Below are 60,948 nucleotides of genomic sequence, written 5' to 3'. Positions count from 1 at the left end.
GAAGGTTTTCCTTACTCTTTCATTCATTCAATAAATATTGAATGCCATTGTGTATGAGGCATTATTCTAAATGTTAATGACGCATTAGAACATAAAATATTAAAATAAAAAACAAAGTTATTGCCCCCCTAGGGATCCTGGTATAGTAAGACAGATGATAAAATATTTATTATGATAGATGATAATAATTTGTGATAGTTTTCTGTCACTGTGATAAAGTAGTGGAGGATATCTATTCATCTTATGGAGGGGGGAGGAGACAGACCCCTATGGTGAGTGGAAACCATTTTTTATGTCCAACTGGACTCTTTGCCACCCTCCTCCAAGGATGGAGATGATAGACAGCATCCAAAACAAATGGGGGCTACTTTCCTGTCAGTTTGGGATTACAACCATTAAATGAGTAAAAAACAACTTAAAATTGATTATCATGTGGGATTTAAATGAAGCAAGTTTGCATGCAGTAACACAAGGGATGCTGGCTGGGCGCTGTTACAGCTCAGAGGTTTGCATCTCAAATCCCTGGAAGGTGCTGGGATGCCAATCAAGAGCTATCCTGGGCAGAGCAGGTCTGCAGCCCTGGCAGACTCCCACAGCAGCTGATCCCTGAAGTGGTGGGTGGCTACCAGATCTGGAGCCGGGGGACTGCCTCGGAATTCTTGTCTGAATCTGAAACATGCAGTCCTAGATAGAGGCTGAGACAGGAATAAGAAGTGCCCTGAAGCTCCAGAGATGCCAAACACATTGAGGAGCAGTAGGTACTGATTGGATGATTATCTTACTACATCCCACCAATCAGGGAAGAGCTGTCAAAAACTACTGGCAGTTCTGGTTATTATAGTAGTCTTTGTAAGCCCCAGCTGCTCTTTTTCCAGCCTGGTAGTGCTTGGGCAGGAAGCGCTGTCTTGGACAACATATGCACGCCTATTAATTCCAGCACCTGGGAGGCAGAGTCAGGTGGATCTCTGTGAGTTTGAGGCCAGCCTGGTCTACAGAGTGAGTCCAGGACAGCCAGGGCTATTACACAGAGAAGCCCTGTCTTGAAAAAAAAAGTTCCAAGCTATAGTATTCACCATGGGAAAGAAAACAGACAAGGGACACAGGAAATATTGGAGAGGAGTTACTGGTAATCAGAGACCAATCTGGCATTTGAGAAAATCCTTGAAGTAAGAGACAAGAGATGACCATTAGAGGAAGATGCTACTATGTGGGACACATACTTTAAAAGATTTCTGCTATTTATCAGAAATTCAGATAGAACTGGATGCCTTGTTACTTTATCTGATAACCCTATTTAGGAGGCCATAGCAATAATCATGGTGAATAACAGTGGTCATGGCTCAAACCAGGGTGCTAGTGATGGAGGCAGTTCCTGGCCTCTGATTTGATTACATAACAGGAGAGGAAAGTCAAAGACAACTTGAAGGTCTTTTCTGTATTAAGAAGGCTGTGTAATGGTCAGAACATTCTCCACAGTTGAGTGGAGAGTGGGACTGACTTTCACACCAACTCTGGTGCTCCATATTTGACCACGTCCCCTGGATGAGGAGACCTGGTGGCACTCAGAGGAAGGATAGCAGGCTACCAAGAAGAGACTTGATACCCTATGAGCATATAGAGGGGGAGGAGGTCCCCCTCAGTCACAGTCATAGGGGAGGGGAATAAGAGGAAAATAGGAGGGAGGGAGGAATGGGAGGATACAAGGGATGGGGTAACCATTGAGATGTAACAAGAATAAATTAATAAAATAAAAAAAGAATGGTAAGAAATGTCTGTGCTGTAGGAAGAGCACAATGTATAGACCTGTGTAATAGGACCACGGGATGGGACAATTACACTAATCTAAGACCACAACAGTTTCTCCGTGGTACACATATGTATGTTTAGAAGTCCATGAGAGGCATAAACAACAGTGAACAGAACATCAATATTTGTGGCATGGGATACTGAACAAACATAGGTCTCCCTCAAAAGAGGATGGGATTGATCCTGCTAAAACTGGTATGTACATTCCCATGAAAGACCTTGCACTGTGAGAGGCAGTGAGCCTAGAGAGACCATAGCACGGGCTATCACAGGACATACTCAAGCATGAATCTATTTGACAAGATTCTATATACATATATATGGATCTAATTTAAATATATTCATCAAGGTCACCTGATGAGAAGACCATTAGTGCTATTTCAAGGGGAAAATGGTATAACAAGAGGAACAGAATCTCATAAAATAAAAAAAAATACTGTGATAGATTTCAATAATGCACTATTTTAAACTAGGATTTAAACAAAATAGGCAGTCTTAGATGACAAATTGTAATAGGAAAGGTGATGTCAGTATGGAACACATGGGTTTTGCTGTCCTTAGTGAAAGAAATGTCTTTATTGGGCACATGGTTTTTGCTGTTGCTGTTTTATAATGTTCCTCATATCAATGTACTCATTAAAGGGCCCTACTCCTTTGGGCAGGAATTAGGTATCACATCAAAAATAGTATCAGAGACTAAGGGAAAGTCAGTGTAACCAAAAATACAGATTATGGGTTAAATTAACGAGTGTGAAGTAGCAAACTCTAGCAATCTAGCAGGTATATGAAGAAGTGAGGAAGCATAAGCAGGTTTAAGAGGTTTAAGCCAAGCCTCCTGTTCCCAACCAGACTTTTAGTTCTAGCACATTGCCTCCCTTGCTAGGGTGTGAAGGTGGCACTTTCTGACGTGCAAGGCAAGTCTGGGATTCTCAGGCAGCCTGCCCTGGACACCCTTCATCCTCAAACTGGTCAGAGGTAGGGCTTTGTGAGGTCTCAGCCCCTCCTTAGCTGCTGCTGTTGGCTAGGGAGGACTTCGCTGACCAATCAGGGCTGAGGGATGGGGCCGGCCATTATTCCCTCAACACAGACAAGCAGGGGTGCTAGGAGCTCTGGACCAGTCTACTCCAGAGCTTCAGACTGACCAGAATGGCCAGGAAGGCCACAGCGCCCAAGATGGACCAAGCACCGTCCGCGTCACCCTCCAAGGCCAAACTCAATAAGCAGCGCAAGGCTACCAGGGGTCGCAAGCCTCAACCTTATTTTTGTCTCGGAAAAGCTGCAAAGGTGAGAGGACCCAACCTAAGCCCATTCCCTCCTTTCTTCAGCGACCTCTTTCCCGAAGACTTTCCCTGGCCCGCTGTAAACTCTTCTGCCTCTCCTCCTTTTTCCCAAAGCCCACCCCTCATGCTCTCTTTTCCCAAACCAGTGTCCTGGTGACCTTAGTGTGTGATCCTTTCAGATCATCCGGAAGCGGAAGGGACCGCTGACAAAGACCGCTAAGAGGAAGGCTCCTGAGAAAACCGTCATATCGACAACTCCTACAAAGCCAAGTGAAACCACCGCACTGACCTCTGTTATTCAAGAACCAGTGAATGAGGGTGCCACCATGAGCGTCCCTGGGCCGATACAACCTGGCCCAGAGGGCGCCGGCATTTGTGTTGAGGAACCAGCCAGCTCCTAGGCTGAGATCGCATAGGCCCATAAGTCTGGCAGCTGGTCCACGGTCAATGATGTGAAAATAAAATTTCACCACATGGTAGTTTTCCTGTTGGTGACAATAAAATAAATCGAATGTGAAAATATTTATGTCACTCTCATTCTCTGATGGTGGAGCAGGGAGGGAGGGAAGGGAAGGGTGGGTAGATGCTAAGGAACATTGGTTTCGTCAAGCTTTGGCGTAAGATGAGCAATCCTCTGATAGGCAGACACTGGAGGGTCAGAACTCAGCTGAAAACAAATGTTGCTGAAGCTTTATTTCACAGGATAAGAGGGAAAGCCCTGGGTATTCCTAAATGTCACTGCATAGGGCTGGGGCTTGGTCTCAAGATATTGCATTTTTATGAATTGACGTGTGGGTGGCAGTTCTAGCCCTAAGGTAGGCAACACGTAACCTTTGTGACACCTACTTGGTTGTGGTGTGTGTTACCGTCCTGCATTTCATTTCATGTACTAAAGACTCTCAGAAGGGTCAAAGGCCGCACCCTATTAAAAGGTGCCAGCAAGTTTCAAAGGCAGTAATGGTGGCAGGAGCTGCAAGGGCAGCACTGACATAGCCTGCTTCCTTCAGAAATTTGGGGAGAGGCCTTCCAACTGCCGCTGGCCCACAGAGCAGGCAGTAAGTCTACAGGGCACTTAAGAACAACTGATCTGTCGTTTCATCTAACTTTACTGTGTATTTTCTAATCCTTTTCTGAACAGTAACCACATGGTGGCTCACAGCCATCTATAATGAGATCTGGTGCCCTCTTCTGGCATACAGGGGTACATGCAGGCAGAGCACTGTATACATAATTTTTTTTTTAATAAAGTAATGTGTTTTGGTTGATTTTCTTTTCCTAAAAGAAGTTTCCTGTAATTCCACTGTCCATCAGACAAAAGGGAGGGCCAGCAAGGGGCAACAAAGGTGGCAAGGGGTAAGGATGGGGGAGGGTATCTCTCCTTTGCCCATGTTGCCACGTGGCAGACAAGTTGTGGAGCCAGCTGCTCTCATGCCCCTGTCAGGGCCAACTCTCCTGCCTGCCACCAGTAGCAAAGGCAAAAGAGAAGAAAAGGATTCCTCCTTGCCAATGCCACTGCACAGCAGACAAGATGCAGGGCTGGCTCTCCCATGCTAATGCCCTCTGGGCCAGCTCACCTGCAACCCCTACACCTAGCTCTACTGTGCTGTCCATGTGAGGTATAAGGCCTGCTCTCCTGAGTGCTGCAGCAGGTGAGGGGCAGGGACAGTTCTCCTGCTTTGATGACCATGGGGCCAACTCTCCTGCCTGACATAGGAGGTGGAGCAGTGGGGGAGGGGGAGGACATCTCTTCCTCATCAGGGTGCACACATGCATGTAATTCCAGCACTCTCACCAGGAGGCAGAGGCAGGTGAATCTCTGTGAGTTCCAAGCCAACCTACTCTACAAAGCGAGTTCAGGAGAGCCAAGGCTACACAGAGAAACCCTGTCTCAGAACACAATCAAAGCTCGACAGAAGTGGTTTTTCCTCTGTGGCTAAGTGACTGAAGTAGTGAAATTTAGCAGCCGCTAATTTTTCACTCTGGAGACATCACCCTCTGGAAGGCATTGATTTGGTTAGTTGCAGCATTTGCATTAGAAAAGTAACTGGAAGGGCTGGAGAGATGGCTTAGTAGCACCAGTATCTGTTCTTCCAGAGATCCTGAGTTCAATTCCTAGCAACCACATGTTGGCTCACAGTCATGTATAATGAGATTTGGTGCCCTCTTCTGGTGTGCAGGTACACATGCAGACAGAACAACTGTATATGTAGTTAAGAAATAAAGAAATAAACAAATAAATCTTTTAAAAGGAAAAAAAAAGAAACTGGGAGTCAGCATGGTGGCCCAAGTCTTTAATCCCAGCACTCGGGAGGCAGAGGAGTGAGTTCGCTGTGAGTTCAAGGCCAGCCTGGTCTACAGAGTGAATCCAGGACAGCCAGGGCTGTTACACAGAGAAACCCTGTCTCGAGAAAAGAAAAAAGAAAAAAGAAAAACAGCCAGAAAGAAAGAAAAGTAAGGGTGAGGGTGGAAGGTAGCTAAGGTAGAGCACACAGCACAATTAGGTGTAGAGTTTGATCCCCATCACACACACACACACACACACACACACACACACACACACACACACAAAGTCTCCCAACAGAAACAAATCAGGTGGCAAGCAAGCAGTATAGGGGCAGATTCAGAATCAATATTTTTTCTCTGTGGCATTGAGAACATGCAGTAGTTTGTGGTTGAGTTGAGTATAACATGAATCATAGAACTTCCTGTCAAATGCTTCATGCTACAGGCTTAACCTGTCCTCTCCACTGTGCTTGCCTAAGGTAGCAGATGGATGCTTTGGCAGCAGGCTGCTCTTGGATGTATTGCCTTCCCTGCTTGTTGCACCACGGTCACTATCCACTGATGAGTAGTACTGAGGCTGTGTGAAAGTGACCTTTAAAAGTTCCCTTCTTAGCTGGGCGTGGCACACCTATAATCCCAGCACTCTGGGAGGCAGAGGCAGAGGCTGGCAGATCTCTGTGAGTTCGAGGCCAGCCTGGTCTACAAAGCGAAGTCCAAGACAGCCAAGGCTACACAGAGAGACCCTGTCTTGAAGAAAAGTCCCTTCTTCCTTCCAGTCTAAGACCTGTTTGCCTGCCCATTAACATCTGCTTCTCACCATTAGATATGGACTTTTAACCTTGGGACTAGCCAGGAAACTGGGACATGAGCTGAGCAAATGAGGAACTCACAGCTAGTCTTATCCTTTGACATGTTAGAATCATAAAATATGGATTGGGAATCATCATCAGAGAAGCTCTTCCTCTGGTAGTTGATGGAAACAGATGTAGAGACCCACAGCCAAACATTAGAGCTTGGGGAACCCCACAGAAGAGGAGGAGAAAGGATTGTAGGAGCCAGAGGGGTCAAGGACACCACAGGAAAAGCCACAAAATTAACAAACCTGGCCTCATAGGGGCTCACTAAGATAGAACTGACGATCAAGGAGCCCGCATGGGTCTAAGCATATAAGTTAGAGTTGAGTAGCTTAGTGTTCTTGTAGGACTTCTACCAGTGGGAGCAGCGACTACTGCTGTCTCTTTTGCCTGCCTGCTTTTGAGGCCTTTCTACTGAGTTTCCTTGTCCAGCCTTGAAATAAGGGTTTGTATCTGGTCTTATTGTAACTTGTTCTGCCATGTTTGGTTGATATCCCTGGGAGGCCTGCTCTTTCCTGAAGGAAAATGGAGGAGGAATGGATCTAGGGGAGAGGGGAGGTGAGAAGGAGGAAGTGGAAGACATGGAGGGAGGGAAAACTGTGGTCAGGATGTAGTGCATGAAAGAAGAATAAAGAAAATAATGATTATATACAATATAATGAATATATTATATATTTATCATTATACACTATGTATTGTTACATATTAATATATATTATATATATAATATATGATATATATTATATATGTTATATATATATATATATATATATATATATATATATATATATATATAATGTACTGAGGAAATGGAAGAGACCTGAAGTCTTCTGGGTTCTTGATATGATTGTCATTTTTGCTTATAAGGTATGGTTGAGGTCATGGAAAAAGCCAGTGGAACTTGCTTTTGTTCCAAAGGCTGTCCTAGCTAAATTTAAGATTAAAGCTACATTCATCGTCCTTCACATCTTTCCTGTATCTCTGACTTTGTTAAGTAGTGTAATCTCTGAGTGGAGCGTAAGCTCTCTCACATGGCAGCCCATTTGAAACGCCTTTTTGTCCCTACTTCCTAGATCTCTTAAAGGCATACCATGCACTGTTGCCCTGAGCTCCTCGCTTCCCTTCAAGTATTGTGACTGAAATATCCTCTAAATATCCTGACCATATTTAAAGCCAACTTTGGTGAAGCTCATTTTATTTGTTTGTTTGTTTGTTATGTAAGCTCTGCCTGCATGTACACCTGCAGGCCAGAAGAGGGCATCACATCTCATTATAGATAGTTGTGAGCTGCTATGCGGTTGCTGGGAATTGAACTCAGGACCTCTGGAAGAGCAAGCAGTGTGCCTTCTCTCCAGCCCCGAAGTTCATTTTTTAAATGTGGTCGGTCCTGTCAAGTGTGCATCAGTAGAGAGGAGAGAGCCTATGTCTGTGCTCAGTGTTCTTATGAGCATCCGAATGATTAGCAGCAGGCCCAGAATGGCTTCCAGAACCAGGAGCAAGCTGAAGACTAGAAGATCCCTGCCTGGAAGCAGGGCCCCAGGAGGAGCCCAAGACAGACAACCCTCACATGGGGCCACCCTTGGGCCGGGGGCAGAGAGCAAGCCTGAGATGACCACCAGACCAGAGCCATAGTGCCCAGACAGAGAGCAAGCCTGAGATGGCCACCAGTCTGGTGCCGTGCAGGCCTGGGGGCAGGGGCAGACTATGCCGGAGATGCCCCCTGCCCTGTGCCATATTGCACAAGCAGACCACTCTTGAAATGACCCCAGACACTCAGAGACCCCAGGCACCACTAAAAGGAGCTAAGTGGTAGAGAAATGGAAGAGAAAGAGAAGCAGAAGGATGTGGGCACAATGAAGAGAGGCAGAACTGGAGACTCCAGGGTAGTGAGGACCAGCCTGGTATGAGTAGCCTGTGACATCACCTGGGACCATGGTGGGGTACCTGGCCTGGGCTGCCACCACATCTACATTCCTGCCCTGCAGCAGCAGGGGTCTGTTACTACCAAAGGCTGCTGCCTGGGGACATGTTGATGTCTGAGGGCTGTGCAGAGTTAGTCTCACCCCTTACCTGAGCATCCTTGGAGCTGACTCTTGTGTGGTGGCATGAAAGAGGGAGGGATCCCCGCCTCCCTTCTTGACCCTCACCACATGCAGCAGGCAAGAGACCTGGCCCCAGGAGTCATGAGGGGAAAAGAGCTGGCCCTGGGGTCACAAAAGTGGGAGAACTGGCCACCCCCCCCCCCCCAGTGTATAACACTCGGGACAGGAAGTCCTCGGTGGGCAGCAGGGTAGAGCTGGCCCTGGTTGCGAGGTTGCTGGTGAGCCTGGCCCTGAGGGTATGAGAGCACAGCGGGAGAGTTAGAAGGCAGACCATTTCAGATACTTCTCAGGCCCAGGCTTTGAATTGGCCTGCCCCATCAACCGACCGCTGGAATGCATGAAGGGGCCAGTCATCCAGGTTTGGACTCTTTTTTTTATAAAATATTTTTTTATAAAATAAATTTTTTAATTTTTTAAAAATTTTATTTATTATATATTTGTTATTCAACTGTTAGGATGGAGGATGGTGTCTGACTTGTCTCTCTCAGTGTCTCTGACGGGACGTCTCTCTCAGTGTGTCTCTCTTAGTGTCTCTCACTTGGTGTTTCTCTTACTGTCTCTCTCGTTGTCTCTCACTTGGTGTCTCTCTTAATGTCTCTTGGTGTCTCTCTGTCTCTCTTTTCTAATTTTTTGTTTTTTTATTATTTTTTATTTTTGTGTAATTTTTGTTGTCTCCACCCCCAGCACTGTAACCACGCCCATCATGACACCACCGACAAAATTTGCATGGCCACATCTCCTGTTAGGCACACCCCGCCTACCAGAACGCCACTTCCTGGTTACGGCCCGCCCACTGTGGTGTCACTTCCTGGCTATGCTCCGTCCCCGTGACATCACTTCCTGGTTACGGCCCGCCCGTAGTGGCGTCACTCACTGGTTATACTCCGCCTCACGTGATGTCACTTCCTGGTTACGCTCCCGCCACCCAGTGACATCACTTCCTGGTTACAGCCCGCCCACTTCGATGCCACTTCCTGGTTACAGCCTGCTCGTAGTGGCGTCACTCCCTGGTTATACTCCGCCTCACGTGACGTCACTTCCTGGCTATACGCCCGCCACCCAGTGACATCACTTTCTGGTTACGGCCCACCCACTGTGGCGTCACTTCCTGGCTATGCTCCGCCCACGTGACATCACTTCCTGGTTACGCCCCACCCGCTGTGCCATCACTTCCTGGTTACACTCCTTCGCCCTGTGACATCACTTCCTGGTTACGGCCCGCCCACTTTGACGTCACTTCCTGGCTACGGCCTGCCCATAGTGGTGTCACTCCCTGGTTATACTCCACCTCACGTGACGTCACTTCCTAGCTATACTCCCAACACCCAGTGACATCACTTCCTGGTTACGGCCCGCCCACTGTGACGTCACTTCCTGGCTACGCTCCGCCCACATGATGTCACTTCCTGGGCGCGCCCCGCCCACTGTGCCGTCACTTCTGGTTACGCTCCTCCGCCCCATGACATCACTTCCTGGTTACGGCCTGCCCTCTGACCGTCACTTCCTGGCCACGCCCCTCCCAGTGACATCGCTTCCTGGTTACAGCCCGCCCACTGTGGCGGCACTTCCTGGTTACACTCCGCCTCCTGCGACGTCACTTCCTGGGCACGCCCCGCCTCCTGTGATGTCACTTTCTGGTTAGCTCCACCCACTGTGGGCGGAGTCCTGGAGAGTGGGCGTGGCGTCCAAGTGTGTGGGCGGGGCTCCAGAGTCCTGGGCGTGGCCCGGGAGGTTGTGGGCAGAGTCCTGGAGAATGTAGGCGGAGACCTGGCGAGAGTGGGCGGAGTCTTGGGGAGAGGGGGTGGGGGTGTGGCCTACAAATTCATGGGCGGGCCCACAGAGGAGCCCGTGCGACCTGGGGCCCGACTCACAACTTGTCCTTCAACCTGATGCCTCTGTCCTGGCCTAGCTCCATAGCAGGACACCGGCTCTGGTGGCCGAGTCTGGACGCTGGCTGTTGTGGCTTCCTTTCTGGTCTTAGGCTGGCCGCCCATGGTACTGTGGCGCTCCGGATGTCTGGGAGGTGAGCGGGAGTATGTGGGTGGGGTCTGGGGACGGTGTGGGCGTGGCATGGAGAGAGTGAGGGGGAGTCCTGGAGAGAGTGGGCGGAGTCTGGGAGGGAGTGGGCGTTTCATACAAGTGTGTGGGTGGGGCTCCAGACTCCTGGGCGGGCCCGGGAGCGTATGGGTGGAGTCCTGGAGCGCGTGAGCAGAGTCCTGGAGAGAGTGGGTGGAGTCCAGGGCAGAGTGGGTGTGGCCTACAAGTGTGTGGGCGGGGCTCCATACCCCTGTGTGGGGCCCAGGAGTCCTGGGCGGAGTCCTGGATCGCATGGGAAGAGTCTTGGAGAGAATGGGCGTGGCATACACATGTATGGGCAGGGCTCTGGACTCCTGGGTGGCGCCCGGGAGTGCGTGGGTGGAGTCCTGGAGCACGTGGGCAGAGTCCTGGAGAGAGTCGGCAGAGTCCTGGAGAGAATAGGTGTGGCGTGCAAGTGTGTGGGCGGGGCTCCAGAATCCTGGGCATGTCCCGGGAGTCCTGGGCGGGGCCAGGTAATGCATGGGTGGAGTCCTGGAGCATGTGGGCGGAGTCTTGGAGAGAGTGGGCATGGTGTCCAAGTGTGTGGGCGGGGCTCCAGACTCCTGGGCGTGGCCCGGGAGTCCTGGAAGGGGCCCGGGAGTGCATGGGCGGAGTCCTGGAGCGTGTGGGCAGAGTCCTGGAGAGAGTGGGCGGAGCCCTGGAGCGTGTGGGCGGAGTTGAGAGAGTGGGCGTGGCGTACAGGTGTGTGGATCCAAAACTATAAGATCTCCATGACACAGGTCAACAACAGGATATCTGAGAGGAGTCCCGCCCAGTGAGGTTCCAGGATTGATAATATGTCAGAATCCAGAGACCTTATAACAGACCAATGGGTCATAGCAATGAACATTTGCAAGCAAAGAAGTTTGAACAAATGATATATTGTGAGCCAGGACAGTGGCGCATGCCTTTAATCCCAGCACTTGGGAGGCAGAGGCAAGCAGATCTCTGTGAGTTTGAGACCAGCCTAGTCTACAAAGTGAAGACAGCCAGTGCTACACAGAGAAACCCTGTCTTGAAAAACCAAAGGGGGCGGAAATGGTAATGCTGTGACACTACAGATTCTACAAGGAGATTTTTTTCTTTGTTGTGGAGGAGGTTGCAAGAGTGGAGAGTGGGTATGAGGGGTCAGGGAGATGAGTGGGATTGGGGTGCATGATGGGAAATCCATGAAGAACCAATGAAAAGTAAATATAATTTAAAACAAACTGTGGTCCTGCCGCTGGATGGATATCCCAATGGGTAAGAGTGCTTGCTGCACAACCGTGAGAATCTGAGTTCAAATCCTTAGCATCTACATAAGAAGCTGGGTGTGGCAACTCCAGTACTGGGGGGAGAGGAAGGCAGAGAGGGACAAGAGAATTGCCGAGGCCACCAGCCTAGCTCCTGGTTGAGTGAGAGATTCTCTCAAGAGAATAAGACAGAAGGTGATAGAGCAGGAGCGCAAACACCCTCCTTTGGTACACTTGCACACACATGTGCATAGGCCGCATGCAAATTAAAACTATAAAAAAATAAAAAAATAAAAGAAATGTGGTCCTCACTGGGGCTACATCTTGCTGGAAGGATTCATATCTCCCCCTCCCACCCCTACCTCTCTCTCTGTCTCTGTCTCTGTCTGTCTGTCTCTCTCTGTGTCTCTCTATCTTTGTCTCTCTCTCTCTCTGTCTGCCTGTCTCTCTGTCTCTGTGTGTGTGTATGTGTGTGTATGTATGTATGTATGTATGTATGTATGTATGTATATGTAGATCAGTGGTAGAATGTTTATCTACCTTGCATAAAAAAATGGGATTAAATCTCCAGTATTAGAAAAACAGTATTAAAAAACGAACAGACAAGCTCAGTGGCACACGCCTGTAATCCCAGCACTTGGGAGGCAGAGGCAGGTGGATTGCCGTGAGTTCAAGGCCAGCCTGGTCTACAAAGTGAGTCCAGGACAGCCAAGGCTACACAGAGAAAGCTGGTCTCAGAAAACCACCCAACCACCCAACCAAATAAAAACAATAGTGAATTAGATCTAAGCCAACCTGGTCTTCAGAGAGACCTCCATCTCAAAAAACCAAGAAATAGGCCCTTAAAACTGTTGCAGGCAGCTGGACGTGGTGATGCACCCCTGTAATCCCAGCATTCAGGAAGGCAGAGACAGGCGTGTCTCTGTGTGTTCAAGGCCAGCCTGGTCTACCAAGAGAGTCCAGGACAGCCAAGGCTCTGTGTAGAAAAGAAACACTGTCTGGGCAACACCCCCCCCCCCAAATAACAACAACAACAACAAACTGCTGCAGGCTTGCCAGACCCAAACCAAGTGAGCCCACTGAGATGAAGTTTTGAGTGCAGCATTGTTTATGTTGCTTTTCGGATCAACCCAACCTGCTAAATGTTCTTCCATTGGTTCCTAGAGACCGATCTTCTCAAGTGCAAACTTACTGCTCATACTTTTGTCAAAGCACTTAACAAATAGTTACCTTTGGAAGACAGAGACAATTCTCTGTTGCTCTCCAGGATAACTGACACTTGAGAAATTCATGAGGTGAAAAAGTTCGCACTTTTAAATTGACCCTGACGAAACTGTGCAATGTATTTACTATATTTTCCAGAGTTATATAAGCAAAGTAGATGAGCAAGGCTTTTAGAATCTTCATACTCACGCTAATGTACATTTAGAGGCGGAGGGTATAGCTCAGTGGCAGAGCCCATGCTTGTTAGGACCTGGCCGGGCCCTAGGATCCGCCCCCAGCACCAGCTGAAGCGGCTTAGGGAAGAGCTGAAAGGGAAGATCTGCAGCACTGACAGAGGCTTTCCAGGAGCTGCTCAGAGCTCAGTCTCCTTTTATTTGTTTTTATTTTATGTGCCTTGGTTTTCTGCCTGCATGTATGTCTGTGTGAGGGCATCAGATCCCCTGGAGCTGGAGTTATAGAGTTGTGAGCTGCCTGGTGAGTGCTGGGAATTGAACCCCGGTCCTCTGGAAGAGCAGCCAATGCTCTAAACCGCCGAGCCATCTCTCCAGCCCCCTCAAGGCTTCTTTGAAATGGTCCAGTCTGAATTCTGCCAGACACCGCTTCAATCCAACATTTGCCACTTTGCTTTTTTGCTTGTCAGGGCATGCCCCATCTTCACTGTAAATTACTGTAGTTTCACTTCTCTGTTTCCTAGGGAAGCCCATTCTTTTAGACAAGAAAGCAGAAACAAAATAGGAATAAAGCCCAGCCCTCCCACCCCCTCCCCCCTCCCCCCCCCCCCCCCCGTCATGAAAAACAGTGTACCATCTGTAGCCTTTTCCTGGTACCGCATTTCCAGAGGAAAGCACCTTGCTATTGTGTTTTGCTTTCTGTGACAGACACGTGCTCTGTGTGGGTCTCTTCGTTTCCTCTCTCCAGTTTCTGTTCTCAGATTTCCTCCATTGACTTAAGAGAATCACACGTGAAAGCAAATGTATCCAGATAGCATCAAGATCATTTCTTATTTTATCTTCTATGTGTTAGGTTCTTAAATCTTCATTTAAGCTGGGTGTGGTGGCGCACACTTTTAATCCTAGCACTGGGGAGGCAGAGGCAGGTGGATCTCTGTGAATTCAAGGCCAGCCTGGTCTACCAAGTGAGTCCAGGACAGCCAGGGCTGATACACGGGAAACCCCGTCTCCAAAAAACCTATAAATAAATAAATAAATAAATAAAGACATTTTCATTTAAATGTTTTTTCAGGGGCTGGAGAGATGGCTTAGAGGTTAAGAGCACTGGCTGCTCATCCAGAGGTCCTGAGTTCAATTCCCAGCAACCACATGGTGGCTCACAACCATCCATAATGAGGTCTGGTGCCCTCTTCTGGCCTGTCGGAGTTGTTTTCTGAGGAATTTTTTTTCAATCTTCATATTATTTGGGTAATATATCCCTTTTTATACACCATAGTTAGATCACACTATGGTTAATTTTTTTCCTGATTTTTTGAAGATTATTATTATTATTTATTTTGTTTTGTTTGAGACAGTTTTTTTTCTTTCTGTGTAGCCCTGGCTGTCCTGGAACTCACTCTGTAGACCAGGCTGGTCTCAAACTCAGATCCGCTTTCTTCTGCCTCTCAAGTATTGGCATTAAAGGTATGTTACCACCACACCCAGCTCTATTTTTATAATTTTAATTGTCTCTCTCTCTCTCTGTGGGAGTTGTGGTGTGTGTGTGTGTGTGTGTGTGTGTGTGTGTGTGTGTTAAAGTCAAGGCAGGAATCTGAAGATGGAAACCATGGCTACATGCTGTGTGCTGTCTCATCCACAGGCACATGCTATATACAGCCCCTAGCCTAGGGATGGTACCACGTACAGTGGACTGGATGTTCCCATATCAATTAGCAATCAGAATAATGTTCCACAGGCATTCCAACACTTGACTTCTCTCAATGACAAGTTGTGACCTGGAAGTAGGGAATTCATTGAACCCTTTCCTTCCCAAGTTGCTTTTAGTTGTGGTGTTCATCATAGCAACAGAAAACAAGGTATGTAATCAAAAATACAAATTAAAACAATTCTGTGGCTCAGAAGGACCCACCTGTCCTTGAGGACAATTCATTGTTGCTGGGAGAAGGGAGTCATATTACTCAATACTGTAGGCACTGGTAAGTTGCCCTTGCTCAAATAGCCCCTCCTCATGCTCATGCGAGCACCATTAATTAAAGTAGTGGGTCTCAGTTTGTCCTGGCCTGCGGGGTCTTCAATGGGTACCCGTGGAGGGGGCAGACAAGTTGGAGGACAGGAGACACAAGTCTGGATTCTGATCAAGCCCCGTGAAAAATTTCACAGAGTTTTTATAGGCACCGAGGCATTGGTATTTGCATAAGTGAGGGTTGCTATGGATACCTAACTCTGGCATGCTCCAGCAGGTGTCTACCTTTACAGATGATATAATCACAGAAGAGGGAGAGATTCTAGAGAGAAAGGGAAGTTGTAAAAGATCTGGTTAGTCAGGAAAAAGTTCCTGGAACTGCTGCTCGCAGGCAGATGGCCTTTAATCTGATTTTACCAGTAGTCTTACTGGAAAAGCTAGTTTATAGTCAGAAAGGACTTACTTTACTTACTATGAGCTCAGGGGTCTTAGAATGACAGCCCCCACAATAAACCACAACAGGTGTCTAACTACTGAACCACAACAGGGTCAGCTGGTTTCTGGTAAATGACAGACTGTTGGAGAAATAGGAGCCTAGGCTCTGACAAGATGGAAGAAAATTGGCCATATAGCCCGTCCCCAACATCAGTAAAAGAAGATAAGAGGTGCTGAAGAGAGGGTGTAATAGTTCAAAGCACTTCCTGTTCTTTCAGCAAATGTTCAGTTCTGGGTACTAATGCCAGGTCACTCACAACTCCCAGTAACTCCAGCTCCAGGCAACCTAAAGTTCTCTTCTGTCTTCCTAGGGCATTCACATACATGTGCACTCTGGCCGTTAGGCTGAGAGTAGATGTCTTAGTTTCTTTTCTGTTATTGTGATAAGACATCATAACCAAGGCAATTATAGTAGAACGGTTTATTTGTGGCTCACTGCTTCAGAGGGTTAGAGTCCATGACTGTCATGGCAGGGAGCCTTATAGAAAGCAGGAAGGGGTGGCGCTGGAGTAGTAGTAGAGAGCTCACATCCTGAGACACTACCAGGAGGTCTGTGGGGGTCATTTTTACTCAAACCACCACACGTACAACACCTGCTTAGTCTATTTAGTGTTGCTTGGTTTTGCTTGATTTTCTTGATTACTTGTTAAAGCATACTGTGGGTGGTGCCATTGTTGGGCAAGTGAGCCTGGGCTATTTAAGAAAGGTGACTGAGCACATCTGCAAACAATGTTCCTTCATAGTGTCTGCTTTAGGTCCTGCCTCCAGGTCCCTGCCTTCAAGTGGCTTGCCTTGGTGTTACTTGATGATGAACGGTCACCTGTCATATGAATATCCCTGCCCCACCCCCAGTCCCTTCTGGTTAGTGTTTTATCACAGCAACAAAAAGCAAACTAAGACACTTTCACAAACTTCTTTTGGGCACTGTTTTAGGAGAAAACCCAAATTGTGTTCCCTCAAATGAGGTAAATACAGAATAACCTGGGAAATCCCATTCGTTGCAACAAAATGCGTGGTGGGATGAAGAATTAAGGGTCAGGAAAGAGTTAGACACCCGGATCCCACGGTTAAACCACAACAGGGACCTTGAGGTATAGTCCCAGTCTAGGGCAGGATGGTTCCCAGCCCCAGGACCTGATCCAGCTGAGCATCCCCAAATGAGCCTACACAGCACGAAACTTGGAAGAATGTATGGTGGGCAGAAGGTGAAACCTCCCTTCAAGATTGCTTTTGCAATACACATCAGGCAATACTTTCATACATTTGAAACACCTCCTGGCTCGCCTCCTCTACCGTGTCTGAAAAAAAAAGAAGAAGAAGAAGAAGAGATTTGAAGAGGAAGGAAATGCCTCATGTCCTAAGAGTTTGGAACAATCATCACGAGGTTTTTAAGACTCTTAAGACAGATTGTCATTGTTTAGCAAAGATGAACAACTGTGCTATGCCGAGAACTTCTCAAAGGTATGTTGTTTTTCTTGACTTGATTCCATTTCAGCAGTATACAGCAAGCAAAGTCATGGGAATATGTCCAGTTTTTGTTTGAGACAGTCTTGTGTAACCCAATCTTTCCTGGAGCTCTCTATAAGCCAAGGGTGATCTTGAATCACTGATCTTCTGCTTCAAGGGTACTGAGATTCCAAGCATGTATCACCACTTCTGGCGAAGAAATTTTTTAATTCAATGTAAATCACTTCATCACCCCCAACAAAGACGGTAGTAGCACAAAGGAGGAGGGATATTTATTTTCTTATTACTGCAAAGTCCCTGTTCCGTGGTGCTTACACTTTTTGCCTACTTTTAATGTCTTGAGTATTGCTATTGTTGGTTTTGAAAATGACCTTTGAACTACTGATCTTCCTATCTCCACTTCCTGAGAGTTGGGCTTACAAGTGTGCTCTACCAGTTTATGCAGGACTGGGGTTCAAAGCCAGGGCTTTGTGCTTACTTGGCAAGTACCCCCACCAAATCAACTACATCCCCAGCCGTTTAAGCAGCAACTAAAAATTTGGCAGATGTTGAAGTATCTACTAGGCAGAATCTGCTATGCAAATTTTTGTGGTGGTTTAAGATGTACTTCTATGTTTTGTATAATAAGCTTTAGAAAGTAGCATCTGCAAGTTTATTTTATTTTTATTTTAATATGCTTTTTAAAAATGTAAAATTTCCTTTGCTGGTTTTAGCTGCTTGTTTAAGTCAGAGTCTCACTATATAGCCCTGGCTGGCCTGGAAGTGACTATGTAGACCAGGCTGGCCTCAAATTCACTGAAGTACACCTGCCATTGCCTTCAGTGCCTTAAAGTGCTGAGATTAAAGTCATGGGCCACTGTGCCAGCCTTTCATTGTTTTTTGAGTCAGAGCCTAGCCACATTAGCCATGATTGGCCAAGAATTGGCTTCCTGCCTTAGTTTCCAGAGTGCTAGGATTACAGGTTTGTTCTCTCCCCCCTCCTTTCTTTTCCTTTGTTTTTTTTTCACTCCCTTCCCCCACCCCCCACCCCCCTCTCTGATAGGATGCCAGGCTGGACTCAAACTCAACGTATAGCCCAGGGTGATCTTCACCTTCTGTTGCTCCTGACTCTTGACCTCTCAGGTTCTAGGAATAAAAGTATGAGCCACCAAGCCTGGGTTGTTGGCTTCTGAGAATGGAAGCCAGGACGCCACACATGCTAGGCACACAAGCACTCTACCAACTGCACTGCATCCACACTTCTTCTAGTGATAGAGTTTTGCTACAGTTCGGAGGAGCCCGCCCAGGCAGTCATGGGAATGGGGCAGAATTTCAGGCAGAAGTGGCCTTTGGAGAGCACACACAGACACACAGACACACAGACACAGACACACACACGCACACACACACACACACACACACACACAGCTCTATATTTTCACCCTCTTTGCTGAAGTGGTAAGAGTTCCGGATTGGGGGCTGGAGAGATGGCTCAGAGGTTAAGGGCACTGTCTATTCTTCCAAAGGTCCTGAGTTCAATTCCCAGCAACCACATGGTGGCTCACAACCATCTATAATGTGATCTGATGTCCTCTTCTGGCCTGCAGGTGTACATGCAGGTAAAACACTGTATATGTAATAAATAAATAAAATCTTTAAAAAAAATAAAAAGAGTTCCGGATTAAGGTCAAGAAGTCTGAATTTAGCCATGCGGTGGTGACACATGCCTTTAATCCCAGCACTCGGGAGGCAGAGGCAGGTGGATCACTGTAAGTTCGAGGCCAGCCTGGTCTACAAAGTGATTCCAGGACAGCCAAGGCTAGACCGAGAAAACCTGTCTCAAAAAAACGAAAACAAAAACAAAACAACAACAAAAAAAGAAGTCTGAATTTGAATGACAATCTTCTGCATATCACTTACTAGCTAAGTTCAAAGTTGTGCCGCCTCTATGGGCTTCCCTTTTCTAGAAAACATAATCGAGAATTATGTGCTAGAGCTGTAAGCTGCGAAGTTTTAGGTAATTATGAGGCCTTTCTTTTTCTGGGTAGCAAGTTCCACAGACCCATTAGATTAGACCACGGACTCTGGCTTACTTCCTGTATTAAAAAAAAAAAAAAGGAGGCTCTCCTCTATCCTCACACTGATGGTTACCAAGTAACTTCCAAGTGGGTAGATCGGTGTGCCTCTGAGATTCTAGCCTTAAAATTTGACACAAGAGAATCCTTGAATCCAGAAGTTTGCAGTCAGCCTGGGCCATACAGAGAAAAAGGAGGAGAGAGGGAAAGGGAGGGAAGGAGGGAAAGACAGAGACAGGCAGAGACAAGGCCATTCCAAGGGCAGCAGTAGAAGCATCCTCTTTTTTTTTTATTTTTTATTTTTAAGCATCCTCTTAACTCAACAGAGAAGGGTTAGAATTATTATAAAAGTTGTAAGGTATTATACTTTCAAAGTCATAGAGCACTTCTCAGACAGTGGGGGCATGACTTCAAGGCATGTAACACTGATTGTGAGTGTGAGTTTGCAAGGTTGGAAAAGAGTCAAGAAGCTCTGCTTCTTAAACAACACTCCTTCGCTCATCCTTAGACTCCCACAGTCTCTTAGCGCCTGCCCATCTCAGGAATGCCTTGGATGTTTGCTGCAAAAATCAATGGGGTCATGGACCTACTCGGAAAAAGCAACTCAGGAATGCTCCTGAGGCATGATAACCCTTGTAACTGGAACACCAGCAGGCTCCTCTAGAGTTCCCCTTATCTCTTGCCTGTTTGGATGTGACTGCTGAAGAGTCTGTGCACTTTATATTAGATAAGCCTCAACAAAACCCACAGGTCAAAGGCTGCTGTTCCCTGTGGAGCTAGTCCTGCCCTTCACACTCTGGTGTTATGAAGGGTCCAGTCTTGAGGGGTAAAAGCTGTATTTCCAAGGTTTTGGCCTGAGGCATGCATGTGTGTGTGTGTGTGTGTGTGTGAGAGAGAGAGAGAGAGAGAGACAGAGAGACAGACAGAAAGACAGAGACAGAGAGAGATAGACAGAGAAACAGAGACAGAGACAGAGATGGTTGTAGAGAGGAGGGAGAGACGAAAGACAGAGACAGAAAGAGGCAGAGAGACAGAGGCTATGCTAAGTTGAGGTGATGTCGGAAGCTTTGTGAGCGGATGTTTTTCTTTAGTGAGTACCGGGCAGAGACTGAAATGATAACTTACCGTGGGGTCCTGTTTCCTCCTCTTTCATCCGCAGTGATTTGGTGAGGGGCAAACAGAGGAGGAGACTGTGGGATTGCTAGGAATCAAGGCCGAAACTCACAGAGGTGAAGTTAGTTATTCAGAATGTGCCCCCACTCCAGGCATCCATGTAACAGGGAGCTGGGATGAATATGCAAATCTTGGACCTTCTCCAGACCCAGTTACTATAAAAGTCCAGGGGTAGGGCCTAACCACCCGTGGCTTAGCAAAGCTCCCAGATGAATCTGAGTCATGCTAGTGCTAGTGCTAGTGCTTAGGAATCCCTTCCTCCCAGCTTAGTTTCAGACTTGTCTGCATATATTCAGGCATTTGTCTTGAATCCAGACTCTGCAGTGGGACCAGAGATCCCTAGGGGATTTTACTTCCCAGGCAGGATAGAGAATCACAAATACATCCTGTCCTTGAGGGCAAGTGTCCTGGTTTGCTTTCTACCGCTGTGATAAAACCACCGCTGCCAAAAGCAACTTGGGGTGGAAAGGGATTATTTCAGTTTATACTTACAGTCCATCATGAGGGGAAGTCAGGACTTGAACTCAGGGCAGGCACTACAGCAGAGGGCATGGAAGAGTGCTGCTTGCTTACTGGCTTGCTCCTCATGGTTTGCTTTTTCTTTGTTTGTTTTGTTTTTTGAGACAGGGTTTCTTTATATAGTCCTGGCTGTCCTAGAACTAGCTCTGTAGACCAGGCTGGCCTCGAACTCACAGAGATCTACCTGCCTCCTCATCCTGAGTGCTGGCATGAAAGGCTTGTGCCAGGACCACCTGCCCAGGGGTGGCACCACTTACAGTGCTCTGAGCCCTCCTGTGTCAATCATTAATCAAGAAAATGCCCTACAGACTTGCCTGCAGGCCAATCTGATGGAGGAATTGTCTTTCCTTCTTTTTTAAAAAAAAGATTTATTTATTTATTATGTATATAGTGCTCTGCCTGCCAGAAGAGGGCACTAGATCACATTATAGATGGTTGTGAGCCACCATGTGGTTGCTGGGAATTGAACTCAGGACCTTTGGAAGAACAGACAGTGCTCTTAACCTCTGAGCCATCTCTCCAGCCCTGGAGGAATTTTCTTAATCAAGAACCCCCCCCTCCCCTCACTTTCCCAAATGACTTTAGCCTTTTTTTCACGTTGACACAAAAATCTAAGCGACATAGCAAGTTTACTTGAGGCCATGCTGCATTTGGGAGCTTTCTATCCCCTTTGGGCTATAGGTTGGAATTTTAGGATTAAGTGGTTTTCTAGCTCAGGACCTGCCTCTGGGTTGGATCAAAGCACAGGTAGGGTGGTGTCTGTGCTTACCAGAGAAGCTCAGGGATGTCTGGACGCCTTCTATTTCTTTCTCCTTTAAAGGTTTAGAATTAACAGTTGGTTGGATCAAATCCCATTACACATACATATTAAGGTTTAGGGATTTTATTCAGCCACAGAGAAGGATACAAGTGTGCTGTTTGCAGGAAATTGGATGTAACTGGAGATTATCATATTAAGTGAATTAACTCAGTTGGACTGAGAAAGAAAATACCATAATTTTCCTTATTCATGGGCCTTAGATTTTACAGAGATACGTAAAATTCTCTCTCTCTCTCTCTCTCTCTCTCTCTCTCTCTCTCTCTCTCTCTCTCTCTCTCTCTCTCACACACACACACACACACACACACACACCATGAAAGGAAAAGTGAGCTGGGCCTGGTAGCACACACCTTTAATTCCAGCACTCGGGAGGCAGAGGCAGGTGGATCTCTGTGAGTTTGAGTCCAGCCTGGTCTACAAAGTGAGTTCAGGACAGCCAAGTCTACACAGAGAAACCCTATCTTGAAAAACCAAAAAAAGAAAAAAAGAAAAAGACAATAAAAGAAAGAAAAAAGAAAAAAGAAAGGAAAATGAAACTGGCTAGCAGAAGGTGAACACCAATGGTAGGAGTGAGAAAACAAAGGTGGGAGGCATGGGGGGGTGAATGTGTTCTAAGTCCTTCTGAAGCCCAGTACCATGTATAACGAATATATAACTGCGAAAGAAGGAAAACCATGCACCGGACAGAAGGGAATAATGAAGCAGTTTGCCTTCAGCCTTGGACAAAGATGTGGAAGAGGAGGCTCTGTAGAAACAGTGGATTACTGGTGGATGCTGTGGCGCATGCCTTTAATCCCAGAATTTGGGAGACTGAGGTAGGAGGATATCTGTGAGTTCAAGGCCAGCCTGGTCTACATAGTAAGTTCCAGGACAGCAAAGGTTATGTAGAGACATCCTGTCTCAAAAAACAGCAGCAGCAGCAAAAACAACAATCCGCAGAATAAAACAACAACAACAACAACAAAAACTGACTTGATGACACAGGTACTATAGCCTCTGAGCCTTAATGTAAACTAGGAATTGCTAATATGCAGACAATTGTCTTAGCATTCCCATTAAAACATTTCCTTCAACCTGAGTATATTTTTAACCACACTTTTTTTTTCAAGACAGGATTTCTCTGTATAGCCCTGGCTGTCCTGAACTGGTTTGTAGACTAGGCTGGCCTCAAACTCACAGAGATCTGCCTCCTAGAACACGCGCCACCTTGTCCAGCTTTTTGGTTTTTTCTTTTTCTTTTTTTTTCTTTCTTTCTTTTCTTTTCTTTTCTTTTTTCTTTTTTCTTTTTTTTTTTTTTTTTGCGACAGGGTTTCTCTTGTAGTCCTGGCTATTCTGGGCTTGCTTTGTGGACACATAGAGATCCACCTGCCATTGCCTGGGCTTAAAGGCAAGTGCTACCAAACCTGGTTTAGCATCTAGCTTATTACCTTACTTTTGTTTTGTTTGTTTTTTTAAAAAGATGTATTTATTTATTACATATACAGTGTTCTGTTTGCATGCACATCTGCACACCAGAAGAGGGCACCAGACCTCATTATAGATGGTTGTGAGCCGCCATGTGGTTGCTGAGAATTGAACTCAGGACCTTTGGAAGAGCAGACAGTGCTCTTAACCTCTGAGCCATCTCTCCAGCTCTTATTACCTTACTTTTTAAAGTAAATAATGGACTAGAGAGATGGCTCTGTGGTTAAGAGCACACGTTGCTCTTTCTGAGGACTTGGGTTTAGCTCCCAGCATCCACATGGGCACACACAATCCCCTGTAACTCCAGTTCCAGGGGATCCAATGCCCTCTTCTGGTCTCTGGGGGCTCTGTGAAAGCACACACCCACCAACCACACCATGCATACAAACATGTACACACACCAGAAGAGGTCATAAACATATTAGATAGTCATACTAGGTGCTTAACCTGGAACTCAAGCTCAGTTCTGGCAACACACACACACACACACACACACACACACACACACACACACACACATGCATCTTGTTGTTTTTTTGTTTTTGTGTGTGTGTGTGTGTGTTTTTGACAAGGTTTCTCTGTGTATCTTTGGCTGTCCTGGACTTGCTTTGTAGACCAGGCTGGCCTCGAACTCACATCGACCCACCTGCCTCTGCCTCCCAAGTGCTAGGATTAAAGGCATGCGCCACCACACCCAGCTACACACACACACACACACACACACACACACACACACACACACACACACACACATACACACACACATCTTAAAGGAGCCTTGTACCTATTGTGTCTGTTGAGGAACTCAGCCCTACTCCTTGTCTTTACGAGCTTGGGCTCTACAACTAAACACTGAGAGACTCTCCTCTCCTACTTCTCTCTTCCATGAGACACAGTTTTGTTATTTATCCCTAGATGGCCTGGAACCCACTAAGTCAATCAGACTCACCTTGGTCTCCTAAAAATCCACCTTCCTCTATCTCTGAAGCTCTGAGATTAAAAGCATATTCCACCATGCCCGCCCTATATTCTTGTTTTTTGTTTGTTTGTTTGTTTTGTTTTGTTTTGTTTTGTTTTTTTGAGACAGAGTTTTTTCTGTGTAGCCTTGGCTATCCTGGACCTGTTTTGTAGGCCAGGCTGGCCTCGAACTCACAGCGATCCGCTTGCCTCTGCCTCCCGAGTGCTGGGATTAAAGGCGTGCGCCACCACGCCCGGTCTTATATTCTTGTTTTTATCCCCACATCTCCAACAGATTTTTTTTTCAGTTTGTGAGTGTGCCATGTACACATGTGCATGCCACAGTGCGCATGTGAGAGTCAGAGTACAACTTGTGGGAGTCAGGCCTCTCTTTCTACCACATGTTGCAGGAATCACATTTTTCAGGCCCAAATGTCTTTATCTACTGAGAAATCTCATTGGTCCAAGGTTTATTATTATATTTTTGAAAGAATGGCTTTGGAGAAAAAAGGCAGAGTGCATGAAAGAATGAGATAGAAAACCAATGCAAGGCCAGACTTGATGGCGTATGCCGACAATCCTAGCACTTGGGAGATAGGGGCAGGCAGATCAGGGGTTTAGAACAGTTTCAGCTGTATAGTGAGTTTGAGGCTAGCCTGGGTCCATGAGACTCTGTCTTAAGAAACAAAAATGAAAAATGAAAAACCAACCAAAAAAAAGAAAAGAAACAAATAAAGAAAGAAAAGGAAACAAAATATAAATGCAAAACTGATTTTTAACAGTTTCATAACTGCCGGGTGATGGTGGCACATATCTTTAATCCCAGCACTGGGGAGGCAGAGGCAGGCGGATCGCTGTGAGTTTGAGGCCAGCCTGGTCTACGAAGCAAGTCCAGGGACAGCCAGGGCTACACAGAGAAACCCTGTCTTGAAAAAACCAAAAAAAAAGTAAAAAAAAAAAACCCTTTTCTGTATTTATTTAATTTTATGTCTATGGATGTTTTGCCGATGTGTATGTCTGTGCACCATGTGTGTGCCTGCTGGCTGGAGATGAGAAGATGACATCAGATCCCTTGGAACTGAAGTTAGAGATGGTTTTGAGCTGCTGTATGGATCCTGGCAATCAAACCCAGGTCCTCTGCAAGAACAGAAAGCACTCTTGACCACTGAACCGTCTCTCCAGTCCCCATTTCTGCATTTTTTTTTTTAAAAAAAATCACTGCTTTTCAGTCACACATAGTTACCATGTAGGACTGGCAAACTTTAACACCCAGGGAGATACTGGCATGGCTGTGGCCAGCTTCAGATTATTTGTCTATAAAATGAGGTAAAGAGTGTGACACATGTATCGTAGGGTTGGAATAGCAATCGCTATCTTGCACGATAAACACTAGTGCACAATATACAGATAATATTTATTACTGTATGTGAAGAGCAGCTATATAGCTTATCATACATAGCAGTGTATTGTTGAGAGCCAAGGGAGGAAACCGTTGAATGGAATGGCTGGGTGATAGGCATGAATCTGGATACAATAGTCATTCTTATGTCTTGCTTTCCAGGGCCTTTCCCTTGCAAGATATCCTCACTAGGACTTACTGCTCTAGTGAAAGGAAAATCTTTTACACATCACCTAGAAGAGTAACTAAGTAGGCACTGGACATGTGTGTCATATGAATTAGCTGATGAATTCATATACATTTTTTTTTCTTTTTGTTTTTCGAGACAGGATTTCTCTGTGTAGCCCTGACTGTCCTGGACTCACTTTGTAGACCAGGCTGGCCTTGAACTCACAGAGATCTGCCTGCCTCTGCCTCCCGAGTGCTGGGATTAAAGAAGTGTGCCACCATGCCCGGCAGTCTCCAAGCCACTTTTGCTCTATCCCCTCCAAATGGAGAATTGTGTAGTTCTTGTTTTAACTTATAAGCTATAAATAAAATATAGATGGTAGACTGTGTCATCTTTTAGCCTGTGTAGAGGGTGACCAAGATGTTACAACCTATTCCATCTCTGTTAGTTCCTGTTATTTCCCGTGCTCTTTTCATACTCAGTGTCTTGGTTTGGTTGGTAAATTGTGTGTAGTCATCCTTCAGATGGCATTTCCCCCCTTCTTTTTGCTTATAACATGATCTTTTATATGTGCCCTACTAGAGATTGCCCATTTCAGGCAACACTCTTCTACTGTTTTTGTTTGTTTTTAAGATTGGTCTAACTAAATTGCCCAGGCCTTGAATCTACTCTGTAGCAGGCCTTAACCTTAGTCCTGCTGTGTCATCCTCTGAGTCCTTGTGATCATACGGCTCTACCATCAGATCCAGCTAAGAAGTTCTCTCATCATCCTCTGTGTGTCTTAGGACTCTGGGTTGTACTAATGACGCTGTGTTTACTGGCATTTGTCATTTTTACATTTATCCTACATAATGTGTGCTCACTTCTATTTGTAGACAACCTAAATAAAAGGCTTGAGTTGATGAGTAAAGGCTACAAGATCCAGGCCAGGAGGGACCATTCAAGAAGACTACTAAGGACCATATAGTGTTGTGGGCTCCCAGACCTTGCTGCGTAGTGTCAGAATTGCTCTGCTTATATTAGGCCAAGGCATGCTTCAAGATTTTCATGATTTTAGAGATTCTCTACTTTTTGTCTCTGTCTGTCTGTCTGTCTGTCTGTCTATCTATCTATCTATCTATATATCTATATATCTATCTATCTTTCAAGACAGGGTTTCTGTGTGTGTAGCCCTGGCTGTCCTGGAACTCACTCTGTAGAACAGGCTGGTCCTGGAGTTTTTAGAGACACAGTGTCACTTATAGCCCAAGCTGGCCTGAAACTCACTTTGAGGACTGGTTTTGGACTTGTTGGGTTTCTGCCTCAGCCAACTGGGTGCTTCCAGGATTCCAGGCCTGTGCCATCAGGCCCGTCTTTCTGTTGATTTTAAAGCCAGATTAGCAGGAAATCTCAGTGTTTATATCTAGGGTTATGGCAAGCAAGTGCTTAATCCCAGGATAGGGGAAACCACAGACCCAGAAAATCTCCATCTCTGTTAGAAAAGGAGTTAACTGTGGCAGTCATATTTGGCACCTCTTTGTTGAAATTTCACAATTTGTCTTTCTCAAACTGGGTTTTCCAAGTTCACCTATGTCGGTCAAGGCCAGTGGTGGATTATGGCCCTGCTCTGCCTGAATTGCCCTTGCACTCTTTTTTTGTTTGTTTGGTTTGGTTTTTCAAGAAAGGGTCTCTCTGTGTAGCCTTGGCTGTCCTGGACTCACTTTGTAGACCAGGCTGGCCTCGAACTCACAATGATCTGCCTGCCTCTGCCTCCCTGAGTGCTGAGATTAAAGGCGTGTGCCACCACTGCCCGGTTTGCCCTTGCACTCTTTCTTTATGTTCTCAAATAAAAACAGCTGATCAAGCCAGCTTCTAGTATGGGAAAGGGACAGTGCCCCAAGCCACATCTGCTCTGAAAAATCCCTAGTGACTGGAACAAAGGAAACTGCTGTTTTCGTTTGTTTTGTTTTTCTGTTTTTCGAGACAGGGTTTCTCTGTGTAGTCCTGGCTATCCTGGACTCACTCTGTAGACCAGGCTGGCCTTGAAATTACAGAGATCCACCTGTCTCTGCCTCCCGAGTGCTGGGACTAAAGGCGTGCGCCGCCACTGTCTGGCTGCAAAACTGCTGTTTTCTATCTAGATCAGCTTGGTGTACAGTCCACGAAGGCCAAATCTTCCTGGCCTTGGTGAGCTTCAGCTCCACTGTCCAGTCTGTACACACCCTCAACCCCACGGCCCAGTCCACGCCCACCCTCAGTTCCCTTCACATGAGCAGCCCCGCTCCTTGGGTTTTGCTAAAAATGGCTTAGGAACTTGCAGCTGCCTCTCACCCCAGAGCACTGTGAAGCAGATTTCCAGCCCTCCCACGACGAAGACCAGTGCTTCCTCTGCTGCTCTGTTGACCTAGGTGCCTCAGCCCACTTCCATTTTTCTGTGGGAAACTCTCTTTAGCATTCACACATGAAACTGCCTTTGGGCTATCTAGGACCTGTGTGGGTCCATGCCCATAGCAAGCTTTTTCACTGAGTTAACAGTTACTGATGATGGAGCTGTCATTTTTTTTCCTTTGCTCCATTCATTTATTTCTTGTGTGCATCTCTCTATGTGTGTCTATAACTCATGCATCAGGACACACGTGTGGAGGTCAGAAGACAACTTGCTGGAGTTAATTCACTCTTTCTACAATATGGGTCCAGGGATTGAACTCAGATCAGACTTGGCAGCAAGCATCCTTAAGGCACTTAGCCATCTCCCTGGTCCTACTGTTTTGGATATTTGAGGTAGGTTCTCATGTAGCTCAGAGTCGGTACCCATCTCCCCACTCCTTCACATCATCATATCATCCTTTAAAAAGATAATCCAATAAATCCAATTTAGGCTGGCCATATACTCCCAAGTGTGACCATCCTCTGAATTGCTGTCAACCAACCAAGGCCACGCCCTTAAAGTAAATTGAGTCTCCCTTCTGCAGACCCTATCAGCTCTGACTAGATCCTCAGATATCCTTTTGAATTCATGCTGGAGTATTGACTAGCTTGCTCTTGCACAGTTCTTATACTGGCAGCCACAGTTGTTGTGAGTTTATTGTTTATTGTTTGTTTGCTTTTTTTTAAAACAGGGTTTCTCTGTGTAGCCCTGGCTGTCCTGGACTAATCTTGTAGACCAGGTTGGCCTGGAACTCACAGAGACCCACCTGCCTCTGCTTCCTGAGTGCTGGGATTAAAGGCGTGCACCACTACACCCGGCCCTGGATCAATCTTTAAGGAATTATGTGCTATTTAAAAAAAAAAAAAAAAAACCTCTCAGCTGGGCGGTGGTGATGCATGCTGTAACCCCAGCACTTGAGGAAGCAGGGGCAGGTGGATCTCAGCAAATTCGAGGCCAGCCTGGTCTACAAAGTAAGTCCTGGATAGCCAAGGCTACACAGAGAAACCCTGTATCGAAAAATGAAAGAAACAAACAAACAAAAAAGGAAGAAAGAAGAGAAAAGAAAGAAAGAAGAAAAAGACAACTTCTAAGGGGAAAAAATCAATCTCTAAATGTCATGTTTCCTAATTCCATTTGTATAAGATTCTTAAAATTACAAACGTTTGTAGAAGCAAAAAACGAAATTGAAGTTATTTGTGGTGTCACACCCGTCCTGTACCTTGAATGTGATGGTGGATATGCAAACGTAATCTGAATGTGATAGACACAAATACAAGTAAGCTCAGGGAGAGCTGAGGAAGCTCAGTGGCTACATGGCTACATCAGTGTCATGATGCTGCACTATAATGGTGCTTGATGAAACCATGGAAGGAAAAACAGGCCAAGTGTACAAGCATCTGTGTCAGTCCATTTCTATTATTGTAATCCAGGTGAAGAGGTTTCAGTTCATGACCTTTTGCTCTGTTACTACTGAGGCAGCACATTGTGGGAGTAGGTATATGGTGCAACAAAGCTGTTTTCTTTGTGGCTAGAGCAAAAAAGAGAAAGACATAGGGGTGTGGGTCTCACTAGTCTCTTCAATGGCATGCCTCTCTTCCAACTAGGCTCTACCTGCTAGAGGTCCTACCACCTCTCGGAAGTACCATAAGTGGAGACTCAGCCTTTTTTATATGGACCTTTGAGGGACATTCAAGATTCAAGGTTTAGTGGCATCTCTTTGTATTATTTACCAATGCTTCATGTAAAAAAAAAAAAAAACTAGGACTGAGGTGCTGGAGAGATGGTTCAGCAGTTAAGAGCAGTGGCTGGCTGCTCTTCCAGGTGCAGCTCCTAGGAGCCACACTTTAGCTCACAACTTTCTGTAGCTCCAGTTCCAGGCATGGACATGATACACACATGTATGCAGGCAAAACACTCATACAGATAAATCTTTTTTTTTTTTAAGTAGACTGGCGGCTGGGGAGATGACAAGCCGTGAGGTCCTGAGTTCAATTCCCCAGAACCCACATGAAATGTGGAGTACAGTAAGGGGACAGAGACAGACGGATCCCTGAAACTCACTGGCCAGCCAGCCCTCCTCAAAACTGAAAGATAGCAAAGATCAACCTCTGGCCTCCACACACATGTATGTACATGTGCACAGGTGTACACACTCATACAAACAGGTATGCCCACCACACACACAAAATATAAACAAAGCAGCAGTAAGTAAATGGGAGTTCTTGTTCCTTCTATAAAAATTCCTGTGCTGAGGTGAAATTTTGAGGCTTTAAGAGAAACAGATTCCAGGGAGGGGAGTAAGGGGAAAATGGGAGGGAGGGAGGAATGGGAGGATACAAGGGATGGGATAACAATTGAGATGTAATATGAATAAATTAATAAAAATATTTTTAAAAAGAGAAACAGATTTCAATATCTGAAATTTGAGTACAAATTGCAGGCCCAGTCTTCTATATGCAAGCACGGAACTGAATTTTGTTGTTGTTGTTTTGTTTTCTGAGACAGGGTTTCTCTGTGTAGCCCTGGCTGTCCTGGACTCACTCTGAAGACAAGGCTGACCTCGAACTCACAGAGATCCGCAAGCCTCTGCCTCGCAAGTGCTGGAATTACAGGCGTGTGCCACCATGCTTGACCCAGAACCACTTCTTTAATTTCATCACAGAAGCACAAACATTAGTTTTAAATTCCTAATTTGATTTAAATTCCTGATTTGGAGATGTCTAGATTTCTTTTTTATGAGTGTTTCGAGACAGGGTTTCTCTGTCCCGACTGCTGAGATTAAAGGTGTGCACCATCATGCCTGGCAAACTGAATATTTTTTAAGGCTTGATTGAACTACTGTATGGAAGGATATCTTGGTTTTGCAGTGTTTGCTGTGGGAGCCTTATAAACCAGAGCAGCATTTTCTGTGACTGGACTCTGGAGGCTGGAGAAGCAAGCTCCTCCCTTTCTGTGTGGATTTGATAAGCAGGTCTAGAAGCCTATTGCACATAAAAGCAGTTGCATCCCAGTCTGGAGCAGAAAAGAGTGGCTGTCTAAAGGCCAGTGCATACCAAAGACATACAAACAGTAGTTTGGCAAGCTAAGCAGAATCAATAATAGAATCTGTGGGCTGAGACCAAAAACACCTGCCTTTCTGTTTACCCTGTGAACAAGCTAGCTCAATGTTCTATTTGTTTATTCTCCCCCATTTCTCATGTTTATTTTGCTCCTTAATTGAGTAGTAGCGGCCAAACCCTAAGTATTTAGAGAAACGAAGCTTTAGTGTTCTGCAGTAGCTTTGTAGTGGCTTGCAACCACCCATTTGAAGACATATATATTTATTCATTGTGGTTTTTTGAGACAGGGTTTCTCTATGTTCTCTTGGGTGTCCTGGAACTCGCTTTGTAGACCAGGCTGGCCTCGAACTCATAGAGATCCGCCTGCCTTTGCCTCCTGAGTGCTGGGATTAAAGGCGTGCGCCATCACACCAGGCTCAGTTCCATGCCTTTAAGAGTTCTTTGTGTTGCTATCAGGCCTTAGCTTCCAGCACTTGCTTTTGCTCTGTCTGCTCCTACTTTCCTCTACCAGTCCTCCCCAGGACAACAAGTGATGATCCCCGCTCTGTCCCTCGAAGGATAGATATTTACATGTTTGGATCAGTTTTCAGGTTTACCCTTAGACTACTTCATGCCTGGTGTCCTTTATCTCCAATACTCTTTTAGCCAACTGTGGTAGATTTGAGGGCTTGTATCACTGTCCTTTGACATCTCTGAGAAGAAAGAACATATTAAGCTCATGATGTCATCTTGCTCCACCCAGTTTCCTCTAGCCACATCTATGCAGTATGGATTTACCACTTTCTCTTTCTTCTCCATTTCTTCCACCCCTTCTCTCTCCTCTCCCCCTCCCTGGCCCTCTTGATTTCTTACCCTTTTTTCTTTCTTTCTGAGTTGCCCGGGTGAGTCTCAGGTTCCTCAGCCAAATGGTTACCTGCACCAGCTCCTGAGTTCTGGCATTATATTGCAGTTAAGTTCTTTGGTTTGGGGAGAGTGTTGGGGCTCAGGGCTAGGGTCATCTTGCTCTAATACCTGGCTCCATGCCCGTTTCTCCTTTTCTTGCATTCACTTTTATAGACGATCTCTCCTTTTTGTTCCATTTCATTCATGTTCCTTTAAAAGATACAAATGCCTTAAAAGCTGGGCATAGTGCTGCATGGTTTTAATTCCATCACTGAGGAGACAGAGGCAGGAGGGTTACCATGAGGCAGCCGGGGTACACACAGCGAGTTCCAGGACAGCCTGGGTGCCAGAGTGGGTCCTTTTCTCAACAATTACAGCAACAGCAATGCTGTAAGCTTCTGTTCTCTACCCCTGAGTTAATTTATTCAGCTCAGTCTGGTGCCTGCTCTCTGGTGCAGGGATTTCCAGATGCTTGTTGACTCCCTCATATGATTGTAAAAGTACACATGGACTGCAGGGTGGCAAGGAAGCCAGGTCTAAAAACAAAATGATAACACGGATTAGATACGCTGCAAATGAACAGCGGTTCCCTTGACTTAGAGTATTCAAGGGCTCCTGATTATTGTCTGGGGTCTTTCTTCATGAAGTCTAGGAGGAGGAGTTTGATTAATATGGATTTACCACAAATGATTCTATTTTGAGTGGAAGGATTGGATTATGTAAGTCTTTGTTCACTGCACACGGAATTTCCTGTGATACATCTGATTTTAACCATATGTATGACCAGCCATGTGTAAGCAGAAGATGGTAAGCAGAGGATCTGTCTTGAAAATTCATTCCAAGGACACAGATTGCCTTGCTGCATGCCTTGCATGCATCTCAAATTGGTCCAGGCCCTGTTTTAAGGATGTATTCTGGGACACGCTTGACTAGAAACAGCATTATTAAGAGATTGCTAAAGGGAGTAACACATTTCCATTGCTTAAAGTTGAGTGTGCATATGCTTTGGTGCAGGTGGAGGGGCCTAGGTTGCTAGGCCCATTACTTGCAGACAAATGTATGTTTAGCCCAAGCCAAGTGGAGTCCTGAATATCTAAACCATTTTGCTTGCCTCTTTCTTTCTTTCTTTCTTTCTTTCTTTCTTTCTTTCTTTCTTTCTTTTTTCCTTTCTTTCTTTGAGACAGGATTTCTCTATGTTATCTTGGCTGTCCTGGGCTGGCCTCGAACTCAGTGATCCACTTGCCTCTGCCCCCTGAATGCTGGGACTAAAGGTGTGAGCCACCATGCCCAGCTAGCTAAACCATTTTTGCCTCCCACGGATATTAAACTAAAGTGAACACAATCATTAGAACATTGCTTCTTCTACGCACCATAGACTTCGTTATACCATACCCACTCCATTGATAGATGGCCCTATTTCCATGTCCTTCTTTTCTGTTCTGGTCAAAGTCAGCTATATCCATCCTCTCAAAATTAGGAATAAGGCCCATGTGATGGCTAGCCTGACAATCCATTTGAATTTGATCCAAAAAAATAGAAGGTGAGAACAGAACTCCACACTCAGTTCCAAGCACCAATGTCTAGTAGCTCAAAACCAGCTATAACAGCAGATCTAAGGAATCTGGGACCCTTCTCTGTCCTCCACAAAACAGCCACACCCCTACACACACACACACACACACACACACACACACACACACACACACACACACACCTTCAAAATTTAGGAATAGGAGAAAAATTTCATGACTTGTATTTGTTTTTGTTTTTGTTTAGTACTCAGCTTATTTTATTTTCAGACTTAACAGGAGGTGGACATACATGTGACAGGAAGACGCAACCAACTCCTTCTCCTCTGCATGGAGTTCAGTACATCTACTGTGGTTTATTTGGAATTGATCATTGCGAGGATCTTGAGATTAACTTGCTGAATCAAAAGAACCAATCAAGAGAAAATTTTCATGAAAATATTTGGAAATGGGCTCATTTCTTGAAGTTTATATTGTTCTCAACATGACTTGTATTTGTAATGCCATCTCACTGACAAAAGACATGCTCTATCACTACTATAATTTAATATAATGATAGAGGCTGTGATCAGTTTTAGGGAATCAATATAAAAGAAAAGCATAGAAAATGAGAGAAGTTAAAAAAGAAAGTGTAGGACTGGAGAGATGGCTCAGCGGTTAAGAGCACTGGCTGCTATTCCAGAGGTCCTGAGTTCAATTCCCAGCAACCACGTGGTGGTTCACAACCATTTGTAATGGGATCTGAGTCCTGACATGCGTGAAAACAGAACACTGTATACATAAAACAAATAAGTCTTTGAAAAAGGAAAGTGTAATTTCCATTACTTGCTGGAAGCATAATTGTTAACAGATAAAAATATAATACATGTAGTGGTAACACCTTTTGTTCCAGCACTTGGGCAGCAGAGGCAGATAGACCTCTGTGAGTTCAAGTTTGAGGTCAGGTTGGTCTACATAATGAGTTCTAGGACAGCCAGGGACACACAATGATACATTGGCCCCAGGTGGTGGGGGGCACAGGGAGGGAGATAAAAGCAAAAGCAAGAAAACAAAAAGCAAAACAAACAACTAATTTAAAAATCTAATACAACCAACATTCATATTTTTAAAACTAAGAGAATTCAGAAAGCTTGTTAAATTTATGCTCAGCACCAATGAAAAGTCAGATACTCTTGCTCTATCAGAATATAAAATAAGAGGAAACGAAGAGTCCTTGAAATAAAAAGACCTAACCACTTCCAGGAGACAGCACAGGAAACAGTGCAGAGGGCATGGGGTCCTTGTGCTCACAGATTAGCACTAGGAAAGACAGCAATGTTAAACACAGAGAGATGTCTCCTCAGCGAGGTAAGCATCTTACCACCCAGAAAGCTGGGAATAGATGTGGATTGTAGCCTCATGCTTTGTGCTATCTATGGGGTCAAGCCATGCCTGAATCCCCCCAGATTATTGTGCTTGTTCACCCTAGACTCTTCCTCCCTAGAGCACTGTTTTTGGTTGTGAGCCTAGCCTTTACCGGTTAAGCCATCTCTCACCCGCCCCCCGCCCCAGAGTGTTGTTTCTCAGTCGGTCAAACACATCCTTATGGAAACCGTCACTTGTACATTATAAGAGCCTAAGTAACCTCTGCGCTATCTGCAGGGCCAGGCCACTGCTCACTCCCACAGACTTTTATTTATATCTCAGTCATTCACCCCAGACCCTTATCTTGAGTGTTAGTTCTGAGTCAACAGAAGAACCCAACGTTATGGAAGAGGCCATATGCACTTTGTAAAGAACTTCAATGGAAACATGGCTTAAGATTTGTTGTACAAATGGGATTGAGTTAATTATCAAGTTTCCCCCCAAAGTTGTGCTGTACTCAAATATGCCTAAAATAAACTGCCCAGTATCAGACTTTAGACATTTTAACCAGCTCTGGGTAACTAAGACACGGTGAATCGGATTTTCTTCTTGCTTCATGTGGGTCGTTACTCTGCCATTTCTTAGTGTTAGCAGAGACCCTCCCCACACACAAAGCAGCATCTCACAGAGCCTATTTTCACATGTAGCCCTTCATTGCAGGGAAATAAAGGCTGCAGGATCTTCAAGCATCTGGTCACATTATATCCACTGTCAGGAGCAGAGAATGAATGCTTTTCAGCCTGCTTTCTCTATTCTTACAGGATTCTGAGCCAACCCAGGGGAATAGTGCCACCCACTTTTAGGTCAGGTCTTCCCATATCAATTAATGTAATTAAGACAATCTGCCCAGGTTAATCTGACTTAGATGGTCTTTCTCTGAGACTTGTCTTGTACGAGTCTACACTATTTCAGATTAACAATTAAACTAACCACCACACCATATTGTTACTGATGTTTGTCTGTCAACAAAGGAGTTGATAAACAATGTTAAATTATAGATTGCAGGGGATATAAATCATTGACATTAACAAAGGATTAATAGACAATGCATATACAAGAATGTTCACAAAGCATTAAAAAAAGAAAAGAAAGAAAATGAAGAACAGAGATAAACAGTCATGTCACTGGAAGAAAAGCTACCAAATATTTAGACAGATTTTTGTTTTGTTTTGTTGTTTTTCGAGACAGGGTTTCTTTGTGTAGTCCTGGCTGTCCTGGACTCACTTTGTAGACCAGGCTGGCCTTGAATTCACAGAGATCCACCTGCCTCTGCCTCCCGAGTGCTGGGATTAAAGGCGTACCTCACTAGTCAGGGCATCTTGCTCAAATTATATTGTTAACTCAAAGCTCACTGTTCCTCCTGCCCAATGCCACTCTTCTCCTTTTCCTCTCCTATCTCAGCTCAAGTATGAAGCTTACTGGTTCCCCTCTCCTTCTATCAAATGCAAATTGTGGTGAAATAATTGATCATATGGCCTCATTCACGTTGAGGCAGCAGTGACTTGCATCACAAATGACATTGCATTCCCCCAGCCCATCCAATGCCTCCACAGTGATGGTATTTCAGGTAACAGCCCACAAGAGAAGCAGGGGGGATGTTTTATTGTACAGATGTAAGAGGAAGATGGGGCCACTTCCTGATTGTCATACATTAAATGGCACACACTGTTGCCCTCCTCTGGCTCTGCATGTTGAAATTTTTGGTTGCAGAAAAAGAGCAGCAACCTTTTTTGATAACACAGAGAATACTCTGGAAGTGGGTTGTGAAAGTTGGTGTTGGCCTGGGCATAGTGGCTCATGCCTTTTATCCCAGAACACAGGCAAAGAAATCTCTGTGAGTTCAAGGCCAGCCTGGTCTACCGACTGAGTTCCTGGACAGCCAGGCCTGTTACACAGACAAACCCTGCCCGTGGGGAAGAAAATAAGGCTGATGTTGGGGTTGAACATTTTTGTTTCCTTGAAGCAGCTATAAAATACTTATTAGGAAAGAGGAATTTAAACTAAAAACATTTGTTTTTCTTTTCAGCAAAGTCCATGTGTAAAGACCATGTCTTCCAATGTGAACATTGTATATGAGAAGGAATTTTTGCTCACCCAATTGTAACCTGTATGCCTAGACAGTCAAGATGAGTGGGGGAAGCCTCGTGCCTTCTCTCCAGCTCCTGCCCATGTTAGTGGGGCTTTCTCTGCTGTCTTTGGCAGAGACATATGGGTTCAATAAGTGCACACAGTATGAATTTGATATTCACCATGTGTTCTGTATTCGGAAGAAGATCATCAATTTGACAGATGCCATTAGTGATGTGCCTGGATATACTACTCACCTCAACCTTACGAACAACCACATTCAAGTCCTCCCTCCCTGGAGCTTCACTAACTTGTCTGCTCTGGTGGACTTGAGACTAGAGTGGAACTTAATTTGGAAGATCGATGAAGGTGCCTTTAGGGGACTGGAAAATTTGACTCTTCTAAATTTAGTCGAAAATAAGATTCAAAAGGTGAATAACTCCTTTGAGGGCCTGTCTAACCTTGAGACCTTGCTCCTGAGCCATAATCAAATCACCTATATTCACAAAAATGCCTTTATTCCTCTAGTCAAATTGAAATACTTGAGCCTATCTCGAAACAACATCTCTGATCTTTCTGGTATTCTTGAAGCAGTTCAGCATCTTCCATGTCTGAACCACCTTGATCTTACTAACAACAGCATCATCTACTTGGGACACAGCCCTATGTCTTTGGTTTCTCTGACCGACCTGAGTTTTCAGGGGAACAAGCTAATGGAGTTAAACTTCTCTGCTTTGTCATTACCTAACCTGACCACTCTAAGTGCTTCCCAGAATGGCCATGGCGCCATTCAGAATGTGCATCTGGAAACTCTGCCCCAACTTAGGAGCTTGAATCTGAGTGGAACATTGGTGAAATTGGAGATGCTTTCAGCCAAATATCTACAGAATGTAAGGGTTCTGGACCTTAGTAACCGGGAGCTTAGAAATGGTCACTTAAATATGAAAACTGTTTGTCACCTACTCAGAAAATTACCCATGTTAGAGACACTGGTTTTTCAGAAAAATGTCACCAATGCAGAGGGCATTAAGCATCTGGCAACATGTACCAGGCTTTTGGTCCTTGACCTGGGCCAAAACAGTGACTTGGTTCGTCTCAATGATAGTGAGCTTCATGATCTGCCCAGTCTTCAAAGACTGAATCTGAACAAGTGCCAGCTTTCCTTCATCAGCAACAAAACCTGGGGTTCCCTCCAGAACCTGACCACCCTAGATCTGAGCCACAACAAGTTTAAAAGCTTTCCCAATTTTGCATTTTCGCCTCTGAAGCGCTTGAAGTCTCTCTTTCTTTCAAGAAACCCCATCACAGAACTCAATAATCTGGCCTTCACTGGGCTATTTTCCCTGAAGGAGCTCAACTTAGCTGCGTGCTGGATAGTAACAATTGATAGGCATTCCTTTACTCAGTTTCCAAATTTAGAGATCTTAGATCTTGGAGACAACAATATCCGTACTCTCAACAGTAGAACTTTCCAACCTCTGAAAAAACTCCAGGTTTTGATTCTTTCCCACAACCGCCTGGAAATTATGGAGCAGAACACATTTTCTGGTCTCAGTGGCCTCCATCACCTTGACCTGATGTACAACAGCTTGTCATATTTTCAAACACACCATTTCTTGGGCCTTGAAAAGCTGCAAGTTTTGAAACTTGGTTTTAATGAGATCACATATGAAACGACGAAGACCCTCCAATATCCTCCATTTATGATGCTCAAGTCTCTGAAACACCTCAACCTAGAAGGACAAAAACATGGGATTCAGGTTGTTCCGAGCAACTTTTTCCAAGGGTTGAGTAATTTGCAGGAGTTACTCCTAGGAAAAAACCCCTCAGTATTCCTGGACCACTACCAATTTGACCCTCTGATAAATCTCATAAAGTTGGATATCTCAGGAACAAAAGATGGAGATCGAAGTCTCTATTTAAATGCTTCCTTATTCCAAAAACTCAAAAGGCTAAAGATCCTCCGCCTTGAAAGTAACAACTTAGAGTCTTTGGTTCCTGGTATGTTCTCCAGCTTGCAGAGCCTCCAGGTGTTTTCTTTGAGATTCAACAACTTGAAGGTCATTAATCAAAGTCTTCTGGAGAATCTGAACTCATTGATGTATTTTGATGTCTATGGGAACAAACTTCAGTGCACCTGTGACAATTTGTGGTTCAAGAACTGGTCAGCGACCACACAGGATGTCCACATTCCCTTCCTCCGGAGCTACCCCTGTCAGCAGCCAGACAGCCAGAGCTTACTTGTAGATTTTGATGATGCCATGTGTAATTTTGACTTGGGAAAGGTCTACTTCTTCTGTTCCTTCAGTATGGTCCTCACCACCATGGTCTTCTCTTGGTTCAGTGCCAAGATGATTTCATCTCTGTGGTATGGTTTGTACATATGTAGGGCCTGGTATTTCACTAAGTGGCACAAAATGGATAAGAAGTTCTTGTATGATGCATTTGTTTCTTTCTCAGCGACTGATGAGGCATGGGTATATGAAGAGCTTGTTCCAGCCTTAGAAGAAGGCAACCAGACCACTTTTAAGCTCTGTCTTCACCAACGGGACTTTGAACCAGGCATCGACATCTTCGAGAACATCCAGAATGCTATTAACACAAGCCGGAAAACATTGTGTGTGGTCAGTAACCACTACCTGCACAGTGAATGGTGCCAACTTGAAGTCCAGCTGGCTAGCATGAAGATGTTCTACGAGCACAAGGATGTCATTATCTTGATCTTCCTTGAAGAGATTCCTAACTATAGGCTGTCTAGCTACCATCGACTCAGGAAACTCATAAACAAACAGACGTTTATCACTTGGCCAGACAGTGCTCACCAGCAGCCACTCTTCTGGGCTCGCATAAGAAATGCATTGGGCAATGAGACTGTGAAGAAAGAAAATCTAATTATTGTTGACTGAAAGTCTTACAAGCCCAAATCCAGCTGCATAATGTTGTCCAAAGTATGTGTAAGCGGAGCCTGGCTAAGTGAAACCCTCTTCAGGGACAGAGGCAGGGGTTGCTTATACCTGGAAGACCCATGGCCGTTTGGATAGTGTTCATTAAACGAGCGCAAGAGACCGCTTGGGAAACTTTCATGAGCGGGGTCCCACTATTACAGGATTGGATACGTGGAAGGGATTCCTATTTTACTAGGAGGGGACTTGGGACACAAGTCACCTGTGTTTGAGATTGTTGCCCAAGTAGTTTCTCCAAATCAGTTCCTGTGCTGGGAGAGGACACTTGCTGTACACCAGTGTCCTCTAAGATTGAAACCTTCCATCTTGGAAGGAAACTTCCTAAGACTGATGGTTACAGGGAGGGAAAACAATAGGATGTTCTATGGAGAGATTGAAATATTCCACCCTTCAGGGAAGCTTGTGAAGACAGGACGTAAACAACTCAAAATAGTTTCCCCAAGTCCTTGAAACTGACCCGTGACTAGGTGCTTTCCTCCTCCAAATGTGTGTTAACAATGAAGACTGCAGGGTGACACCCTTAGACAAGCCAGCTGCCTGGAAGAAGCAGAGTGTGGCCATGCTGCCTAGAAGATGCTCAGACCATCTGAGCTGCCTAGACCCGGCTCAGACCGGCTGAGGCACCTGGGAAGGACACTCTCCATCCTGTTGAATGGCCTGAGGGTGTGCAGTGTGTTCAAGGTTCTCTGCTTTTGTAATCATCCAAGCTTGGGTGGACTTTGATGATGCAGTGGTCTTTGACTCATTACTGCTATAGTAAGTGACCCCCTCACTCAAGTTCTTGTAAATAACCCCAATAAAACTCATTGCTTCACCAAGCTGGATTTTGATGGTATCTGTACTTCGGTCTGTGGTCACTTCCCCATCTGGAGTGAGTAGACATTTGTTCATGGCTCCCCAGGAATAGTATCACAAAACAGCACTATACTGCTAAGAACCCAAACAACAGAGACAACAAAACAAAGACAGCACTGCAACAATAAAGGGCATAAAAACAAGAAGTAAAGTAAGGAAAAGAAAAGGAATTATCTCCTGCACTACTCTGGTCTGTGACCGAGGCCCCAGACTCACAGCCATTGGAGTTTCCAAAACTATCTTAAGATGTCTGGAGGTGGCATTTCTGTTTTTGTTTTGTTTTGTTTTGTTGTTTTCGCTGTTTTGGAGGTGGCATTTCTATGCAGTCTGTTTTACCCAACTAGGTTGGGTAATAGCTTCTGCAATTATTACTGCTCTGCTAGTTAATCAAGGCCCCTTCTCCAAAACCTGATAGATCTCTACGAGTCCTCTCCTAAACGCTTGTGCTCTGTCTGAGTTGGAGGAAAACCTGATTTATGGAGTCTCATGCCAACAGAAACTATAATGGAACCTTAACGCAGATTCCAGTCAAAAGTCCATTTTGTGTTGTTTCCAATACCAGTACTATGACTTTGGACTGGTTTTCTGCTCTGAGGTTTCAGAACCCTTGTCAATTGGATGTCTTTAAAGTTGAAAGGGGGCATGGCTCAGGTGTTAGGGAAAGGGGCCAGGGAGTCTTACCGGCAGGTATTTTGTACGAAAGTCCTACAAATTCCGGTTGTATGTAAGGCCTTAAGAGTCTAAATCAGATCAGTTTATGGGTGGGTGTTGGGGGGGGTTGCTACTGAACTGCCTGTTTCAGACTGTTTCCCTAGGAAAAGTGTTCTCATAAGTTGCTGGCTTACTTTTCTTTCTTTCTTTTTGCTTTCTTTCTTTCTTTCTTTCTTTCTTTCTTTCTTTCTTTCTTTTTTTTTTTTTTTTTGAGTTTTCCAGACAGGAGTTCTCTGTGTAGCCTTGACTGTCGTGGACAACAGGCTGGCCCTAAACTTACAGCAAGCCACCTGCCTCTGCCTCCTCTGTGAGTGCTGGGATTAAAGGTGCGCACCACCTCACCCAGTGCTGGCTTATTTCTAGTCCCCAACCCCTTTATCCACAAAATTACAAGATTTTGGGAGCAGCTTGTTGAGAAAGAGACTTAAAGGACAGACTTTTTCCTAGTGGGGTAGCAGGTGTGTACCTCAATATACCCTAACTCACCTGCCAACATACATGGTATCATAGTTAACCCCATTCCTTTCTACTACTTAAACATTGTGGTGCCACCCCCTTTTGAAATACATTCTTCTTGTATAACTCAGGCTGGCCTAGAACTCAAGATCGTTTTTGTGGCCTCCCATTTTCTAAGATCTTGGGCATGCACCTTACTCTCTTCTGTTTTTATACATAAAGAAAATAATTGGGGACGATGTCCCAGGTTTTGGACCATGTTGGTCACCAATAATATATATATACCCATTGTCCAAACTGGACTTTGGAAGCCTGACACTCTACAGCTTCTGGGCAATTACTGTAAGTGAAACTGGCCACACCCATTCCTTCCTGATGTTCTGTCACCTCCTTGGGGGTGGAGTAGCTCTTGGGTAATGCAAGGGACGTGCAAGCCTGTGTTCCTCTCTTGGTCTTGTGCAATCTTCACCTGTCTGGTTGACCTGGCCACTTCACCATTGCCCCCTCCACCCCAGGCTTGCTCTCCTCTCTGCCCTCCCTGCATGCCAAGCAGAAGAGAGATGGTATTCAAATAATCTCAGCAGGCATAAGGACAGATTTTTGGGGGTGGGGTGGGGAGAGCATTGTTGTCCTCTCATTCTTACTGATTCTTCCCATTCTTACTGATTCTTTCACAGCAGGAAAAACAACACATAGACTAAGCGCTAACATAACTAACATGCCACATTTATCTTAATGACACTAACTTATCTCACAGAACATAAAAAAAGACTGAGATCACTAGGCAGTTTGTTGGTCAATGGCCCAAGAGTCCTTGAAACTATGGGACATGAAGGTTCCAAAGCTGTGAATACGATGGTGCCTGAGGGCTAATAGAAAGTGCACTGAGATGCATAGGGGGCTAAGTTTTTGTTTTGTTTTGTTTTGTTTTGTTTTGAGACAGGGTTTCTCTGTGTAGCCCTGGCTATCCTGGACTCACTTTGTAGACCAGGCTAGCCTTGAACTCTCAGAGATCCACCTGCCTCTGCCTCTGCCTCCTGAGTTAAGGGATTTAAAGGCGTGCACCACCGTGCCTGGCTCTTTTTTGGCAGAGGGCGAGTGTTAGTCTTTCTTTACAGGGAAGGTAAATAGTTAACGACAAGGACTGACTTAGTTTTGGAGAGTGTTTGAAATAGGCATTTTCTAGGAAACTGAATAGTATGTTTGTTCTTGTCCTGCAGAGACTGGTGGACCCTGTCTAAACTGCAAATGTAGCTGGGCATGGTGGTACACGCCTTTAATCTCAGCATTCTGGAAGCAGAGGCTGGCATGTCTCTGTGAGTTCAAGGCCACGCGGAGCTACATAGTGACTTTAAGTTTTTTTCCGACTTTCAAGATAGATCACAAAGCATTCAAGCAAGCACAAAACCTTTGGGGACCTTGTGTGAGGACATCAGTTGCATTGAACATGAAGGCGGTCTCACTTGTTACTAGCAGCCAGAAGAACATCATCTTTGAACCCACAACAGCAGTCTCCAGAGAGAAACCCAGCGGGGCTTTGCCCAAAGCATCTGTGTATCCCTTCAGGAAAGGGGTGGACACTTGTTGCAACAAAATGATCCTGCATGTCTGAAGCAGTCTGAGAAGTGGGCTGTGGATGGTGTAAAAATGGAGTGGAGGCTGGGTGTGGTGGCACACGCCTTTAATCCTAGCACTTGGGAGGCAGCCGCAAGTGGATCTCTGTGAGTTCGATGCCAGCCTGGTCTACAAAGTGAGTCTAGGACAGCCAAGGCTATTACACAGAGAGACCCTGTCTCGAAAAAACAAAACAAAACAAAAGAATGAAGTAGGGGCTGGAGAAATGATTTGGTGGAGATCACTTGCTTCTCTTTGAGAGGATAGAAGTTTGGTTCCCAGCACCCACATGGTAGCTCACAGCCGTCTATAACTCTAGTTTCAAGGAACCTGACGCCCTCTTCTGGCCTCTGAGAGCACTGCACTGACATGGTACCCACCCATACACATAAAATAAAAATAATTAAGGCTTAATCAGTAAAAATAAATGTGAAAGCAATCAAGATGGCTCAACCAGCAAGAGCACTTTCCTCAAAAATATGTTGACCTGTGATTGATCCTTGGAGCTCACATAAAGGTGGAAAGAGAGAACTGACTCTGTAACATCTCGCTCTGTCTCTGTTGGTCTCTCACTTACATACAATGATGATGATGATGAATTTTATGAAAGACATACTGCTTGTTGCCATCACTAATAGAAGAGTGCTGTTGTTATTCTTGTTTGGGGCTTGGAATGGATGGTGCTCTGGTTCATGCCATACTTGCTAATTTCACAGGCTTTGCATTAAGTGTTCTTATATGTTTAGTATTAGCTAACTAGCCAGGACATGGGGAAATTCATTTCCTACATGAAATTACTAGAGTTCCAAGCATTTACTTATTTTTTAAAAGATTTATTTATTTATAATTATGTATACAGAGCTCTTGCATGTATACCTGCACACCAGAAGAGGGCATCAGATCTCATTATAGATGGTTGGGAACCAACATGTGGTTGCTGGGAATTGAACTCAGGACCTCTGGAAGAGCAGACAGTGCTCTTAACCTCTGCGCCATCTCTCCAGCCCCACATTTTTAATTTTTTAATGAAAATGTTGAGTTCTATTTTTCAAGAGAGATTTGAAAGTTATTATATAATTTCTCTCTGAGCAAATCTGAAGTAGTAATCCTTAAATTACAATAGAAAAATTATAAAAATAAATGCCCTTTTGCTACTAAAGATAGAAATATATTAGGCTTTAATTTAGTTTGAAGAGCTGAAATTTTCTTCCTTATGAGAGAAGGAGTAGAGACTTCTTCATTGGAAAATGAGTCCAAGGCCTGCATGTGTGGCTCTCAAGCTTTGCCAAGCCATACTTTCAGTGACAGTTTCATATTTGGGAAAAGGGGGTAATGTACCAGGGTGTGATGGCGCACGCCTTTAATCCTAGCACTCAGGGAGTCAGAGGCAGGTGGATCTCTGTGAGTTTAAGGCCAGCCTGGTCTACAGAGTGAGTCCAGAACAACCAGGACTACACAGAGACAGCCTGTCTCAAAAACAAACAAACAAACAAACAAAAACGAAAACAAAATAAAAGGGGAGTCAGGAGTAATGTCTCTACTTCTTCATTATTTATTGTTGTGTGGTATCCACTGAAGAAGACTGCTTAGGCATGGGTTTAAGCCAATAGAAAGTCTTTATTGGCTGTCCAGCGACTACACTGGGTGTTCAGAATCCTAGTGTATGTAGCACCCAGCCTTTCCCAGGGTGAGCTTTTAAGCACAAAACCGTGTCCTGGGTTGACATATTTCCGTTAACAAGAACAGTTAAACAGAAGCTGAACTACAGAAGCCCATAAGCAAGGTTAGTACATCTAGAGACTTTCCAGAACCTTGGGCTTTAATGGATTAGGCCTTTGCTTTCACTTTGGCAGGTGCTGAATTTTATGGCCTGAATGGTACTCCTATCATGGAGTCAGTTGTGCTAAGATTTAGGGGTCTACTAAGGTCTAGGGGGGCCCTGTTACAGTATTTTCTTGCAGCCAGGCCAGTGACCAGGATGATCATGAATTTGAAGCAAGCACATGCTTGAACCAAACCAAACCAAAGTTATAGGCGATATGATTGCTTTCTAGTCACACTGTTCCACAAACCCAGAGCATAAACACACCCCACGCCCCAGAAGCATTTTAGAAAGCCAGATCTCAGGCCTACCGAACCTGAAGCTGTCTGTCAGCAAAAGTCCCAGGAGATTCTTAGGCACAGCCAAGTTTGAAATGTCGGAGGTTAAACAGTTAATCTGTCAGAGCTCTCATATCTTCAAAAATTAACTCCCCTTAGGTGACACAGTGGTTAACACTTAATCATTACACTGTCTTTGGATTTTTGCTTGTGTAATAGCTCTTAAAAATAACAGGAACAGGCCTGGTGCCATGGCTCAGTAGATAAAGGCACTTGCCAAACCAGCGTGACATTCTGAGTTTGATCCCAGGAACCCACACAAAGATGGAAAGAGAGAATGGACTGCACACAGTTGGCCCCTGATCTTGGCACTGAAGCCATCCTCCCCGCACATTACACGCAGTCATTAATTTCAAAGTAACACTAAGAACAACTTTGCCATTGTAAATTTTATTAATATTTCACAAACACTTCCATACCTAGGATCATCCTTGGTTCTTGGCATTTTAATCATTCTACCAATAAATATGGAGTTAGGACAACAGTGGCTGGAGATACACACACACACACACACACACACACACACACACACACGTACATATATATATATTGTTTTTGTTTTTGTTTTTCAAGATAGGGTTTCTGTGTGGAGCCTTGACTGTCCTGGACTCACTTTGTAGACCAGGCTGGCCTCGAACTCACAGTGATCTGCCTGCCTCTGCCTCCCGAGTGCTGGGATTATAGGTGTGTGCCACCACCACCCGACAAGTGTGTGCTTAATTTTTGAGACAGGATCTCATGTATCCAAGGCTGGCCTTGAACTTACTATACAGCTGAGAGTAAACTTGAACTACTGATCCTCCAGCCTCCAGCTCCCCAGTAATGTGATTATAGACATGTGCTCTGACACTGTTTAGGCAGTGCTAGAGATCAAGAGTAGGGCTTTGCTCTACCAACTGAGCTACATAGCCAGCCATACCTTATGTATTTCTGAAAAACTGGGCAATTTAACTTGAGTGCCTACAATTAGCTCAATAAAAATGGCTGATTAGCTCAGGAAGCAAGCAAGCAAGCAAGCAGCCTTCTAGATGTGTCTGGACACTGGCTGCTGTGCAGATCAGTGCACAAATCAGGAAGGTTACATTGACTCAATAGTGACTTAATGCCATTATTTTACTATGTACTTTACCTTCAGGGTGCATTTAAGCCCGTTATTGGTGGCCAATGGTAAGTAGATCACAGATGAAGTTTGCCAAGGGCTCTTTCCATATTAAATCATTAAATATAAGTGACATGGTAAGTAGATCACAGATGAAGTTTGCCAGGGGCTCTTTCCATATTAAGTCATTAAGTATAGTGACATGAACAAGAGCCTGTTATGGTTTGGATTTTAAGTGACTCCTCTCCCACCAAACTTCCCATATCCTAAATAAAGACCTGTTTGCCAGACTGTGGTACTTGTTAGGTGGTGGTACAAGCTTTCGGTCGTGAGGCTCAGAGCTTACATCAATTGGGGCAAACCCTGAGGTGGATATTGCAAGCCAGACCACTTCTCCTCTGTCCTTGAGGTTTGAGACTTTGCTCCACGGTGCTTCCCACCAGGCTATTCAGCCTCACCACAGGCCCAAAGCTAGTAGAGTCAAGCAACCAGAGTCAGACTGCAACATCTGAAATCATGGGCCAAAGTTAAGCTTTCCTTCTTTAAGATGCTTTCCCTCCCAGGGAGGTGGTGGCCCATACCTTTAATCCCAGCACTTGGTAGGCAGAGGCAGGGGGATCTCCGTGAGTTCAAGAGCAAGTTGCCTACAGAGCGAGTTCCAGGACAGCCAAGGTTACACAGAGAAACCTGTCTTGAAAAACAAGGATGTTAAGCACAGAGCCAGGTTCCAGTTGGAGGTCAAAGGTTGGCTCACCTTTGATGAAATTTGCTAATTAGAAAACCATAACATATATGTGATGGCTAATATTGTCAACTTGATAGAGCCAGAATCACCTAGGAGACAAACTTCTGGGCATGTCTGTGAGGGCATTTGTAGATGGGTTGATCCTGCTTTGAATGGGACAGAGGCTGGACTGCATACAAAAGTGAAAGTGAACTGAGGACAAACATTCATCTCCCTGGCTGCTAATGTAGCCCTGCGCTCTGGCTGCCTTCCATCATAACGGCCTCTACTCAAACTGTGAGCCAAAAATACATCCTTTTTTCCTTAAGCTGCCTTTGCCAGGTAGATTATCCCGCCAGCGATTGCAGTAATAGATACAACTCAACATCCAATGATAATTACAATGCCATGCCATGCTCGTTTCAAGGATGGAATCAGTGATACAGTGTGCACTAGACCAAATTAAGGAAAGATGGATGCAAGCCAAATCCCTAACATTAATACAGAGTTTCTCTGTGTAATAGACCTGGCTGTCCTAGAACTCGCTTTGTAGACCAGGCTGGCCTCAAACTCACAGGGATCCACCTGCCTCTGCCTCCCTAGTGCTAGCATTAAAGGCGTGCACCACCACCGCCCAGCGGCTCTCTTTTAACTTTTTCTCTTGAGACAGGGTCTCACTAAATTCCTTCTGCTTGCCTAAGCTCCTCAGCATCCCAGACAGGCCCTGAACTTAGTGGAGTCATCTCGTCTCAGCCTTCCAAGTAGCTAGCATTGAAGGCATGCACCAACAGATCCAGATCAAGGGATGTAATTTTCCAGCATCAAAAGCTTTGTAAATACTAACAGATCTTCAGCAGGGCATGGTGGCATGTACCTGCAGTCCTAAATACTTGAGCAGCTTAAGGTGGGAAGATTAAGTTCCAAGCCAGCCTGGGAAGCATAGCATGGCCTTGTCTTCATTAAAAACAAAACAAAACAAAAACCCTTTTCAGTCCTTGAGCTGCCAAATCCAGGGACTGGGGATGTAGCTCAGTGAGAAAAGTAACAGGAATGGAACTCCGTGTTTGAACCTCAGCAGCACATAAACTGGGTGTGGTTGTGTATGCGTCTGTAATCTCAGCACTCAGGAGGTGGAGTCAGGAGGATTGTGAGTTGAAGGTCAGCGTTGGCTACATACTTCTAATCTAGCCTGGGATACGTGAGATATTATAATAAAAGGAGAAAGAATAAGGAGGGAGGGAGAACGAGAAACGCCTAATATACTTTCTGGACCCTAAATTATCTGTAGTCTGAGGATGTACAAGGGCCAAACATGCTGCTTTGGGGAAGGAGATACTGATTTTAAGGGTAGGAAAGATAAAAATAAATAAGCCATTTAAAAGGGGGTGAGGGATCTGGGGGTCGTGATGTCCACTTGTAACACTTGGAAAATGGAGGCAAGAGGATCAGGATTTCAAGGTCATCCTCTGCTACATAGTGAGTTACAGGGGAGCCTGGGACAGAGAGAGAGAGAGAGAGAGAGAGAGAGAGAGAGAGAGAGAGAGAGAGAGAGAGAGAGAGAGAGAGAGAGAGAGCGGGGCTTGGGGGAGGTGAACTAGAAGTAGGTTCCTTTCCATCTCCTGTATGGCATCTCCACCTGGTGGTCATCTTAGGAATAACCAACCAACCAATGCTGGAGCAAATTACTGTTATGAGCCCTGGACATCCTATCGGCCCCATTGTTCTTCCTTAATGAGCCGCCTAAGGATTCCATTGTTAACAGATCGAGTAGGTAACACGGTGTGTGTCAAGCTCTTGTGACCACTATAACTAATGTGGTGGCTTTAAAGCAAGAGAAATATCTTCACAGTTCTAGAGGCCAGAAATCCAAAGTGTGTGTGTGTGTGTGTGTGTGTGTGTGTGTGTGTGTGTGTGTGTGTGTGTGAGAGAGAGAGAGAGAGAGAGAGAGAGAGAGAGAGAGAGAGAGAGAGAGAGAGAGAGAGAGAGGCTTGTGTTAATGCCTTCCTTGATAGGTCTCATGTTTGAGACAGGATCTCTCACTGACACTAGAGCTCACTGATTCAGCTAAACTGGCTGGCCTGCAAGCCCCCAGGATCACACTGTTTCTGCCTCCCCAGCACTGAGGTTAAATGTGTGGGTTAACACACTCAGCTTTTATGTACATGCAGGGGATTAAACTCAGGTCCTCAAGTTGGCAGAACAAGCAGTTTATACACTGATGGCACCCAGGGTGCTGAGTGTTGTGTTTGGATTGGAGGGTAGGACAGGAAGAAGGGTGTGCGCCACCTATTTTTCAAGGAAGCTAGCAGGCAATGGAGGGCAGGAAGTGGAGCTGCACAGTGAGAGCCCGTGTGTGTTTGTGTGTGTGTGTGTGTGTGTGTGTGTGTGTGTGTGTGTGTGTGTGTGTAGGAGCTGCTGCCCCCAGAGGCCAGAACAGGGTGTCAGAACCCTTGAAGCTAGAGTTAAAAGCATGTGTGAACCACCCAGTGAGGGCACTGGGATCTGATTTGTGCAGCAAGCTCTCTTAACTTAAGAGCCACCTCTCCAGCCCTAAAGCCATTTCTTGGCATTTTTTATAATGGTGATAATTTGGAGATAATAATAATGTTAAGTAGTATTAATATACTTCTAAAATGCTTTACAATATGTCCAGAGTAGGGTGCTATTTAGGCCTCATCTATGAGAATGCAAATGTATATATTTATCAAAATGGAAAGAAATGCTAGTGTATTCTATGTTGAAAGTTGATCAAGTTATAAAATAATGTTAAGGAAACTCCCATGTTCATATATGTACATTTATATGTCTAGACATGAAATTGCAATTTTATGAAGGCACACCCTAGAATATTAACAGTGATGACTGAGTGGTAAAAGTTTGAATGATTTAATTTTTATGACTATATTTAAAATTTTTCTCTAATGATGTGTGTGTATGTGTGTGTGTGTGAGAGAGAGAGAGAGACAGAGAGACAGAGAGACAGAGAGAGACAGAGAAAGAGAGAGAGAGAGAGAGAGAGAGAGAGAGAGAGAGAGAGAAGGGGGGATGGAGAGATACAAAGATAAGATAATAACTACTTTTGGGGAGATCCTGAAGGAGGGAGCTGGGAAGGTAGCTCAGTGAGTAGAAGTGCTGGCTCTGTAAGCTTGAGGACCTGAGTTCAAATCCTGGCAGGCATGGAAAAATCAGACATATGCATGTGCCTATAATCCCAGCCCTAGGAGCCATAAGCAAGTGTCTTCCTGCCAGCCAAGCCTAAGAGTCGAACTCTTCATTCAATAAGAAGCATTATCTGAAGGCAATAAAGGCAGACAGCAAGAGAGGAAGAAATTCCACTTCTTGTTATGGCCTCTACATGTCCCTGCACACTCACATGCATGCACATAACACACACACACACACACACACACACACACACACACACACACACACACAGACACAGACACACACACACCACAAAGGAAGAAAAGCAAATCCCTAAAGGTCTGGCTCTGGTGGTACCTGTAATTCCACCTATAGTTGTGAGATAGAGGTGTGGCGATCAAGAGTTCAAGTACATTCTTTTCTAAAGAAGTTTGAGGCCAGCCTGGGCTAAACATCTTTAACAAACAATCATCCCTAAGGACAGAAAATATAACAAAAATGTTAGTGATAATGGCTGTCTTTGCAGGGTGAAACTGGAAGTCATTTTTATTTTCATTTTACTCGTTGTGTTTCTCAATTTTTATGACTAATATGTATTATTCTATAATAATTGCACTATCTGTCTTATCCTTAATAAAACTATGCTGCAACAAACACTCAGGTTTTACACAAGCAGGGTAAATGTGACTGTTCGTTTCTCTGCCATAGTATTAGTGTAGAGGCGAGTGGCGGCGGTAAGGAGTCCGAGATGGCTGTGGTAGCTTTTGCCTTCTTCTAGCCACCGGGAGAGAGGAAAGGCCAGAAGAAAGCATGACTTTTTTTCCCCCCAAGGTCACATTGTGGAACAGTCTCAAGCAGGAGGTCTAGAACTTGATGACATGGCCACTTGAAGCTGCACAAGAGATATGAACATACAGTCTCTTGCTGGATGGCTACAGCCTGGCTGAAAGTTAGGTATCTACACTTAGTGAAGAAGAGAAAATGGTCTCTGTTATGACAGTGGTGCTAAGCGTACTGGTTTAAGACTGAGGCATTGCAATCTAAATAATAATGGCAAAAAGCCCTCCTCTTTACAAATTTGCAGTGGATAACTGTGATGGTTTGAATGAAAATGACTCCCCTAGGCTCCTAGGGAGTGACACTATCAGGAGATGTGGCCTGGTTGGAGGAAGTGTGTCTCTCTCCTGATGGGTTTACCTCTTAGGTACCTCTCTAGCACCAAGTTTGCCCTGCTTCCCACCATAATGATAATGGATTAAACCTCTAAACTGTAAGGTAGTAACACTTAAATGTTTTCCTCCTTAAGCATTGCTGTGGTCATGGTATCTTTTTGCAGCAATAGAAACTCTAATTAAGATACTAACTGATGTCAGGGCATGCCAGGTTCATGCAGCCTTTGACGAGTATTCCCTGTGGTCTGTGTCATTTACTGTTTACCAGAGCTCCTGGACACTTGTTTTTCTTGTTTGCTCCCTGTCTGTGCTGCTGAATGTGTGTACTTTCTGTTGCTTCTTTTCCCATTGCTCACATGTCCACAGAGACAGCAGTCTATTTCCAGGACAGCTCTTGGGGCTTGTTAATAAATTAATTGGCAAAACGATGCCTCTCAGGGAAAAAAGCCAGAGGCTTTTTATACCTCTGAACTTTCTATCTCCCTTCCCTTGCTACCTCACTTAACTCTGATAAAGGAGGAGGAAGGGGAGTCAAGAGGCTTAAGTGAGCATAGTTGAGCAAGTGTCCTTGTATAGTGGAGCATCTTTTGGGTATAGGGCCAGGAGTGGCCTGGGTCTTGAGGCAGATCTAGTCCCAATTTTCTGAGAACTCACAAGATTGATTTCCAAAGTGGTTGTACAAGTTTGCACTCCCACCAGCAATGGAGGAGTGTTCCCCTTTCTCCACATCCTTGCCAGCATGTGCTGTCACTTGACGTTTGTTCTCCCTCCCTCCAAGACAGGGTTTCTCTGTGTAGCCTTGGCTGTCCTGGACTCACTTTGTAGACCAGGCTGGCCTTGAACTCACAGAGATCCATCTGCCTCTGCCTTCCGAGTGCTGGGATTAAAGGCCTGTGCCATCACCACCCAGCATCATTCCAGTTTTTGATCCTACCCATTCTGGTGGGTGTAAGATGAAATCTCAGAGTTGTTTTGATTCACATTTCTCTAATGACCAAGAATGTTGAGCATTTCTTTAAGTGCTTCTTGGCCGTTAAATATTTTCCTGTTGTAAATTCTCTGTGTAGCTCTGTATCCCAGTTTTTAATTTGATCATTTGGTTTGCTGTTGTTTAATTTCTTGAGTTCTTTATATATTCTGGATATTTGCCCTTTGTTAGATGTAGGATTGGTGAAGATATTTTCCCAGTCTGTAGACTGTTGTTTTGTTCTATTGACAGTGATAGGAACTTCACAAGAAGATCAACAGAACCAACTACCATGCTCCAGAGGGCCCTGTGGGGACTGAAGCACCAACCAAGGATCATGCATAGACTGGATCTAAGCACCCTACACAGATGTAGCTGATGGGCAGCTCAGACTTCATGTGGGTCCCCTAGTAATGGGAGCGGGGGCTGTCTCTGACATGGACTCTGTTGCCTGACTTTTAATCACTTCCTGCTGGTGGGACTGCCTGGCCAGACCACAACAGATGCGACTTGATGAGCTGGGGCAGGTTGGTAGGGGAGGGCTCCCTTCTCTGAGGAACAAAGGAGGAGGGATGGGAGAAGAAGGAAGGAGGGTGGGGTTGGGAGGAGAGGATGGAGGGAGGAGGCTATAATCAGGATGGAAAGCGAATAAATAAATTGAAATTTAATTAATTAACTGAATGAATAAAAAAAAAGGTCTAAGTGGCCCTTTTGACTCAGGTTGCTTGTGAAAGGGGTCCTGAGTTGCAGGCACTGCTAAACTCAAGGATAAGGATGAAACCACAAAGGAATTATCGTGATGCCCTGTGATTTATCACTGAAGCCAGAGCTCTTCAAAGAGTTTAGGGTACTAAAGCAATTTCCTATGTCAGAGAGTTTTTACCTGCTGGCAGAAAATCCATCTTATTATATTGGTAGGTTATAAAAGAGTTCTATTGAAAACTAACTTTCAAAATGAAATCTTTCAGAATGATGGAGTTTAAGGTCAGTTTCAGCCACAGGGCAAAACCAACAAAGAAATTCTTTCTAAAAAAACCAATATATATTATATTTTAATGACTATTAGAGGAAAATACCTTACTTATATTGGCTATCTGAACATTAACAATAACATAAACAAAAAATAGCATAGAATAATTTCTTGGTAATGTCTTTAATATCATATTATTAGTATTTTTCTAAAAATGTGGTTTTCTAATATGATCTTACTATTTTTAATTTTTTCATGATACTGCCTATAATCTGTTTCATCACAACTATATTTTATGCTTAAAATGTAAAATTATAGACATTTTCAATTTTTTTTATATAAGTCATAATGTTTGAATCAAGAAATTATCCTGTGAGGGCCTAGGCCAGTTGTAGAGTGCCTGCACTGCTATGCCCTGGGTTCAGTCCTCAGTATGCTCTTCCCACCAAAACAGAAGGGTTGTATCTTGGTGTGGTAGTGGATCTCTGTGAGTTTGAAGCCAGCCTGGTCTACAAATCAAGCTCCAGGACAGCCAGGGCTGTTACATAGAGAAACCCTGTCTCAAAAAACAAAAACAAACCTAATTCTACAGGATTAGCAAAACCTATTAAACGGGAAATAGTCTCAATACTATATTTGGATAGAAATACCTAAATATTTCAGCTTCATTATTTTACAGGTTCTATCACTTGTGAATTGAAGTCCCCAAGAAAAAAGGCACAGCTATGTGAAAGTTTCTGTCGCACCACTTGATAAGCTTCCACGATGTGGAGTGTTGAAATGTTACAGATTCAGGCACAAAGGGTAGATAGTTTCTTAAGAGCCATATTTAAAAGCCCAGCTTTGTGTCTGACCTAATGTCCTTTCAACTATCAGGTAAAACCTTTTTGTATGTATTAACAAATATTAATAGAACATTATTGTTACCCAACCCAAAAGTTTAGAATGACTAGGCAGGCAGTGGTGGCGCATGCCTCTTTAATCCCAGCACTTGTGAGGCAGAGGCAGGTGGATCGCTGTGAGTTTGACGCCAGCCTGGTCTACAAAGTGAGTCCAGGACAGCCAAGGCTGTTACACAGGGAAAACCTGTGTTGAAAAACCAGAAAAATAAAAAAGAAAAAGAAAAAAAAAGAAAAGAAAGAAAGACAGAAAGAAAGAAAGAAAAAGAATGCTATCAGTGCCTGGCATGGTGGTGTATGCCTTTAATCCCAGCACTGATGAGGTATGTGGCTTCAGGGCCAGTTAGACCCTGTCTCAAAAGAAAAAGTCACCTAATAGCATTTGAAACCTTTGGCAGAGACCATATTTATTACTTCCATAGACCCTTTCACAAAATGGGGATTTACTTCAGAGCCATCAAGGGAGGTTCCCTAGTGCATACTAGCAAGATGGAGCCCTAGGGCTACCTGGCAGTCTAATCGCTGATATGGTATCCCATCACTTCTGATCGATTCTGTTGGGTCCAAGCAAACAACTGATTCATCTCACATTTAAGGGGAGAAAATTATGCAAACATGTAGATGGTAGAATGAAGAGAGCATTGGGTCATCTTAGAATCCTTTCTAGGGTTTATTGGAAAATAGTAGCTGAAATTTATACGGCAGTATATTGATGGGACCTTCTTCTAGGAACACAATTTGCTTTTGTTTTTGTCTTTTGAGACAGGGTTTCTCTGTGTAGCCTTGGCTGTCCTGGACTCGCTTTGTAGACCAGGCTGGCCTTGAACTCACAGAGACCCACCTGTCTCTGTTTCTGGGGTGCTGAGATTAAAGGTGTGGGCCACCACATCTGGCAGGAACACAATTTGTAAAGGAGCAAAGAAATAATTACAGAGAGGGAAACGTCACAATGGAGGGATCAGCCAGGCCTATAGACAATTCTGACCCACACATGGCATTAGGATTTACTGGCTGGGTGGGGCCAAATTGTCCACAAAGAGATCACACCACAAAACAGACCTCACGAGAGAGAATTATCTGGGTGGGGGAAGTGAAAGGCCTATTCAGAGTGGGAACATCACAGAGATATAGAGACTGACAGACAGGCAGACAAACAGATCGGAAGACAGACAGAAAAAACAATAGAGTGATCTGGGATGGAAGGGACATTTGAAAGGGTTGGTGAATAGTGATGACAAAGCCTCTGGTGCCCTGAGTCCCTGAGGGCAAGCTGGCAAAGTGCCTGATTTCTAACATGTGGGCATTTATACATGGCCTGGAAATGAAGCACATAGCCAAGCCTTTGTGATTCCAATGAACAATTGTTTGGTGGATGCTCCTGGGAATGAAGCCACACTGGCAAAGTTGTGCTCTTTGCAATAAATAGAGAATAGTAACTGTGAGCTATCAGCAAGTAGTATTTTCGAAAATTAAGACTTACCCAATTCTAAGCAACATGCAGCATGGAGATTTTATTTAGTAAACTAAAATATTCCTTCACAATTACACATATTTCCCAGCTTTATTAATAAAAAACCCAGTTGACTCTATAATACAAAACTCACTGAACACCAAATACTGACAGCTGAATCAGTATTACGTGTTAGTGAGCTCCGCATCACTACAGCAAATACCTGAGATAAATAGACTCAGAGAATTTCCACTTGCAATTGACTGGCTTTGTTACTTTTGGCTGATGGTAACACATCATATAGATGTCCCATATCCACCCGAAGGGCATATCTCCACTGACCTGAAAACATCCTACTAGGGTCCAACTCATAAGTGTTCCACTACCTCTGAGTGGCACACTAGGTAAGACTCTTGCCACAGAGACCTTTGGAGGACACAAGATTCAAATACAGCAGGCTACTGAGAAAAAATTTGGTGCTATTGACCAGAAGGCCAAGCATAGTGGAAGTGGATAAAGTCTGGAGAATGAGAGCTTTTTCATGCCCTTTAGTAGCATGCAAAAGACCAGGGGAAGTTCAGGACTAAGACATTAAATCTCTCCAAGTGAAGGACATATTTCAATAATGTATACTAGAAACAGAGGCAGGATGAACTTAAACGGAGGTCAAGTCTCTAAGGTTAAAATGACTTGTAAAAGGGAAGGAGAGAAGAATCATGTCTAAATCACAGCTCATGAAATATATGTCCATGAGTTTTAATCACCTCAAAGTTGATAAGATGGCCGAAAAAAATGAGAATGCAACCTCAAGCCCACTTAATGGAAATTTAGACTCTACAAATATCATTTCTATATTTGTGCTACCCTCTTCTCTGCCCGGTTCAAGTCACTGATGTATGAATCATGAAAACACAGCTCAGTGAGCTTTCACTCTATGTTACGGCAACTGACTGTTGTGATTCTCCTGGGGTTGTCCTACTTTTAGCCCTACAAATATTATATCCTAGGAGACTGCTTGGTCCTAGACAAACCTGACAGCTGTTTCCAATAGCCCACCCAGAATAATGGGATATTCCTGGCATCCAGGAAGCTCTTAAATGGCTGGTCAGTTGATACCCACTCCTCCTCTGGAGAGACAACCACTCTCTTGATGTTCAGCAACACAGATTATTTTAAGACACTGTATTTTAATATGGGTGATAAAGAGCAAAGGTTACAGCCTCATGGCCCATGGGCTGCATCCAATTGGCACACATGTTTTGAGTCATGCAATACTTGCTTGCAAAGCCTGTTTCTTTCTACTTAATGTTTTAGTTGGTGGACAGTTCTCTCTCTCTCTCTCTCTCTCTCTCTCTCTCTCTCTCTCTCTCTCTCTCTCTCTCTCTCTCACACACACACACACACACACACACACACACACAGACGCATGTAACAGCTGGACCAGTCAGAACAATGAGATGAGGAAGGGACAGGATATTTATACAAACTCACTGCATCTTTCTGCAAATTCCTTACTGGTTACAGTAAGGTAAAAACAAAAGACCAAGGGCCAGGACATGGTGGAACACACCTCTAATCCAAGCACTTGGGAAGCTGAAGAAGAAAGATTGTTGCATGCTTAGGGCCAGCATACATGGTCTACATAGTGAGTACTACATCAGTCAGAGTCCTATAGCAAGACTTCATCTAAACAAATTCTGATAGTTTCAGGGATTGCCTTAGCCAAATGATCAAGGGTAGTATTACTAGCAACGCTGCAGCAAACATCATGTGTTTTCTAATGAGAGTGCAGTGAGCACACATCATATTCCTATAACCCCAGCACTCAAGAGACACAGGCAGGCAGATCTCTGTGAGTTTGAGGCCAGCTTGTTCAATATAGTGAGTTCTAGGCCAGGCAGGATGACATATCTCAAACCAAACCAACCAACCAACCAACCAAACAAACAAACCAAAATGTCAATCACAGCTAAGTGTGGTGGCTCAAACCTATAATCTCTGGGCTTGGAGGCTGAAGAAAGAGGATTGACATGAGTTTAAGGTCATATTAGGCTCCATAGTGAGTCTCAAAAAAAATCTTAGCAACAACAACAAAACATCAGTGAGATGGACCTGGTGGGGTATGACCCTAGAGCTAAGGAAGTTTAGGAGGCAGAAGGGAGGCTGGTCTCAGCTCTACAGTGGGACCAGTAGGCATGGAGATATAGGTTAGTGGTAGAGCCTTTGTCTGGCATGTTCAAGACTCTGGCCTTGATCCTAACACCACAAAAAAAAAAAAGCAAAAAATCATTTTTGTGTGTGTTCAAGATAAGAGTCTTTCAAAAAAAAAATCAAAATTGAGCACTCAGGAGGCAGAGGTTGGCAGATCTCTGTGAGTTCAATGCTAGTCTGGTCTACAAAGTGAGTCCAGGACAGCTAAGGCTACACAGAGAAACCCTGTCTCAAAAAAACCAAACCAACCAAATAAATAAATAAATATTGTGTAGAAGTGGGGGATGGATTTGGAAGGGGTGAGCAATGAATATGATCAAACCACACTGTGTAATTCTAAAAGAATTATATTAAAGTATTATACAACTATGTAGTTATCAGATCTAAAATTTTAAATCAAATATTCAGTCAATATTCAAAAATTTCAATCAACAAGTGCATGTGGATATAAATGGACGTTTATGGATGGCTTGTTTGAATTAGGATAATAACAGGAAACACCGCACCATACTCCTTTGAACTGTTTTGTGTATTTAAACATGCAGTTTCCCCACCCTCTTCCTGGCCTTACAATTTTAAAAACCAGGTGATTTTTTTTCCTATTGCGTTTTCTACATTTGTGATTTTGCCAGTTGTATCCCAGGTCATAGGTTAGTATAAGAATTTCCCAATAACTATAACAACGCAACTATTTTTAATGTAGTGTTGACTGAAAAGTCAAATTGAAGCTAGATGCTAAGTGCCGGTTAATATAATAGTAGTCACTGAATATTAAAATAAACTAGATGTTAAAAACCATCACAGGTATTTTACTGCAGAGAAGGCAGGAGTTTAGAGCTGTAAACTTTCCAAAGTGACCAAATGGACATTCTACAATTCTAAGAAATATCAGTGCAGGTGAGGCATGCATACAAGTGCAGGCAATGGTCACAGGGACTGTATTTTGGTATCTTTAATATTCCTTATGCTTGTCTCTTTATGGACCAAGAAATGTGTGCCTGCAGGATCTCATTATATCCAGCTCTCAGAAAAAAAAGGAGGGAGCGCTAAGAAAAGAGTCTGGTGGTTTTCAATATATGCTCAAAGATCTCTAATTTTTACCTTCAAGAGGTGAAACCCCAAATGAAAACAAAACAAAACAAAACAAAACAAAAAATGAATCCCAGTCACCCTCCTCCTCACTGGGCATCAGATTATCAATTCATTCCTAATGAGCAGAATATGGCTGAGATGATGATTTGACAATGAGTTATAAAAACTATTGTAATTTCTTTTGCTTTTCTTTCTTTCTTTTTTGGTTTTTCGAGACTGTGTAGCCTGGCTGTCTTGGACTTGCTTTGTAGACCAGACTGGCCTTGAACTCACAGTGATCCACCTCCCTCTGCCTCCAGAGTGCTAGGATTAAAGGTGTGTGCCACCACTGCATGGCATAATTTCTTTCTTTCTTTCTTTCTCTCTCTTTCTTCCTTTCTTTCAAAGACTTTTTAATTTAATTATCATGTATACAGTGTTCTGCTTGCAAGTATACCAGAAGAGGGCATCAGATCCCAGTATAGATGGCTGTGAGCCACCATGTGGGTGCTGGGAATTGAACTCAGGACCTCTGAGCCATCTCTCCGGCCCGTAATTTCTTTCTCGTTCTAACACTTGGACCAGTCATTTGAGAAGTATTCAACTTAATTCTTACATCTTGAAGACAGACACTCACCAGGTGCCACAGCCAGGACCGTGTTGGTAAGAAACCCAGACCTCTCGCCCAGATCCACATGAGCACCATGTGGAATAGGCTCTTCCCCTCCAGTCAAGTTGTCAGGTGACTGCAATTGACAAATTAGCTCCTTTGACCAAAACTTCAGTCAGGGTCTTCAATGTTCAGTGTTTGACTAGCCCCAAATTTAGGTTTCCAGAGTCGTCACTTAAGGTTCAAGTTTCAGCAAAGAATCCTGCTAAATCAGGTTAGGGAAAATCTCTCAGGGATTTGAGTTGGATCCTTGGGACCCACATATTAGAAGGGTTGTCCTCTGACAGCTGCACTGGTACTTGTACACATACCAAACATACACACACATACTCACACTCCCACACACGTCCCCCACAGAGGGAGAGAGAGAGAGAGAGAGAGAGAGAGAGAGAGAGAGAGAGAGAGAGACAGACAGACAGACAGACAGACAGACAGACACAGAGAGACAGAGACAGATAGACAGACAGACAGACACAGAGAGACAGAGACAGAGAGACAGAGATACACAGAGAGAGACAGAGAGAGATACAGAGAGAGACAGAGAGAGAGAGACAGAGAGAGAAAGAGACAGATACAGAGACACACACACAGAGAGAGAGACAGAGAGAGAGAGAGACACACACACACACACACTGAAAGAGAGGAGGTTTTCAATATATGCTCAAAGATTTCTATTTTTTTTACCCTCAAGAGGTGAAATCCCAAATGAAACCAAAACAAAAAAACAAAGAGTCCCAGTAACTGCCCTCCTCACTGGTGATCCCTGTGGATGCCAGGGTTCAAACTCAGGGTGGCAGGTGCTTTTATATTGGCTCAACCAACTTACTGAGCCCAGGCTTTACTTCTTCTTTTCTTAAATCTTGGTTTACTGCCCTTGGTAATTTTTCAACATTTTAAAAACATCTTTTTTTCAAGACAGGGTTTCTCTGTGTGACAACCATCGCTGTCCTGGAACTG

The 60,948-nt window shown here is 44.5% G+C and overlaps 2 protein-coding genes across 3 annotated transcripts; both read left to right on the top strand.

Moving 5' to 3' along the window:
• The first annotated feature begins 2,868 nt into the window (after window positions 1–2,868).
• LOC311602112 (uncharacterized protein) lies at window positions 2,869–3,585 on the top strand. The gene is made up of 2 exons (XM_084789787.1): window positions 2,869–3,090; window positions 3,266–3,585. The coding sequence occupies exons 1-2, from the start codon at window positions 2,953–2,955 to the stop codon at window positions 3,485–3,487; spliced, it is 360 nt and encodes a 119-aa protein (XP_084645913.1). The 5' UTR covers window positions 2,869–2,952; the 3' UTR covers window positions 3,488–3,585.
• A 13,240-nt stretch (window positions 3,586–16,825) lies between these two features.
• LOC311602163 (toll-like receptor 13) lies at window positions 16,826–45,189 on the top strand. 2 transcript variants are annotated; one of them, XM_084789864.1, is made up of 2 exons: window positions 16,826–16,946; window positions 36,815–40,625. In XM_084789864.1, exon 2 carries the CDS (start codon window positions 36,915–36,917, stop codon window positions 39,759–39,761), a length of 2,847 nt encoding a protein of 948 aa, XP_084645990.1. In that variant the 5' UTR covers window positions 16,826–16,946; window positions 36,815–36,914; the 3' UTR covers window positions 39,762–40,625. The 2 variants fall into 2 exon arrangements, 1 of the variants encoding a protein (XP_084645990.1); XR_014780693.1 differs by lacking the exon at window positions 36,815–40,625 and adding an exon at window positions 43,061–45,189 and having other exon boundaries at window positions 16,855–16,946.
• The last annotated feature ends 15,759 nt before the right edge of the window (window positions 45,190–60,948 follow it).

The sequence above is a fragment of the Acomys minous genome, assembly GCF_964271855.1.
Source record: "Acomys minous genome assembly, chromosome: 7".
Classification (NCBI taxonomy): Eukaryota; Metazoa; Chordata; class Mammalia; order Rodentia; family Muridae; genus Acomys; species Acomys minous.
This window is presented reverse-complemented; position numbering and strand designations above follow the sequence as displayed.

What these genes read in the sequence shown, in the direction of transcription:
- LOC311602163 (XM_084789864.1), top strand. Translation starts at nt 36,915, where the DNA reads ATGAGTGGGGGAAGCCTCGTGCCTTCTCTCCAGCTCCTGCCCATGTTA.
- LOC311602112 (XM_084789787.1), top strand. Translation starts at nt 2,953, where the DNA reads ATGGCCAGGAAGGCCACAGCGCCCAAGATGGACCAAGCACCGTCCGCG. An exon ending in GTCTCGGAAAAGCTGCAAAG is followed by an intron (nt 3,091 to 3,265) that starts GTGAGAGGACCC and finishes TGATCCTTTCAG; the next exon opens with ATCATCCGGAAGCGGAAGGG.